Genomic DNA, 72,089 nt, shown 5'->3' on the forward strand with positions numbered 1-72,089 from the left:
CCTCAAATAAAGGAGAAGTTATGAACGCTTTCCCATCTCAGGACCATGCCATCAACTTAAAGGACCTGGACTTCACTTCAGATATCTTGCCCATGCAACGTAGTCTGGGACTTAACTGGGATCTAATGTCAGACACATTTACCTTTCAAGTAGCTGATGAGCAAAAGCCTTTCACCCGCAGAGGTGTCTTGTCAACTGTCAACAGCATCTATGATCCCCTAGGATTTCTTGCCCCTGTCACCATACAAGGCAAACTGATCCTGCGTGAGCTCATGGAGAACAACGGAGATTGGGATGCACCTCTTCCTCAAGAAATGGAAGAGACATGGTCAACGTGGCGATGCTCATTGAAAGATCTCAGCAATCTCCACATCCCAAGAGTTTACACACAGGCCTCTCCTACAGCGGTGTCAAAAAGAGAGATAGTCATCTTTTGTGACGCTTCCACAAAAGCAATTGCAGCAGTTGCATACTTAAAGATAACAGAGAAAAATGGAACCAACCACGTGGGCTTTCTCATGGGAAAAGCCAAGCTTACGCCCTTGTCAGAACAAACTGTCCCTAGACTTGAGCTTTGTTCTGCAGTATTAGCGGTGGAGCTTGCCGAGCTCATCACCTCAGAGATGGACATGGAGGTTGACATCACTTTCTACAGCGACAGCAAAATCGTTCTTGGTTACATCAGCAATGATACTAGACGTTTTTACGTGTATGTAAGCAACCGAGTTCAACGGATAAGAAGCTTTTCTCACCCTGAGCAATGGAAACATGTCTCCACTGAAGCAAACCCTGCAGACGTAGCCACAAGGTCTGTGTCAGCGAAACACCTGTCCAGTACCACCTGGCTTTGTGGACCAGCATTCCTGAAGAACGCTCAGAATGACCAGTTTCAAAAGGGCCCTTTTGAGTTGTCTGACCCCTCTTTGGATACAGAGGTCCGCCCGCATGTTTCAACATTGAACACCACTGCAGTAATCAAACACCTGGGTTCTCAACGCTTCTCCAAGTTCTCCAGTTGGAGATCATTGATCCATGCCATTGCTCGTCTCACTCACATTGCTCGCCTCTTTCAAAAGAATCCTGCAGTAAAAGCTAACGGCTGCAAAGGCTGGCATCATTGCCACTCAGCAAATGCTGTTGAGGAACTTGCACATGCTAAGAAAACCATCATTCGTGCAGTTCAAGAAGACATATATGCTCAAGAGTATGCTTCCATCCAAAATGGTAAAGGGCTTTCCAAAGACAATAATCTCAAAGCCTTAGACCCTCTCATTGATGCCGATGGTCTGCTAAGAATTGGGGGTCGCATAAAAGAAGCCAAACTCTCTTTGGAGGAGAAATCGCCTCTCATAATCCCTGGCAAGCACCATATTTCCACGCTTCTGGTCAGGCACTACCATCAGAAAATACAACACCAGGGCAGATTATTCACTGAAGGTGCTTTAAGAGCTGCTGGATTTTGGATTGTTGGTGGTAAAAGACCAGAGTCAGCAGTGTGATCTATGGATGTGTTAAATGCCGCAAACTTCGCGCTTTGCCTCAGACTCAAAAGATGGCTGATCTTCCAGCTGATCGCCTGTCCACTGAACCTCCATTTACCAACGTTGGGCTGGACGTTTTTGGACCTTGGACAGTGTCTGCACGTCGTACACGAGGTGGCCTTGCACAAGACAAAAGGTGGGCCGTACTATTCACCTGTATGAGTGTCAGAGCCGTGCACATAGAGGTCATTGAATCATTAGACACGTCATGTTTCATCAATGCCTTAAGGCGTTTCCTTGCTATCAGGGGCCCAGTGAAATTAATTCGGTCCGATAGAGGCACCAACTTCATAAGTGCATGCAAAGAGCTCAAGATTCCATCCAACATTGATAACACATCTGTAGAAAAGTTTTTGTCCGATCAAGATTGCAGATGGATGTTCAACGTGCCTCACGCATGGGTGGGCCATGGGAGAGGATGATTGGTGTGGCAAGAAGGATCCTTGACGCCATGTTCCTGCAGCTTGGGACCTCAAAGCTGACCCACGAGGGTCTCTCCACACTTATGGCAGAGGTGACTGCCATCATCAATGCCAGACCTCTTGTACCAGTGTCCACCGACCCAGATGACCCGCAAATACTCTCACCAGCAACACTCCTCACACAAAAGGTCAGTCCTTCAACTGCTCCCGTAGGCGACTGGGTAAAAGATCTCCACAAGCAACAGTGGCGTCAAATCCAGCATTTGGCTCAAACCTTTTGGAACAAATGGAAGAAGCAATACCTATCCACACTTCAGCCACGGAGGAAGTGGCATTCACCCCACCCTAACCTCCTGCCTGGAAGTGTAGTGCTCCTCAAAGATGACCAACTGAAGAGAAACCATTGGCCTTTAGGACTAATTACACAAGTCTTCCCAAGCAAAGATGGCAGAGTTCGCAAAGTGGAGATAAAAGTCTCCAGAAAGGATGGGACCAAAGTGTTCCTGCGGCCGGTCACAGAGACAATCCTGCTTATGGCACCAGAGAAGCCATAGTATCCTTTGGGACAGTTTGGTAGTGGCGGTTTAATCCGCCAGGCGGGGAGTGTTCTGTCTTGTCTGTTGAATTTATTAATAATATATGTAAAACCAGTGTTTAAGTTCACCTTGGAATTCAACAGTGAGGTGCACTTCCTCCTTTAGACAGCAGGAGGCAGCATTGCCTAGTTTACAGTAATGTCCATGATAGCAGGGCACAACAAGGAGTTCCTTTCAAGTAGACTTTAAGCTAGTTCAGTGACGATCGCAAACGTTTTCATCTGCTCGAATCTCATGCCAAACAAAGTATCATCGGTATGTATTGTTGAGTAGTATGCTAATATTTGATTGAGTTGTATTATTTGTTGGTTGTGATGTAATTTGGGACGTTTTATGGCCAAAAGTCAGTCCTGCTAATTTTCGGAATTCATACAGTGAAGTGAATGTTAGCATAGTAAGCTAGTTTGCTATAAAGCACTTATATTACCAATTTTGTGGCATTTATTTGTCCATTTAAGTTCAATACACAGCATAATGCACGTTTTATCGTAATGGGATTGTGTGTGTGTAATAAGGCTGTGTGTGCATGTCTGTAATGTAAGCATCCTTTCTGCTTGTATGCTTTCAGTTTACCCTTTTTAGGGTCAATAAACCTGTGGACAAGAAGACGTTTTTCAGAGTGTTTGATCAAGAAAAGGTGTTAGGGTAAAGCCAAGATATTTCTACATATCGAGGGCGGCACAAACACAAGCAGGAGGACTTTGAGGTGGATAGCAGACGTGCTATCCGACGCTAGCCGCCGACCGCATCTATGATCGGGTGAAGTCCTTCATCGCTCCGTCGATTGCTGGAACGCAGGTGAGCACGGGTGTTGATGAGCAGATGAGGGCTGGCTGGCGTAGGTGGATAGCTAATGTTTTTAGCATAGCTCTGTGAGGTCCTGTTGCTAAGTTAGCTTCAATGGCGTCGTTAGCAACAGCATTGTTAAGCTTCGCCAGGCTGGAAAGCATTAACCGTGTAGTTACAGGTCCATGGTTTAATAGTATTGTTGATCTTCTGTCTATCCTTCCAGTCAGGGGTTTATTTCTTTTGTTTCTATATGCAGTTAAGCCCGATGCTATCACGTTAGCTACGTAGCTAAAGTGCTTCACCGATGTATTGTCGTGGAGATAAAAGGCATTGTAATGTCCATTTCGCGTTCTCAACTCTCATTTTCAAGAGGATATAGTATCCGAGGTGGTTTAAAATACAAATCTGTGATCCACAATAGAAAAAGGAGAGAGTGTGGAATCCAATGAGCCAGCTTGTACCTAAGTTACGGTCAGAGCGAAAAAAGATACGTCCTGCACTGCCTCTCTAGTCCTTCACTCTCACGTTTTTCATCCACAAATCTTTCATCCTGGCTCAAATTAATGGGGTAATCGTCGCTTTCTCGGTCCGAATCGCTCTCGCTGCTGGTGTAAACAATGTGCAGATGTGAGGAGCCTTTCAACCTGTGACGTCACGCTACTTCCGGTACAGGCAAGGCTTTTTTAATCAGCGACCAAAAGTTGCGAACTTTATCGTCGATATTCTCTACTAAATCCTTTCAGCAAAAATATGGCAATATCGCGAAATTTTAAAGTATGACACATAGAATGGATCTGCTATCCCCGTTTAAATAAAAAAAAAAATCATTTCAGTAGGCCTTTAAGTTGACTTATGGTAGTAGTACAGGTTGAGTTATGGTAGTTGTACAGCCTTTACCTTTAAGCTGATACTGAGGGTGACTGTGTTGACTAGTTTGACGCGTGCAAATGATTGAATGTCCAGTACTGTGTAAATATGTTTGGATATGACAATCCCTTTATTTTAAGCTATGCAAATGAAATGAAATGTAGGCTATAGAACATAATGTATGCTGACCTTGAATGGAACATTGTCACGGCACACATGGCCGAAAACTGTTTGTGTCCTCCATGCAATCCCCCCCTGAGTGCTCCTGTAACAGATAGAGGAGTTATGTGGAAAGGAGATGACCATTGCACTCACATTGTGTTTCATGTCACCGTCATGCAGGAATAAAGTTGAATGTGAGAAGTTGAAGCAGCCCCGTGTCCCATGTCATTGAATGAACGCAGAGTACTACACACGAACAGCGTAGTCGGGACCCCGCAGACCCGTCCCGGCTACACTCCCACCTGAACCCAATTAAATGATGTTACCAAGGCAACCGCACCATAGCAATGGTCCCATCCCTGTCAACACTTCCTGGTTCTCAAGAGGAAGTGGGCGGAGCAATTTGCCGAAAAGGAATTTCAGCATGAACAGAGGCCAGCAATCAATTACAGAAAACAAAATAAAAACAATATAAACAAATAAGGACATTTGGCTCCTACAGTATGCAAAGTAAATGTCTGTGGGGTGATGTACAATATTGGCTTTTGCCTGACACTCCGAACTTTGATTGATATTGATGTTGTGTTGGGGATGTTTAAAAAGAAACCGTACATTAAAAATGTTTAAAACCCGATAATGGACATTTTTGTTTAATCCACAAATGTAAATTTGTAAAAAAATAAAATAAAACTTCCTTCCACAAACAATTCAGCCATTTTCTCTCACTTTTATATTGCTTAAAGGTCTGGGGACATACATATAAAACAATCACAACACAATCATCATATTACAAAAAAAGAGTAATAAAGATCATTACTAAAATGGATTATAGAGACCCAACGAATAATTCATAAAGTCACACATTTTAAAATTGTATAAAAGACAAGTGTTCAAATGATGTATAAAGTAAATAATAATATGATAATAATAAGATGTTTCAGATGTGAACCAGTAAATATGTATATTATAAATAGGGGCTAATCTATGGGATTATTAACAATTAGAAATACAAATATGTAAAACTTCCATATTTCAAACGATCTAATCTATAAATGTAAAAGCATTTTAAAGAGATAGTTACACAAACAACAATGATGTCACACATGTTATATGTGCTGATGTTGTTAGAAAGTCAACATTAAAGTCTTGACAGTTTATTTCAAACCCTGCATCTTCATTTGCTGCTGCTGTTCTCACCAGCACACTTGTGTTTCTTACACTGGTACTTATAAGAGAATCTTTCACCACACACACTGCAACTCAACACTTTCTCTCCGGTGTGTCTTCTCATGTGTGCTTTCATATGTTGACTTTGTGTAAAACCTTTACCACAGGTTGAACAGGAAAAAGGTTTTACACCAGTGTGTGTTCTCATGTGTACTTTCAAATGTTGACTTCGTGTAAAACCTTTACCACAGGTTGAACAGGAAAAAGGTTTTTCACCAGTGTGTGTTCTCATGTGTACTTTCAAATATTGACTATGTGTAAAACCTTTACCACAGGTTGTACAGGAAAAAGGGTTTTCACCAGTGTGTGTTCTTATGTGTACTTTCAAATCTTGACTTAGTTTAAAACCTTTAGCACAGGTTGAACAGGAAAATGGTTTTTCACCAGTGTGTGTTCTCATGTGTACTTTCAAATTTTTACTTTGTGTAAAACCTTTACCACAGGTTGAACAGGGAAAAGGTTTTTCACCAGTGTGTGCTCTCATGTGTGTTTTCAAAGATTGACTATGTGTAAAACTTTGACCACAGGTTGAACAGAAAAAAGGTTTTTCTCCAGTGTGTCTTCTCATGTGTACTTTCAAATGTTGACTTGTTGTAAAACCTTTACCACAGTTTGAACAGGAAAAGGGTTTTTCACCAGTGTGTGCTCTCATGTGTATTTTCAAAGATTGACTTGTTGTAAAACCTTTACCACAGATTGAACAAGAAAAAGGTTTTTCACCAGTGTGTGCTCTCAGGTGTATTTTCAAATTTTGACTTTGTGTAAAACCTTTACCACAGATTGAACAAGAAACAGGTGTTTCACCAGTGTGTAATCTCATGTGTATTTTCAAACATTGATTTTGTGTAAAACCTTTACCACAGATTGAACAAGGAAAAGGTTTTTCACCAGTGTGTGTTTTCATGTGTACTTTCAAATAGGAACTTTGTGTAAAACCTTTACCACATGTTGAACAGGAAAAAGGTTTTTCACCAGTGTGTGTTCTCATGTGTATTTTCAAATATGGACTTTGTGTAAAACCTTTACCACAGGTTGAACAGGAAAAAGGTTTTTCACCAGTGTGTGTTCTCATGTGTACTTTCACATCTTGACTTTGTGTAAAACCTTTACCACAGGTTGAACAGGAAAAGGGTTTTTCACCAGTGTGTGTTCTCATGTGTCTTTTCAATTTTTGACTTTGTGTAAAACCTTTACCACAGGTTGAACAGAAAAAAGGTTCTTCTCCAGTGTGTCTTCTCATGTGTACTTTCAAATATTGACTTTGTGTAAAACCTTTACCACAGTTTGAACAGGAAAAGGGTTTTTCACCAGTGTGTGCTCTCATGTGTATTTTCAAAGATTGACTTTGTGCAAAACCTTTACCACAGATTGAACAAGAAAAAGGTTTTTCACCAGTGTGTGTTCTCATGTGTATTTTCAAAGATTGACTTTGTGTAAAACCTTTACCACAGATTGAACAAGAAAAAGGTGTTTCACCAGTGTGTGTTCTCATGTGTTTTTTCAAAGATTGACTTTGTGTAAAACCTTTACCACAGATTGAACAAAAAAAAGGTTTTTCACCAGTGTGTGTTTTCATGTGTATTTTCAATTTGTGACTTTCTACAAAACCTTTACTACAGATTGAACAGATAAAAGTTTTTTCTCCAGTGTGTGTTCTCATGTGTACTTTTAGATTACCGCGGCGATTAAAAGTTGTGTGACAGTGAGAACATGTGAAGTGAGTGTTGTCAGTGTGACATGTCTTATCATCTTTAGAGTGTTCATCATCAGTGTCAGGAGAGTGTGACGTTGTGTCCTCACTATCTGATAGTGGAGCTAAGATCTTGTCTGCTTGTGATCCTCCACAGTGGTCTCCATCAGCTTCTGTTGTCATGTGTTGTGTTGAGCTGCTGCTTCTCTTCTCCTCACTCTCACCTTTGACCTCATCATCTTCACTCTTCACAGGGACACCAGTCACTGGGAACTCCACCAGTCCTTCAAGATGATCTCCCTCCTGACTGATGCTGTGTTCCTCCTCTTCCTCTTTAATGTGGGGGGTCAGTGAGTCTTCCTCTTTCTTTTTACAGCAAAGGGTCTGTGTCAAAGAGGAAAAGGAGAAGCCAGAGGGTCCGTGGTGTCTGGTTTTCCTCTTTGGTGGATCCTCCTTCAACATCCTGGAGCTACTCTCCTGTTTTTCAGGCAGAAGTTGTTCTTTACAGACGTCTGCAGGACACAAAATGACAAACATGCTTGAAAAATGTCCAGATTTGCTCAGTCACATGTGGCATTCAGTAAGTTTACATGTACTTAAAATAACAAGTTAATGTACGAATTGGCCTGAAAACAAACACACTGCTCTTTACAACATTATTCACAGGAAAAGAAGACCACTCTTTACGAGGGGTGGGCAATATGGCCTAAAATGTAATGCTTTTTAATACCATTTAAGGCCTTAATTTATGCAAAGTCCATTCAATGCCTTTAATGCTTTTTAATGACCCACAGAAACCCTCTTAAATTTAAAAAAATGTGGTCCGATCGATACAAAAAATGACAGTAACAATACTAAGTATAATATCAGTATAAGGTCGATACAGTGGTTTGATCAATTGTTTGTATTATATATATTATGATGATTTTGTGATTGTTTACAGGAAATTAGTCTTTGGACACAGGAAGACTTTAAGGGCATAAACCAAATTATTTTATCCAGAGCCATCCAGTTTTTTTTTCTTATTCAGGTTATTCAAGTCATGCAACCACATGCTACTTGGATATCTTGCACTTCCGCCCACTATAGTCTCTATAGGTTAGGCGCCGATCTACATTTCTGCCAGTGGGTGCTCGGACGGGCAGTAAATCTGAAGCTACTTTTCTGAGCATGCGCGGTTTTTGCTTGGTGGTGACTCACCACTGGTTTCAAATTTCAAATGCAGTATTAAAGGCACTACCTAATCCACTTTTTATTTTTGATATAATGAAAACTGTTCTTGTTTTATTTTTGATGCTAAGAATATAGTTTTATTTTAACTTTCTCATATTAATTTTGAAATAATTGTATATATATATATATATATATATATATATATGTGTGTTTTCATATCAAAAATGTTATGATGGCAAAATGAACATTGATTACTATTATGCAAGCAAAGAATGCAATGAACTGTATTGCATTCTTAAAATGTAAAACTGTTGTCGTCATTATTAAGTGGTTTGTCTTTTTTATATTGTTTATGTATTGTTGGTAGGTTGAAAACAGCTCAGCGGATTTGCGTGGAGAAACAACCATTTAAACAGCACCGTATAATAATAATCAAAAACGCATGAGAGACAATTACTTTTTTATGTGATCACACCACACAGCACATAGGGCTGTGAGCGCACCTGTTTTTATTAGCACACACAAATTGGCATGCATTTCAGCTGTGCATGTCAGCCTTCAATAATGAAAACAGGTGTTTAGGAAATAAAAGACAATTAGGACAAATGCAATAATAGAGGGCACATCTTAACATGTATAATTAAACCTTAATTAAGCAAAAATATTGCTCCGGCCAGGCTGCACCAAATGATAATATAAATCTATTTAATCAAGTCAAAATACAAATAAGGCAACAAGAGAAGTATCCCACACTTCTCTTTTGTAAAGTAAATTTGTACAGCCGATATCGGCATCTCCATCAACAATATGGTTTGCCTGAGAAACTGGACCGGACATAATATATATATATATATATATTTTTTAAGCAAAAATATCCATCCATCCGACGGAGGAAACTCATTTCGGCCGCTTGTACCCGTGATCTTGTCCTTTCGGTCATAAACCAAAGTTCATGACCATAGGTGAGGATGGGAACGTAGATCAACCGGTAAATTGAGAGCTTTGCCTTCCGGCTCAGCTTCTTCTTCACCACAACGGATCGATACAGTCTCCGCATTACTGAAGACGCCGCACCGATCCGTCTGTCGATCTCACGATCCACTCTTCCCCCACTCGTGAGCAAGACTCCTAGGTACTTGAACTCCTCCCCTTGGGGCAAGATCTCCTCCCAAACCTGGAGATGGAACTCCACCCTTTCCCGGGCGAGAACCATGGACTGCTGGAGGTGCTGATTCTCATCCCAGTCGCTTCACACTCGGCTGCGAACCGAGTGAGAGCTGAAGATCCTGGTCAGTTGAAGCCATCAGGACCACATCATCTGCAAAAAGCAGAGACCTAATCCTGCAGCCGCCAAACCGGATCCCCTCAACGCCCTGACTGCGCCTAGAAATTCTGCCCATAAAAGTTATGAACAGAATCGGTGACAAAGGGCAGCCTTGGCGGAGTCCAACCCTCACTGGAAATGTGTCCGACTTACTGCAGGCAATGCGGACCAAGCTCTGACACTGATCATACAGGGAGCGGACCGCCACAATCAGACAGTCCGATACCCCATACTCTCTGAGCACTCCCCACAGGACTTCCCGGGGGACACGGTCAAATGCCTTCCCCAAGTCCACAAAGCACATGTAGACTGGTTGGGCAAACTCCCATGCACCCTCAAGGACCCTGCCAAGAGTATAGAGCTGGTCTACCATTCCACGACCAGGACGAAAACCACACTGTTCCTTCGGAATTCGAGGTTCAACTATCCGGCATAGCCTCCTCTCCAGTACACCTGAATAGACCTTACCGGGAAGGCTGAGGAGTGTGATCCCACGATAGTTGGAACACACCCTCCGGTTCCCCTTCTTAAAGAGAGGAACCACCACCCCGGTCTGCCAATCCAGAGGTACCACCCCCGATGTCCATGCGATGTTGCAGAGTCTTGTCAACCAAGACAGCCCCACAGCATCCAGAGCCTTAAGGAACTCTGGGCGGATCTCATCCACCCCCGGGGCCTTGCCACCGAGGAGCTTTTTAACTACCTCAGCAACCTCAGCCCCAGAAATAGGAGAGCCCACCACAGATACCCCAGGCACTGCTTCCTCATAGGAAGATGTGTTGGTGGGATTGAGGAGGTCTTCGAAGTATTCCCTCCACCGATCCACAACAGCCGCAGTAGAGGTCAGCAGCACACCATCCTCACCATACACGGTGTTGACAATGCACTGCTTCACCCCCCCCCTGAACGGCGGATGGTGGACCAGAATCGCTTCGAAGCCGTCCGGAAGTCGTTTTCCATGGCTTCCCCAAACTCCTCCCATGTCCAAGTTTTTGCCTCCGCGACCGCTGAAGCCGCACTTCGCTCGGCCTGTCGGTACCTGTCCGCTGCCTCTAGAGTCCCATGAGCCAAAAGGACCCGATAGGACTCTTTCTTCAGCTTGACGGCATCCCTCACTGCTGGTGTCCACCAGTGGGTTCTAGCATTACCGCCACGACAGGCACCAACCACCTTGAGGCCACATCTCCAATCAGCCGCCTCGACAATAGAGGCACGGAACATGGTCCACTCGGACTCAATATCCAGTGCCTCCCTCGTGACATGTTCAAAGTTCTTCCGGAGGTGGTAATTGAAACTCTCTCTGACAGGAGACTCTGCTGGACGTTCCCAGCAGACCGTCACTATGCGTTTGGGCCTGCCAGGTCCGTCTGCATCCTCCCCCTCCATCGGAGGCAGCTCACCACCAGGTGGTGATCGGTAGAAAGCTCCGCCCCTCTCTTCACCCGAGTGTCCAAAACATGAGGCCGCAAATCCGATGACACAACTAAAAAGTCAATCATGGAACTGCGGCTGCACCAAATAATAAGATAAATCAATTTAATAAAGTCAAAATACAAATAAGGCAACAAGAGAAGTATCCCACACTTCTCTTTTGTAAAGTAAATTTGTACAGCCGATATGATCAACAATATGGTTTGCCTGAGAAGCTGACAAAACATGACAAAACATACATCTTTTTTTTAAGCAAAAATATGATTTAATCAATTACTCGATTAATCGATCGGGATTTTTTATAGAATACTCGATTACTAAAATATTCGATAGCTGCAGCTCTACAATGCAGACTTCATAAGAGCCAACAAACATAATAAAACATCACTTACTATACAAGGTGTGTTGTCACTATGACGCAGACTGATAGAATGTTGTTATATTCTCGTCTAGATAAAGAAAGATTCATAATCCTAGCACGGAAAAGGGGGGTGAAGCCAAGCGTCTTTTCGTGTTGTTTGCCATTGCCGGGTCTAAATTGGCTGTCAAATGGTACCAACTTGTGAGAGTACGTCCTCATCCTTCTACTATCCAGGCGAGAGGCACGATTCATGATCTGGAATAATCTTTCACCAGCACCAAGGCGAGGAAGGAGCTCACCAGCCGGTGATGTCAACATAGACACACAAGCTATAAATAGTTTGTCTGCGTTAGCACTTACAGTATAACAATATCACTAATACTTGCTTGCTATTCAAGCCACAAAATGTAAATGGAGTATTGTTGGCACTTTTTGGATGGGTATAGAGGACCTCCCATTGGCTCCATTGCAAGTGGACGTTTATTTACATTTATGAGTTAGAATTAGGTCTGGGCGCGATATCGAATATACTCGAAATATCGTGGGTTTGTCTCTGTGCGATATAGAAATGGACTATATCGTCATATTGGAGTATATGTTCTCACGCAGTTGCTTTTAGCTGCAGGCATTACACTACAGGCTCTTCTCACTCTTTCTTGTCTCTCCTTCTCACAGAGACATAAAACAAGCGCAACTTCTTACATACGTCACATACTGTCACGTGTGCAACGTCATACGCTCTCACGAAGGAGACAGGTAGCGGCATGGTAACGTTAGCTGTGGTGCTAGTGGTAATACGAGAGAAAGAAGGTGCCAATCTGGTAACAAATGAAGGAATAATTAATTCCCAAGACAAACAGCAGTGAGTCCATCATCTGGTGGTGGTTTGGCTTCAAGCGGGTAGATGGTGAACAAGTATGCGGCAAAAGCGTTGCTACAAAAAGTAGCAGCACTGCTAATGTAGCATTATTTGAAAAGTCACCCGCTAGAGAATGAGGAGTGCTTGAAACTCTACATGTCAACATCTCCATTCGGTGCCACACCCACAAAATGCCCAAGCAACCATTTCCACATCAACACCGTATGAAACAAATAGTCAACAACAGAAGGAGATAACGTCCGCAGGAACCTACCACATAGTGAAGGACATACACTATTTGATGTCCTATTATGCAGCTCATTTTTATTTGACACTTATTGAAATATCTTGTGTGACATCATGCACAAAAGTGCAATTTATTTGTTTTAAACTACTGTAGTGGCGTTCTGTAAGAAAAGTGCACTTTAATTGAGTGTTGTTTTGATATGTCATCTTAGTGACATCATGCACAAAAGTGCACTAATAGCTTGTTTTAAAATGTCTTTGACAATCTTGCACTTTCTGTTTTGAAATGACATGAATGTTTGTGCCACTGCTTAATAACTGTTTAATAAATACACTTTTGCTAAATTGACTTAGTTGTGATTTCCCTCTCTGCATGAAAGTTCAAAGGTAGCATATATTAATGCAGTATGAAGAAGAATGTTTTAATGTAGACTAGGGATGTCCCGATCCAGGTTTTTGCACTTCCGATCCGATACCGATGTTGTTTTTGCACTTCCGATCCGATACCGATACTGGCCGATACTGGCCTATCCGAGCATGTATTAAATTTTAAAGTTATTTAGCCTACTTAGTTGTGATTCATGTTGAAAAGGGTTTTAGTACTCTTGATAACAACTAGCCAGCTGAATTAGGTGAGTTTGAATAATACACAAAGGTTGGTAACAAGAAACTGACCTGTTTATTCAAGGATAAACACAAAATAGACACAATTATACATGACAAACAGAAATGGCATCATTGAACAGTATAAAGTGCAAATAATGCTGTAAACATTATTAAAAAAAGCAAAACACACAACCTGAGTGGGATAAAATGTCTATAACTCAGCATCAATACTTGCTCTTGAACAAGTGTAAACTTAAAAATAACAAAAAACTATCTACACACTCCATTCAATTGTTCGCCCCCCCCTGACTGCAGTCCGAGCATAATGGGGAGATTCTTTTTAACAAAGACGAGCACTTCAAGATGCTCAGGTGTCAGCCTGCTCCTGTGTTAATCAATGATGAGTGAGGCTGTGCTAAAAAGCCTCTCACTCTCAACAGTGGTGCAAGGAGCACTGAGGAACTTGGCTGCTGTTGCTGCCAGGGCGGGTAGTCGAGACTGATTGTCTCTCCAGTAGTGAAAAGGATTGCTCTTACGCCCAGCTGGAGGCTCACTGAGGTAGCTCTCCAACTGAAACAGTGCCCCTGGGGTGATCTGCTGCTCAGATGGACCTGCTGTGCAGCTCTCCTCCAGTATCTCGTCAAAGTAGCTGCCGAGGTTGCTGGTTGAGCTTCCAGCCTCCAGTCCTGGTGTTTGCCTTGCTGTCTCAGCCTCAGCCACACCTTCTCCAGAGGGCATGGTCTTCAGTTCTTGTTCCATTTTCATCACCTCTACCTTTAGTGCCTCCTTTGCCTGATCCAGGTTGGTAGCATTAGTGAAGAACCTTAAAGGCCTACTGAAAGCCACTACTACCGACCACACAGTCTGATAGTTTATATATCGATGAAATCTTAACATTGCAACACATGCCTATACGGCCGGGTTAACTTATAAAGTGCAATTTTAAATTTCCCGGGAAACTTCCGCTTGAAAACGTCTAGGTATGATGACGTATGCGGATGACGTCAATGGTTGAAACGGAAGTATTCGGACACCATCGTATCCAATACAAACAGCTCTGTTTTCATCGCAAAAAATACAGTATTCTCGACATCTGTGTTGGTGAACCTTTTGCAATTTGTTTAATGAACAATGAAGACTGCAAAGAAGAAAGCTGTAGGTGGGATCGGTGTATTGGCGGCTGGCTGCAGCAACACGACCAGGAGGACTTTGAGTTGGATAGCAGACGCACTATCCGACGCTAGCCGCCGACCGCATAGATGATCGGGTAAAGTCCTTCGTCGATCGCTGGAACGCAGGTGAGCATGGGTGTTGATGAGCAGATGAGGGCTGGCGTAGGTGGAGCGCTAATGTTTTTATCATAGCTCTGACGAGGTCCCGTAGCTAAGTTAGCTTCAATGGCGTTGTTAGCAACAGCATTGCTAGGCTTCGACAGGCGGCACAGCATTAACCGTGTGGTTACAGGTCCAGTGTTTGGTTCAGTGTCTCCTGATAGTAGTATTGTTGATCTTCTGTCTATCCTTCCAGTCAGGAACTTATTTCTTTTGTTTCTATCTGCATTTAAGCACAATGCTATCACGTTAGCTCCGTAACTAAAGTGCTTCACCGATGTATTGTCGTGGAGATAAAAGTCACTGTGAATGTCCATTTCGCGTTCTCGACTCTCATTTTCAAGAGGATATAGTATCCGAGGTGGTTTAAAATACAAATCTGTGATCCACAATAGAAAAAGGAGAAAGTGTGGAATCCAATGAGCCAGCTTGTACCTAAGTTACGGTCAGAGTGAAAAAAGATACATCCTGCACTGCACTCTAGTCCTTCACTCTCATGTTCCTCATCCACAAATCTTTCATCCTCGCTCAAATTAATGGGGTAATCGTCGCTTTCTCGGTCCAAATCGCTCTCGCTGCTGGTGTAAACAATGGGGACATGTGAGGAGCCCTTCAACCTGCAACGTCACGCTACTTCCGGTACAGGCAAGGCTTTTTTTATCAGCGACCAAAAGTTGCGAACTTTATCGTCGATGTTCTCTACTAAATCCTTTCAGCAAAAATATGGCAATATCGCGAAATGATCAAGTATGACACATAGAATGGATCTGCTATCCCCGTTTAAATTTTAAAAAATCATTTCAGTAGGCCTTTAACATTTGGATAAAATGTAATAAAGATACTGTATATCAATTATTTTATATTGTTTCAGCCAGTCTCCACATATTAATGTTCAATGACAACAAGTAACACACAAAATAGATCACAAATGATCAACAGTGACATTCATTTCCTCACCCATCATATAACTGAAGGAAAATAAGAATAATAACAATAATAATAAATAATAATATAATAATAATAATAACAATAATAATACATTCCCATCACCTTATATCTATGAAAACTTAGGCTACTGAAATACTGACAAAGAAATAAATGCCAGCTGTAGAGTAAACTATTTTCAATATAGTACTGAAGCTTATAACATGCTCAAAAAATTATAAAGCACTTACTTGTCTTTGTAGCGTGGATCTAGCATTGTGGCCACGGCATAGAGGGGTTCACTTTCCACATGGTCAAAACGTGTGTGCACCGCATCGAGTAAGGTGGCCTTCATGGTTTGAATCCCTCGGTGTTCTTCGCTCTCACTGTCTAGAAAGCGTCTCAGGACACGGACAGATGGGATAACATCGGCTGCTGTGGCGCAGGCGTCGAAAGCCCACTTTACTTACGAGAGATAACGGCTCATCATCCAGAATTATTTCTTCGGCAATGACTAGTTATCCCCTGGGCTTTAGCACTGTTCAGTGGGAGTATGTCACGCTTCGCCAACGTTTCTGTCAGAGTTAGTTGGGTAGGACCTTTCTTTTTCTTTTTGTCAGTTTTCTTTAGAAATTCTTCATATTCTTTACGGTGGTACTTCGCTAAATGCTTGATCAGATTTGTTGTATGAAAATGTCTTACAACTTTACCACCACGCTTGACTTTATTATGGCATGTTTTGCACTCCACCTCTTCATCTTTTTTGTTTTGTAGGGTAAAATAATCCCACAAAGCTGACATTTTTACCGGTAACTCCCGCTCGCCTTTCGGAACCATGAACCGGCCTCCGCTTCCGATTAGGACGGTTAGGACACAGACCTGTGGATGTGTTAAAGGTGTGCTGGCAAATGCGGGACGGAAATTAGGGAGCAGCAGAAAAGTGGAATGTATTATTTAAATCGGTGCGTTGGAAAACACGGACCGGACTTTTTTTTAAAACTGGATCTGGATCGGCATTTTCCCATGCCTTGCCGATACGCATTTTTTGGCAAATATCAGCGGCCGATCCCATCCAAATATCGGATCGGGACATCCCTAATGTAGACTAATAGAATCATCATACTGCTGTGATTATACGCATCAAGTGTTCATTCAAGGCTAAGGAAAAATATCCAGATATATATGGTGTATCGTGACATGGACTAAACATATCCACATATATATGATGTATCGTGACATGGCCTAAACATATCCACATATATATGGTGTATCGTGACATGGACTAAACATATCCACGTATATATGGTGTATCGTGACATGGCCTAGACATATCCACATATATATGGTGTATGGGGACATGACCTAAACGTATCCACATATATATGGTGTATCGTTACATGGCCTAAACATATCCACGTATATATGGTGTATCGTGACATGGCCTAAACATATCCACATATATATGGTGTATCGTGACATGGCCTAAACATATCCACATATATGGTGTATCGTGACATGGCCTAAACATATCCACATATATATGGTGTATGGGGACATGACCTAAACATATCCACGTATATATGGTGTATCGTGACATGGCCTAAACATATCCACGTATATATGGTGTATCGTGACATGGCCTAAACATATCCACATATATATGGTGTATCGTGACATGGCCTAAACATATCCACATATATGGTGTATCGTGACATGGCCTAAACATATCCACATATATATGGTGTATGGGGACATGACCTAAACATATCCACGTATATATGGTGTATCGTGACATGGCCTAAACATATCCACGTATATATGGTGTATCGTGACATGGCCTAAACATATCCACATATATATGGTGTATTGTGACATGGCCTAAACATATCCACATATATATGGTGTATCGTGACATGGCCTAAACATATCCACATATATATGGTGTATCGTGACATGGCCTAAACATATCCACATATATATGGTGTATGGTGACATGGCCTAAACATATCCACATATATATGGTGTATCGTGACATGGCCTAAACATATCCACATATATATGGTGTATCGTGACATGGCCTAAACATATGCACATATATATGGTGTATCGTGACATGGCCTAAACATATGCACATATATATGGTGTATCGTGACATGGCCTAAACATATCCACATATATATGGTGTATCGTGACATGGACTAAACATATCCACATATATATGGTGTATCGTGACATGGCCTAAACATATCCACATATATATGGTGTATCGTGACATGGCCTAAACATATCCACATATATTTGGTGTATGGTGACATGGCCTAAACAGATCCACATATATATGGTGTATCGTGACATGGCCTAAACATATCCAAATATATATGGTGTATCGCAATATGGCCTAAAAATATAGAGATATTAATAAAAGGCCATATCGCCCAGCCCTAGTTAGAATGTGATTTTTTTTATTTTTTTTTATATATCCACTGTTGTGTCTTTTATGATTGTGAACGATAGAACAATTCCCCCCAAAAAAGTGCAGTTCCCCTCTAAATTCCAATGATTAGATTTAAGACTTGAAGTGTATGAGCATGAAGTGATGAAGCCTACTTGGATGAGTCTTCTAAGACAAAGTGAACAGTCCAGTTGTGATGGATTGAATGCCCTGAGAATAAAATGATATGTGCTTACTTGGACTGTGATGAAGCTGTGAGGACTCAGGTGCTTTGTCTTCATGCTCTTCAGTCTTCACAGAGACAACAGTCAGTGGAAACTCGCTGACATCATCCTCCTCCTGCCCTACAACACACTCTCCCTCCTCTTCCTCTGTCATGTGTGGATCCTCCTCTTCCTCTTTCATGTGGGGGGGCTTTGGATCCTCCTCTTCCTCTTTAATGTGGGGGGGCTGCTGGACGTCTGTTGGGTAAATAAGTAAATAAGATAAATAAGAGATAAAGATAGAATATAAATAGTGTTGGACTGACACTTAACACAATGAGATTAGTTGTGTTCTTTTGTGTGTTGTGTTAAAAGTGTGTAGCAAAACAACCAATAAAAACACAGGAAATACCACCCTTTGTCCTAAAATTAATTAAAAAGTGGTACAGTGAGTACAAAAACAGACTTGGAAATTTGATGGGGGTCAATTTGAAAAGTTTTATAAGTACGAGGCAGCATTAATTGAGGCATTCTTAACTCCACTGATGTAAAGTCTGTAAATATTGAGATTGTCATTACCATAACTTAAATATCATGGAAATAAAAAAAATCTAATTCCAAAATCACTTAAAAAAACATTCATGGTATGTTTTTGTTATCATGCAGAATACTTTTGGGTGGTCATTTTGTTGGCTGGGCCAAAAGGAACTTTTTACCAAAAACCTGTTTTACTACCGTATTTCCTTGAATTGGCGCCGGGAATATAGTATTCGCCTGCCTAGAATTACAGCCGGGTCAAACTCGTTTCGCAAAATAATTAGCGCATGCTTGGCACTTCCGCCGGGTCAAATATGAGTCATTAAATGACTCCCGCCTCCAGGAGGTAGAGGGCGCTAGTGATCCTTCTTGCGACTACCAGTACTGCAGGAGACAGGTACTGCAGAAGAAGACAACAAGCAGCAGGCATGCAGCAATTGTTTGCTTGCACTTTTAACATGGAGGATTACATATCTAAAATAAAACCGTTTTCTAAACTGGACTTTCAATCGAAGCAGGAGGTAATAATTAAAGGAATATCTCCAGAGACTTTTAAAATTGAAGAAAGATGAGAAAGACTGCCTTTGATCAGAAGCAGCTGCACATGGACCCATCTACAAGTAAAGGTAAGATCATAATAACGTTTTTTTTATTAAATGTGTTTTTAATGATAAGGTATGCGCCGGAGTGAGAAGAGGTTTTAAAATAATTAGAGCATGCTTGCTCATTCCGCATGGTTTTGGTAACCGCAGGAGTGAGAAGAGGTTTTAAATTAATTAGCGCCCCTGCGGCTATTCAAGGAAATACGGTATGTGGTGTTCTATGGAGTATCTTCATCAACAATTCCTCTTTAGGAATTGGAGACCATCTACAACACGCTGACAGAAAGCCAGTTACCTTTATGTTCTTTTACTAATTCAAGTGTTGAATCACCAGAGTGCTCGTATTTTAATTCTCCGCGGTCGTCCGGCCGAAAAGGAAGAGGATTAGCAGTCGTTTTTAAAAATGACTTTAAATGCCGTCAGATCCGCCTGCAATCCTCCTTTTCAAGCTTCGAACTAAGCATGTTTGAACTGGGTCTTTCTGATGCTGTCCTGTGTGCCGTCGTCTATCGACCACCCATGAAACACAAAGACTTTATAAATGACTTTTCTGAATTTCTGGCGGAAAATCCTGCCCAAATATGATTGTGTCCTTATTGTTGGTGGTTTTAATATTCACACCGGCTGCCCAGACGAACCTCTATTCAGGAGCTTCCTGAATGTCATTGACTCATTTAACTTTGTACAGTCTGTGTCTGGTTCCACACATGAACATACACTAGACCTCGTACTGTCTTATGGTTTTAATGTTGACAATGTCGTTGTTGGTGATGCGGTGTTTTCTGATCACAGTCCTGTTATGTTTAATTTAAGTTTTGACCCTGATGTAAAACCACTTGCCGTGCGTCATGGGCATGTTATTATGTCTGACACTGCAGCCGCCTTCTCCCCTTTATTCACTGTCTCCATGCAGAGTAAACCACACTCTGCAGACACTGAACAATTGATGTGCTCTTTTCTTTCTACATGTTCTGAGATTCTGGATAGTATAGCACCCCTCAGAGCTATACGTCCAAAGCCAATACAGGAGCCTTGGCTCAATGAAACCACACGCACAGCTCGGCGTGAGTGGCGAAGGGCGGAGCGCAAGTGGAAAGGGGATCACTTGGAAGTTTCTTATCAAATTTTAAAAGAAAACCGTCGGAATTATCAAAGTGTGGTTAAAGCTGAGAAAACAAAATATCTGTCAGACCTAATTTTAAATAGTATCAGCAAGCCACGTGTTCTTTTTAAAACTATTAGTTATGTTCTTAATCCGAATCTAAACACTTTACTGGAGATGACAAGTGAAACTTGTGAAAAATGTCTCTCCTTTTTTAACGACAAGGTTGCTTCTATTCGGGCAAATCTTTCTCGTTCTCCATTGAGTTTTAATGTGGTCACTCAGTGCTCGGCTGTGTTTTGTCAGTTTGAGCCTGTCTCCATTCCTGAGCTTACAGGAATAGTCGACAAACTAAAACCCTCTTCCTGTCCCACAGACCCAGTCACCCCTCGCTTTTTTAAAGAAATCTGGGACCCTATTGACTTGTCTGTTAGGGACATCATCAACAGCAGCTTGATTTCTGCCTGTGTCCCCTCTTTTTGTAAAAGAGCTGTTGTTGAGCCTTTGATTAAAAAAACAGGTCTTGATCCTACAAGTTTGTAAAATTTTCGGCCCATTTCCAAATTACCTTTTGTGTCAAAAATTTTGGAGAAATGTGTTTTGGCGCAACTGCAGCCTTTTTTAGATGAAAATAGCACTTTAGATCCATTTTAGTCTGGATACAAAGCTTTGCACAGTACTGAATCTGCACTTTTAAAGGTTTTTAATGACTTGCTTTTAATGTCTCATTCTAGCAGCTCTGCCATTTTAGTGCTTTTAGACAGCCTTTGACACAGTCGACCACACAATTATTTTAAACCGCCTGAGAGACTGCATTAGAGTGGTTCAGATCCTACCTGTCAGAGAGGTCCTTCTCTGTCAGGCTGGGGGACGCCACCTCTTCTTCTGCTCCGCTTTACTGTGTGTCCCCCAGGGATCTATTTTAGGCCCCATCCTGTTTTCACTATACAGTCTCCCTTTTGGAGAGATTTTTAAGAGGCATGGAGTGTTCTATCACTTTTATGCAGATGACTGCCAAATTTATATGCCAATTTCAAAAGGCCACGGCCCCCTGACACCCCTTCTCAACTGTCTATGCGACGTCAAGGCTTGGTTAGCCCAGAATTTTTTAATAATGAATGAGGGAAAAACGGAAATTTCTGTTTTTGGTCCGGCCCTCACTGACTTGGGACCATTGCAAAATTATGTGCGTCCCAAAGTCACCAGCCTTGGCGTCACTATAGACAGCGATTTTAAACTTGACAAACAAGTCAATGGCGTTTTAAAATCGTGTTTTTATCATCTTTGTCTTTTAGTAAAGGTAAACCCGTTTTTATCTTTTAACCTTTTTGAACAAGACATGCTTTTATTTCAAGTCGCCTGGACTACTGCAATGCACTTCATGCTGGCATTAGCCAAAAAGCTCTCTCCCGGTTGCAGTTAGTCCAGAACGCGGCAGCACAACTTTTAACAGGGGCCAGGAAACGCGAGCATATAACCCCAATTCTTCAGAGTTTGCACTGGCTCCCTGTTCATTTTAGAATTGATTTTAAAACCTTGCTGTTTGTTTTTAAAGCTTTACATGGACTGGCACCTCAGTATATCTCTGACCTCATCCAAATTTACACTCCTACGCGCGCTCTGAGGTCCGAGAGCCAGCTCCAGCTCGTGGTGCCCAAGACCAGACTTAAATCCAGGAGAGACAGGGCCTTCTCTGTGGTCGGCCCTAAACTCTGGAACACTCTGCCCCTCCATGTTCAAACTGCTCCCACAGTGGAGTGTTTTAAGTCTCGTCTTAAGACCTACTTTTATTCTTTGGCTTTTAACACTACGTGAGTTGTGTGGTCCTCTGTCCTCTGTTGTCCTCTATAAATTTTGATTTACTGTTTTAATTGGTTTTTCCCTTTAAAATCGTTTTTAATCATATTTATTTTATATTGTTTTTATATTGGTTCTATATTTATTTATTTATTGTTTGTATCCAGTCATTGGGGGAGCTAAGCATAATATTTGATTATTGTTTTTAATATTGTTTTTAATATTGTTGTACAGCACTTTGGAAACATTTTTGTTGTTTAAATGAGCTATATAAATAAAGTGGATTGGATTTGATTGACTACTTTGTATATTGAAAATAAATGTTTACTTTCACTTATTGTTGCATGTAAGTCAGAATCAGGAAGTGAAATTATAACTTTAATTAGATTTGATTACAGTGTAAAATGTATTTGGTGAGTGTGTGAGTTTTGTGTAAACATGTTGATACAGGTTTACATCTTCTTGGGGACTGGAACACAGATATGTCCTGAAAGGATGCACCCATTTTTAAAACCTTCACTAAGCTGTGCCACCAACATTGTCTCACTTAGCTCATTAAGCAAACTACCAAGGTGAGTGAGTCCTTTTAAACCTTCATAGACCTCGTTGTTACTTCTGACAAGTCTAAGATCTCCACAACTGGAACTACTGTATGCGGCTTAAGTGATGATTCCATGATTTTCTGTACCCATAAAAAACATAGAACTGAGGCTGAGGAGTTTTGGTGACGTCATCAAGCTGAATGGCAGCTTAGAGTAACATCTCCCTCGTGAGAAAAGTTATTTCACCCCGTTAGACCGTAAAATGCCAAATTTTTAGATAATCTCTGAACAAACAAAAGGGGCAAGAATGGGGAAAACCAGAGGAAATCGAGGAAATATTGTTGCAGAGCCTGTAAATGAGGAAAGCTCGGTGTCCACGAACAGCTCACCTGTAAAGCTACAAGATGGCGGTGCTAACACTAACCCTCGTTCAAAGGAGGCGGACGCCGAAGGTTTAGTCCAAGTTCTGGAGTAGATTCGGGACTTCCGAAACGACATAAAAGAACAGCTGAACGATATTAAATCCGAGCTCACCAACATTAAACAACAAATAACAGACACAGAGGAGCGAATTGAGAATGTGGAGGACCGGATTCAAAACGTGGAGTATGTGTTGAACAACATGATAAAAGTCATTCATCAGCAAGAAAACAAACTACTCGACTATGAAGGGAGATCCCGACGCGAGAACTTGAGGATATACAATGTTCCCGAAGGAGCCGTGCGACCGTCCATGCCAGAGTTTGTGGAAAAACTACTGCAGGACATGTTGGAGATCCCTGCAACTACGCAACTCGACATCGAAAGGGCACACCGTGCACTGGCGCCAAGACCCGCCAGAGACAGAGAAGACAAGCCGCGGTCAATAATAGTCAAATTCCTCCACTACAGGATGAAAGAAGAGGTCATGCGCAAAGCCTGGGAAAAGAAGAAGATTTTTCTGAATGGGAGACTAATATACTTTGACCAGGATTACCCCCAGGCAGTCCTGCAAAAGAGGAAAGAATATGCTGAAGCGAAGCGAGTGTTAAAGCAAAGAAATATCTGCTTCCAGACTCCGTACCCGGCCAAACTACGAGTGTTCTATGAGGACGGCACGCAGCTGTACCGGACAGCAAAGGAGGCGACAAGAGACATGAAGGACAGAGGACTGCCAGTCAGCGTGATTACGCCGAGGGAGAGCCTGCTGGATCAGCTGTCCCGCTCCGCCTGGGAGATCATGGGAGGAAGGAGCCGGGAGAGGACAGGTGAGGAGCCAGAGAAAAGCATCAAGGAGAGACTTCAAGTCTTCAGAAGATAATCATCGCCTTCTCCGGAGGACCTGTTGATTCTGACTGACTTCTTAAAGGCCTACTGAAACCCACTACTACCGACCACGCAGTCTGATAGTTTATGCCAATACGGCCGGGTTAACTTATAAAGTGCAATTTTAAATTTCCCGGGAAACTTCCGGCTGAAAACGTCTCGTTATGATGACGTTTGCGCGTGACGTCAAGGGTTGAAGCAGACATTTTGGAATAGCACGGTCGCCAGCTTAAGTCGTCTGTTTTCACCACATAATTCCACAGTATTCTGGACATCTGTGTTGGTGAATCTTTTGCAATTTGTTCAATTAACAAAGGAGACTGCAAAGAAGAAAGCTGTAGATGGGATCGGTGTATTAGCGGCTGGCTACAGCAACACAACCAGGAGGATTTTGAGTTGGATAGCAGACGCGCTACCGTGAGAACAGCTTTGGCTTCCAACCATTTGATCGCTTGCCCGTACGTGCGTGGCGCTATGTGCATGTCACGTACGTAACTTTGGGGAAATACAAACCCAGTTTCCACGAGTTGGGAAATTGTGTTTCTTGCCGACTCTGATGACGGCCGGGGTGTCGTCGAAAGCTACAACGCCGTCCGCCGCCCCGCCGCTGTCCTCACCTGTCTGGGTTGACTTCCTCCGTCTCTGGGCCGCCGACCGCACCGATCATCGTGGTGAAGTCCTTCGTCGCGCCGTCGATCGCTGGAACGCAGGTGAACACGGGTGTTGATGAGCAGATGAGGGCTGGCGTAGGTGGAGAGCTAATGTTTTAGCATAGCTCTGTCGAGGTCCCGTAGCTAAGTTAGCTTCAATGGTGTCGTTAGCAATAGCATTGCTAGGCTTCGCCAGGCTGGTCAGCATTAACCGTGTATTTACAGGTCCAGGGTTTAATAGTAATAATAGTATTGTTGATCTTCTGTCTATCCTTCCAGTCAGGGGCTTATTTCTTCTGTTTCTATCTGCAGTTAAGCACGATGCTATCACGTTTAGGGATGATGCTCGAAACCGGTTTTCCCGGTTGTTCGATAAGAAAATAACCGAGTCCTCGGACTCAAATCCCTTTTTGAGAACCGGTACCCGTTATCGAGACCACTATAGTAAAGAAAAAGAGTTGGTTCTTTATTCGAATCACTTGGAACGAATCCCGTCCTGACAAGGAATGCCCCGTGAGACATCACAAGAAATGACGTCACGTAGCTCAGTCATTTGTCACGGTGGGGTGCAGCGTGCTGCGGTTCGTTCCCGGGACGCAAAACTGACGGCTCCGGACGAAAGCGTGCAGGTAGGAGATGATTTATTTCTCATACATCATACACATTACAACAGACAGGAACGAAACAAAAGGAAAGCGTGCCGTTCGCACGAGAAGTTAAAGCAAAAACTTACTTAGCACAGGAACACTAGAGGCTAAGGTAACTTTAGCACAGGAATTATGAGCTCGAAAACCAGAATGCCAACGTAACTGTTGCAAATGCAAACAATGAAGCCACGACGAGTGACCGGAAAAGGCAGGATTAAATAGAGTCTCTGATGAGCAACAGGTGCGCGTACAAGGCAGGTGAAAATCATAAGTAACCATGGTGACTAAAACAAACCCCCGAAGTGCACAAAACAACTAAGGAAGTCCAAAATTAACAGAACATAACTAAACAAAACATGATCCGACCACATCATAATACATCACAGTTTCATATCATTTCACTTTACAGGTGTAGGAAGAAGTAAAGCTTATTTAATCCTACCCCTTTCCCACTTCGTACAAATATATACATCATTTACTGACCTTTTTATAATAAAATATCTGTGAATTAGTATATACAACAGTTTTGTAATATGTAATTAATTAATTCAGTCATTATTAATATACTGAAATGAAGAATATCTTATTTTCAATAAGGTTGAAAGTATTTCTCATAATTCTTCTTCTTTGTACTTTGTAAGCACTATTCATTTGAACAACCTCTTAAACTGGATCATATTAGTACAATGTTTAACTTCTTTACTTCATCCATTCCATCATTTAATTCAACATCATTTTAGCTGTTTGCAATTTTACTAAATCATCGAACTTTAATATTTTTGACTCAATAAATAAAGTGTTTGTATGTTCTCTATATCCAACACCATGTATCAGTCTAATTGATCTTTTTTGTAACACGGTTAACGAATGTAGCGCATATTTGTGGTTATTTCCCCACATTTCTGCACAATAACTCAGATATGGTAATACTATAGTAGCGAGCAGTAGAGAATGGGAAGTGATTTGTTAAACCAAATATTGTGTGTTTTTTTCCATATACAACAACCTATCTGGACTCGATAAGAGAATCGATAAGGAATCGGTTCGATAAGAGGATTCGATAATAGGCTCGAACTCGATAATTTCTTATCAAACATCATCCCTAATCACGTTAGCTCCGTAGCTAAAGTGCTTCGCCGATGTATTGTCGTGGAGATAAAAGTCACTGTGAATGTCCATTTCGCGTTCTCGACTCTCATTTTCAAGAGGATATAGCATCCGAGGTGGTTTAAAATACAAATCCGTGATCCACAATAGAAAAAGGAGAGAGTGTGGAATCCAATGAGCCCTTGTACCTAAGTTACGGTCAGAGCGAAAAAAGATACGTCCTGCACTGCACTCTAATCCTTCACTCTCACTTTCCTCATCCACAAATCTTTCATCCTGGCTCAAATTAATGGGGTAATCGTCGCTTTCTCGGTCCGAATCGCTCTCGCTGCTGGTGTAAACAATGTGCAGATGTGAGGAGCCTTTCAACCTGTGACGTCACGCTACTTCCAGTACAGGCAAGGCTTTTTTATCAGCGACCAAAAGTTGCGAACTTTATCGTCGATGTTCTCTACTAAATCCTTTCAGCAAAAATATGGCAATATCGCGAAATGATCAAGTATGACACATAGAATGGATCTGCTATCCCCGTTTAAATAAGACAATTTCATTTTAGTAGGCCTTTAAAGTTTTGGTAAGATGAACAGAACCAAAACAGATGACTTTAAATTCACTCCAAGACATTTGCGTTTATATAGTAACCCCAGCTAGATGAGAATATATACAAATGAGGGATGTATCTATGTAATGAACAGAGATTTTTTTTCTCTTTCTACCAAGTGCCATGATGGGGGCCCTCAGCCCATAATTGGGAGAGGATTTCCCCCACAGCTAGACATTTTATCTAGCCCAACTCAGGGTCATCTATTAGAGACCCCTGCCTTGGAACTACACTTTTCTTTTTGAAATTTCTTTAGTTATTTTGCTTTGTTTTATTTATGTTATTTCAGTTGTTTTCGTTATGGGAGTAGACTTGCTAGGTTTTATTTTGAATATTTTATTGGTACACTTACAAGTAAATACATATGGTTAGTGACAAAGTAAAATGTGTATCGTTGAATGTTAATGGGCTATTGAACCCAATTAAACACAATAAAATATTATCGAAGGTGAGGACAGAACAAGCCCACATAGTATGTTTACAGGAGACCCATTTGACTGACAAGGAGCATGTCAAACTAAAGAGAATGGGCTTCACTCATTTGTTTTTTCGTCATATAAATTAGGACATAGGAGAGGAGTTACAATCCTCATCTCAAAAAAGCGAAAAAAGTACTGGAATTTGGTGATAAGGAGGGTAGATTTATTTTAGTAAAGGGAAAGATAGATAGGAACCCAATCACCTTATTGAATGTCTATGCACCCCCTGGGAGTGATATTCATTTCTTCGAAAAAATCACCAATATTATGGTAACGGAAACCGAAGGTCTTTTGATTTGTGGTGGGGATTTAAATACATATTTACAGCCAAAATTGGACTCATCTAGTATAAAAATACATAACGTTAAACCCCTTTATAAGAAAATAGGAAGTAGGCTTAATTGACATATGGCGAGACTTTTTCCCAGACAGAAGGGATTATACTTATTTCTCTGCGCCACACTGTCTTTATACAAGAATAGATTATTTCTAACATTTGGAAAGGATAAAGATAAAATATGTACCTGTGAAATTGGGACGATAGATCTAAGTGACCATGCACCTATATACCTATCTATTGACTTTAATCTGAGGGCAAAAAATAATACATGGAAACTAAACTGAAGTCTGCTGAATGACTTATCCTTTAAGACACAAATTAAATCTGAAATTAGTCTCTTCTTGGAGTTCAATGACACAGGAGAGGTTTCGCCTCCCATATTATGGGACACCCTGAAGGCTGTTTTAAGAGGGAAAATTATAGCAATATCTTCATTTAAGAAAAAAAATGAGAATACAAAATCAAATTATTAAAAAAAAAAACTAAAATAATTAGAAAGAAAACACAAACTAGATTTGGCACAGGATACATTAAGGGAAATAAGAAATACTAGGAATTAAATTAACAGTTCGGCCACACAAGAAATTTAAAAAAATCTAATGTTTTTGAAACAGAGACACTATGAAAGTGGCTCTAAATCTATGAAAATTTTGGCCTGGAAACTAAAAAAAAAGATAGCAAAAAACACAATTCATAAAATCGGGGATCCAAGAACAAAAGAGATAAAAACTAAACCAAACGAAATTCAGGAAGCCTTCGAACATTTTTATAAAACATTATACTCTGAGGTCTCTAGTAGGAGGATAACCCAAATTGACAGCTTCTTGAACTCCCTGGATTTACCTATTTTCAGTGTTGGGTTAGTTACTGAAAACCAGTAACTAGTTACAGTTTCAGTACTGTTATTGCACTGGAGAATAATACAATGTGTTGATGAACTTGACATGCATTTGTATCTTCCTTTTTACATAATTAATGAAAAACAGTGCAACATAAAAAGGCATTTCTCCTTTCTTTAAACTTGGACCAATGACCATTAATAAAAAAACAAGTTAAAGTGCAACATAAGAAGGCACATCTGGAGTGATGCTGCTGTCTTCCACACTTGGAGTCATGGATTGTAGAATCCTTGTTTTCAGTGGCAGGATCATTGACACAGATGATGAAGTTTCAGATGTAACACTTTTGAGGGGTTTAAGCACCTGGAGGACCTCCTCTGCCACTCTCACATCATCATCAGACAGGGTGATGATGTCTTTGACATTTTTCTTCAGGGTCTCGCGGGTCAATGCAGAGAGTATGTAGCTGCCTGCTGCTCCAACATATCATAAGTGGAGTTCCACCTCGTTGGGACATCATGTATGAGCTTATGAGTAGGCAGCTTTAGCATTTCTTGCTTTGTCTTAAAGGCCTACTGAAATGAAATGTTTTTATTTAAACGGGAATAGCAGATCCATTCTATGTGTCATACTTGATCATTTTGCGATATTGCCATATTTTTGCTGAAAGGATTAGTATAGAACAACGTCGATAAAGTTCGCAACTTTTGGTCTCTGATAAAAAAAAACCTTGCCCATAGCCGGAAGTAGCGTGACGTTGTCAGTTGTTCACTCCCTCATATTTTCCTATTGTTTTCAACGCAGCTAGAGCTATTCGGACCATTACCCCATTAATTTGAGCGAGGATGAAAGATTTGTGGACGAGGAACGTTAGAGTGACGGACTAGAATGCAGTGAAATACATATTTTTTTTCGCTCTGACCGTAACTTAGGTACAAGCTGGCTCATTGGATTCCACACTCTCTCCTTTTTCTATTGTGGATCACGGATTTGTATTTTAAACCACCTCGGATACTATATCCTCTTGAAAATGAGAGTCGAGAACGCGAAATGGACATTCAGTGCCTTTATCTCCACGACAATACATCGGCGAAACGCTTTAGCTACGAGCTAACGTGATAGCATCGTGATATTTTAAATGTCACTTTATAAGTTAACCCGGCCGTATTGGCATGTGTTGCAATGTTAAGATTTCATCATTGATACATAAACTATCAGACTGCGTGGTCGGTAGTAGTGGCTTTCAGTAGGCCTTTAAGCACAAGAGCAGCTGTTGTGCTTGGGTGGAAGTAGGAAACCTCCTTCCTGATCCTCCCAAGGAGGCGCTCCATCCTATTGACTGAGATGTGATGCCAAATTCACTACATGCACTATCTGTGGTCCTAGTCCTGCCTCGTGCACTGCATTTATTTGATTTTTGGCATTATCACGTGTGACTGGGATATCTTTATCTTCCATTCCTCCACTGCTTGTGTCAGTACCTGCGCAAGGGGGCGTGTCTTCTACATACATCATTCATCACAGACTTCTGCTGTGATGAAGTGAGCGCTTATAGTTCCCCTGGACATCCACCCTTCTGTCATGAGCGCAACAGATGATAGTTCATCCACAACTTTTTTTTTCTCCTGCTCATAAAAATCTGGCACAATGTTATCGCTGAAGTGGGTGCGCGACGGGATGTCGTAACGTGGCTCAAGCACGTTCAGCATGTGTTTAAAACCCTCGTTTTGCACAACGGAGTCTGCACCTATGAACACACCGATTAAATGGCGCGGGGCGTTGAAGCTCCTCCGTTACTCCGCTCGCCATGACCACGCTGTGTGTGGACTGAACGTGCAAACACATTTTTTTTTGTTTCATATATCAAACCGCGGCTCACGTGTGTGCCGAACCGAAGACACACACCCCTCCTCCCCACACCCAGACACACACACACACACACACAAAACGCGCCTGTGACAGAGGAAGATTCAGAAGAATGACACCGCAGCGCTTCTGTTTCTAACTGATACTACATAAAAAATAACAAAGTAACGCAGTAACACATCATGTAGTAACGGTAACTGAGTTACTGAATATAAAAAATAACGCGTTAGATTACTAGTTACCGCCGAAACTAACGGCGTTACAGTAACGTGTTACAAAGTAACGCGTTAGTCCCAACACTGCCTATTTTAGATGAAAAACAAAACCAAAAAATATCTGCAGATATAACTGAAAATGAATTAAAAGTTGTAATTAGTAGGCTTAAATTAAACAAATCGCCAGGATCAGACAATTACACGGCTGAGTGGTATAAGGAATTTAAAAAAGAATGAATACCTGTTTTACTCCCCACACTGAATTGGGTCTTAAAAAAGGCACAAACGCCACTTAGTTGGAGGGAGGCAATTATCTCAGCTATACCAAAAGAAGGCAAGGATAGAATTGAATGTGGATCTTACAGGCCAATATCGGTTCTCAATGTAGATTATAAACTATTTACTTCCATTATGGCCAAACCATTAGAAGATTTCTTACCTATATTGATACATAATGATCAAACGGGTTTTATACATCAACGACAAACACAAGACAATATAAGAAAGACACTACATATTATGGATCATATACAAAGAAAAAACATCGAAGCAATTGTTATAAAGTGTGGATGCTGAAAAGGCCTTTGATTCGGTCAATTGGAATTTTATTTACAGAGTTTTATATAAATTTGGCTTTCAGGATACAATCATTAAAACTATACAGGCACTATATAACAATCCTACTGCTAGGATTAAAGTCAATGGATATTTATCAAACAGTTTTACCCTAGAAAAGGGCTCTAGACAGGGATGTGCATGGTCACCATTACTCTTTGCATTATATCTGGAGCCATTAGCTCAGTCTATTAGACACAATGAAGATATTAAGGGAATCATGATTAAAGGAAGAGAGTATAAATTGGCCTGCTATGCGGATGACATTTTGGTTTACCTCGGACACCCAACATACTCGCTCCCTAAATTAATGCAATCATTTGAACTGTATGGTCAACTATCAGGATATAAAATCAATATAGGTAAAACCCATCTACTCTCATATAATTATAACCCACCAGGGGAAATCAAAAGTAGTTACCCTCTGATATGGCAAACAGAGTCTTTTAAATACCTGGGCATTAATTTGCCAAAAGATCTAACAAAATTATCAGAATACAATTATCTACCCATATATAAAAAAATAAAAGATGAAATAGCAAGATGGAACTTAATTCCTTTTTTTAGCCTTAGTTCTAGAATTGATTCCATTAAAATGAATGTACTGGCAAGACTGCTGTATCTATTTCAAACCCTGCCAATAGAGATGAACCAAAACCAATTCAATGAATGGGACAAAATGATATCAAGGTATATATGGCAAAGTAAAAGTCCAAGAGTTTGTCTCAAAACTTTACAATTGGTCAAACAAAACGGAGGATGGGGTTTACCTTGCCTCCGATATTACTATTTTGCAGCGCAGATGAGAACAGTGATATGCTGGTGCAACCCGTCATACATTGCTCAATGGAAAATTATTGAAGAAGAAATGCCCTCCATCCCCATACAGGCAATCCTGGCGGATAGCAATTTACAAACCCACATATATAACGTTGATAACCCATGGGTGAAATGGACCCTTAAAGTGTGGAAAATTATTATAAAGGAATACAAACTCGAGAGTGATATTGCAGTTCTTAAATGGTGTGCCTATGACACACAGTTTACACCTAATAAATTAGACTCAAGATTTAAGGACTGGATATCTAAGGGTATAAAAGCGTTATGTAGTGTAATGAAAGATTAAAAAAATGCTTAGTTTTGAAACTATTAAAAGGACATATATTAGAAAACCAAGACTTCTATCGATATTTGCAGTTGCGGCATTTTGTTAATATGAAAGTGAAAAGTGTCACAAAGACGAGTATATGTTTGATTGAAGTGTTTACAAAAGCCTACAATTCACAAATTATTGATATAAGTGTTTCATGCTTGTATAAGGGTCTGTTGAATATGAAATCATATTCAACTTCATATATTAAAACAAAATGGGAGAAGGAAGGAGGGATAACTATATCTGAGGAAGAATGGACAATAATATGGAAATATCAATGGACTTGTACCAGCTCACCAAGTGGAGGGAGTTTGGCTGGAAAAGTTTGATCAGATTTTTTATTCCACCTTCTCAGAAGTGTCACTATGATAACAACTCCCCTGCTTGCTGGAGAAATTGTGGGAATTCAAATGCAAATCACTAGCATGTTTTGTGGGACTGCTCCACCATAAAGGACTATTGGAAAGAGATACACCAAGCTCTACAGGATATTTTCAACATGAAATACCCCTCGAAAGTAAAACTTTGTTTTTTGGACATGTACCTCAGGACTGGCTGAAGAAAGATAAACACTTCATGAATATCCTACTGGTGGCTTGTAAAAAGAGCATTACTAGGAAATGGATATCCCAGGAGAGTCCAACTTGGAAGCAATGGATGGAAACAACAATGGACATTTATAAAATGGAGAAGATAACTGCCTTTATTAATTATAAATTGGAGAAATTTACTTCATACTGGGAAAATTGGGTCAACTATGTCACGCCCCATAAACCTGACTTTAATTTTTCGAATTAGTGATTGTACGGCAAAAAAAAAAAAGGATTACTCCCTATATGTGTATATGTATGTACAGTATATATGTAAATATATATTTATATATATGTATGTGTGTGTGTATACAGTATATATATATATATATATATATATATATATATATATATATATATATATATATATATATATATACTGTATGTATCTGTTTATATTGTATTTTATTTCTGATTATTATTATTATTAATGTATTATTATAATTTTTTTTTTCTTCTTTGTTTATTTAATCGATGTATTTGTAGATATTACTTTGTTTTTTTCGTTGTTTCTTTCTTTTTTTTGGGGGGGGGGTGGTATGGGTGGGATATAAACAAAAATATTTTGACATTTAGGGCAGACAATAGATATATGATTTATGTGAATATGATGTAATGGATAGGAATGTCTGATGCTGGATGTCAATAAAAATAAAATGAAAAAATGAAAAAACTGTGGTACGTGTACCACTAGTGGTACGCAGGCATCACCTAGTGGTACGCCACTTATTATTTCATTATTTAAGTACAGTGTTTTATTTTCCTACATTCAAACAAAGTGTTACTGTTCAAACTGTGTGTAATGTTAGAGTAACTAAAAATATTAAATATAATTGTTAAATAACGTGTCTTCCTTGTTTTTAATGAATAATTAAGGCTATGCTACTGTATCTTAATACTGTTCATGATGGTGGTACTTGGAGATCCAAGTATTTTCTGAGGTGGTACTTGGTGAAAAAAGTTTGACAACTACTGACGTAGTGACATTGTAAACTACATTGGCAGACACCATTTTGTTATACCCAATACATTGCGCTTCCAACGAGATCCCGTTTTTTCCCCTGAGTTAGAAAGTTCCAGAAGTGTTCATCTCATTGTGGATCATGTGAATGTTTGAAGTGGAACTAAATGTGATCTCTGAAAGGGGTACACATTATTTACAAAGCAGGGCCCCCATCCACATATACAATACTAGTACATATCTGATGAAAAACAACATTATTTTGTTATTTTAATTATAAGTGTGCCAAATCACCTATATTTGAACATGATCTAATGGAAATGACTGCTGTCTGATAATCACATTAATAACACAATAACAATCATGTGTCTGACTACACCTATTAATCACAATTAATCTAACACGTCATGTTGATGTTCATGATGATATATAAAGTTAGTAAACATGTGAGAGTAAGAAGTAAACAAACAAACCATAAGGCTGAAACGACGCGTCGACGTAGTCGACGTCATCGGTTACGTAAATACGTCAACGCCGTTTTTGTGCGTCGACGCGTCGCATATTTACGTCACACTACCGTCATGGCGAAGCGCAAAGCAGACGATCAAAGAAGACGATGCGAGCGGTGCGAGCGAGGGGGGAAAAGCATGCCAAAAGTGGTCAAAAGTGTGGGAGTATTTCAATAAACGGCATAATAATGTTGTTGTATGCACACTGTGTCGAGCGGAAATGGCCTATCATAGCAGCACAACGGCTATGAACGAACATTTGAAAAGAAAACCATCAACTAGTCAATCGTCCGCGCGAGCATACGTTGTCATCATTACACAAAAACATGAATGTGTCATTTGTATCTGCTAGGGGTGTAACGGTACGTGTTTTGTATTGAACCGTTTCGGTACGGGGCTTTCGGTTCAGTACGGGGGTGTACCGAACGAGTTTCTAAGCTAAAGCTAAAGTCTTAACAAGCTGCTTTGCTCCGTCTGCCTCTGTCTCAGCACGCAGCATTGTCCCACCCACACAACCATCTGATTGGTACACACAAAGCATTGTCAGCCAATCAGCAGTGCGTATTCAGAGCGCATGTAGTCAGCGCTTCAGCGTGGAGCAGATAGGTGTTTAGCAGGTGAGCATCAGGCAGCGGACTCTCCCCAAATGATAATAAACACCTCCCAGTCAACTACTAGTAACATCACTATGAGCCCGTTGACCTTCTAGAAACTTAAACTGCAGCTCAGCTCACTTACAATCCTGGCTTGAGGTGAAGGCTAATTAGCTCTCAGTTCCAGCCACATAGACCCCTTTTGAGCGTCTATTTTCAGCTGCTGGGAATATTGTAAACATGAAAAGAACCAGAGCATGTACACATGCTAACCTTTTTTCATTACAACTGTTAGACACTCACTGGAATGAGTAGAATTGGTTATTGTGTACTGTGTTGGACTGGATGTTTATTTTGCACATTTTAAAAGCAATACTTAATGTTTACAGTGCTCCAGAATATTTAGATTGGCACTTTTTTGTATTGGATGTTTATATTTATTTTTGCAGATTTTAGCAAATAAGCAATACTTTCACTTTTGTTGAAATGTTTACACTGTTGTTACAGAATATTTCGTTTTGCACTTTTTTGTATTGGATGTTTATCTTTATTTTTGCACATTTTAAAGCAAAATAAGCAATACTTTTACTTTTGAAATGCTTATACTATTGCAGAATATTAAGATTTGCACTGGATGTTGACTTTTATATTTGCACATTAAAAAGCAAATGAGCTACTTTTAATTTTGTTAAATGTTAAAAGTTTTAAATGTTTACATTGTTACAGAATATTTAGTCATGTTGTTGTCAATGTTGACTGAGTGGCCATACTTCTTTTTTTTTGTAAATAAAAGCCATGCCTTTTGAAAAAACGGGCCTACATTTATTTTTTCATCTTCATTTTGAATAAAAAAATAATCGGTAAAAGGAAAAATAATCTATAGATTAATCGAAAAAATAATCTATAGATTAACAGATTAATCGAAAAAATAATCTATGGATTAATCGATAGAAAAATAATCGTTAGCTGCAGCCTTAGTGTAACACAACTTGAGGTTTCTTGAAAACAGCGTCCAGTAGTTGACGTAGTCTCTTGTTGTCTTCTTTTGTCCGAGAAAGTTCCTCTTTGTACTCTGCTATCGTTCTTTCACACATTTTCACACAATCACAACACTTTACACTCACACTTGATCTTAACTAAGCGATGTGTTGATCAAATCCGCGTCTCTTTGTTAGCAGCTAACAAGCTAAGCTAACGAGTGCGCTAAGCTAACTAGCACGCTAAACTAACTAGCACGCTAAACTAACTAGCGCGCTAAAACAAGTAGCAAGCTAAGCGGGCCTAATAATGTCCAAAGTTGAGTGAGACGAGTGGAGTTTATCCTGACACGGAGGATGAATAAAGTGTAGTTAGTAGCGAGGCTTAGAAGCGTGTGTGGAGTAAAGGAGGACTTTGCTGCAAAGCGCATATCCTCCACGCATGCGTCACTTAGGGGCGGGGCCAAAGAGTCATAGTGATGGGCAAGTCATTCTTCTTCCTCTTCTTTTGATTTTTTATGGACGTTGGCAAGCAACCTTGTGGTGTGCATTACCGCCACCTACTGTAATGGAGTGTGGACCGAGTTGGATCCCTACTCTATATTCTTTTATTTAACCCAGTGTTTTAAAAAAATGTGTGTATTGCTTTATAACCTGTGTGTTCTGAGTGCAATCCTAATATATCTTCTACTGCTAACCTAATATTCTCTTTCGCTGACTTATTACCCAGTATTTCCCTTTCTCCATTATATTTCCTACAATGTATTAAAACATGTTCTACATTTTCTATCTGTTGGCAAGAATCACACAGTCCTGTAGCATGTTTCCTATCAATTTCAATGAACTATTTAGATATGTATGTCCTAATCTCATTCTAGTAATAATGTCTTCTTCCTTCCTATTTCTATTGCCTCCTCTCATTACACCTACTCTCCTCTTGACTTTGTAATACTCTCTACCTTTTGTTCCTTTATTCCAATTATCCTGCCACTTTTTATTGTGTTCTATCTTAATTATGTTCTTCACTTCTTTTTTACTGTGCTTAATCTCCATGTTTACTTCTGTTTTAGTGGTTGCTTGTTTTGCGTACTTATCAGCTAATTCGTTCCCCTCAACTCCTACATGAGCAGGAACCCAAAGAAATGTTACCACACCTCCCGCTTCATTTATTCTATAGACTGCCTACATGGGCAAGTCATGAACGATACATTCTAAATGTATGTTTTCATGGTGTCTACACAAAAAAGCACGGCAACAAATGATCCAGCCATCCATTTATCTACTGCGTGTCCCTTTCGAGGTCGCGGGGGGTGCTGGAGCCTATCTCAGCTGCATTCGGGCGGAAGGCAGGGTACACCCTGGACAAGTCGCCGCCTCATCGCAGGGCCAACACAGATAGACAGACAAGTATATAAACTGTATTTGACTTTAAATCAGATAAATATCATTCAACAACAACACAATTTGCAGACTATAATTACTGCTTTGCTGGTTTGCTGCTTTTACTGGTGTAAAATTCTGCACCCGAGAGATCACAACCATTGCAGCCATGCGTCCAAAACGTAACATCATCTTGCAGGGACATAAGGACAAGCAAAAGTAAAGTGTCTGTTGTTTTACAATGTAATAATCTATTTAATAAGAAATGCTCAGAGAATACCTTTTTTTGAGTATTTATTGGAGGCCTCAAAAGACAAAGGCCGTCTGTTTACAGGAGAGTGTCACCTTTTATCTTAGCTCAGGAATGCATGGGGGAAGGAAGGCTTGGAGACAAGCGGGAAACTCTTAGTTAGGAAAAGTGTAGCTGCTGACAGAAGCACATTGTATATATGTTATATCATTTCATAGTCGGTTAGAGTAAATAAATACAATGTATAAATATAAGGTCATATTTACATATAGTGTGATTAAAAATGTGTTTCCTTTGGTTAATTCATGCAAGTATATGTTAACTTTATTTCTGTTACAAAACCCATGTCAATTGGAGGGGAACATATTTTTTGTTCCGGTTTGGTCACATTGTTGGGGGGACTATTAATATGTGACGGAATAAGGGAAGCAGCATGAGACAGCAAGCATTCGATGGAAGAGGTTAAAGGAGTCTCGGCTTGAAAATAAACTTTATTTCCTCAGAGTTTGCGAGGCCAATGAGGTATGATTATTTCTGATAATGTATGTGAAATCAATGTGTTTTATGTTATGTGATGTCAGACTAATTGTAAGTTCTGTTTTTCTTATTTATTAGTTCTGACGGCATTATTTTGGCACTATTTTGGCGTCGTTGTTAACGAGAAGAAGCTGAAATAAATGTGTGAGAAAAACGAACAACTTGAGCCTTGATTAAGACCTCGGAGGGAGTAACAAAAAGTAAACACACTCTAAGTGTCATGACGAGGATTATTACGACGCAGTTTACGGCATGGATTATTTTCCCGGCATGCAAACGAACTTGACTGGACATGGTGTGCAGGTAAAAACATGATTTAATCTTAACTACTTAAACTACTTAAAAAGCTACAAAAGGGTACAATCAAAAGGCGCTCACAGCGGAGGCACAACTTAACGCAGGGAACAAAACTAACACTAAGGCAGAACTATGGACATGAAACAAAAAAACACTTACTGTAACAAGAAACGAGCATGAAAAGAGCAGCATGAACTATGGCATGGACAGAGTAATCAGAGTAGCACATAGCAAGAACAGAGTATCATACAGAGTAATGTTGCCAGGCCGACTACCTGGCAACTACAGTCTTAAATAGTCTCTTCCTGATTAGTGACAGGTGTGTGAGTCCAAATGAGTCGTCATGGTGACAAAACAAACCAGGAAGCGCAAACAGGAACTAAAAGAGTCCAAAAACAACAGAACATAACCAAACAAAACATGACCACAGAACATGATGACAAGATGGCGGCGCCCTGATGGCAGCGGCTTGCAGACGCTCTTGGAAGTGTAGAGCAATTTGGCAAAAATACCCGTCAATTCTGTCAATTTCATGGCTGGCTCACAGCATGGACACTCCGTGGTCACATACGACCGACAGACAATTCTGGATGTGGATAGATCGGGCCCTTATAGACTGAAAGATGCATGTACGGTGGACCTCCTCGCTAGCATGGGAATACTTTGCGGGCTACATCGAGTGGCCTTTAAAGCAGCGGAGTGAAGTACCAGCGGGGACCGTCAATGGAGGAGACGTAAGCGGTGTGAGCGGAAGCAGAAGCGGGGATGCCGAGCGGGGCTAACAACAAAGCGAAAGGCTAATCCTCAAAGAAGCGCGAGTCCGGGTAAGGAGTCAGTTAAGCTAGAACTAGCCAGCGCCAGGCTGGATAATCCCTGCACACATAACAATTATCTTAGAATAATATACAACTCACATAATGTTTTTTCTGTTGTGACTGTGTCAGACGTAGACATGCATTCTACTGAGGTGGCAAACTATGATGCATTCAATTTATCGCAGCACCAAGCAAATAATCTGAAAATTCCCGTCATATGGTCGAAACTATTTAAAGAGCACAATGCATAATAAACGCAACATTATTAATATTGCTACTACGGAGAATTTCAACAAAAACTCGTCAAAACAGCCCACTACCTATAATACGGGCTTTTTAAACATAAGATCATTATCTTCCAAAACGTTATTAGTTAATGAGGTCATTAGAAACAACAATTTTGACGTTGTTGGTCTCGCCGAGACCTGGCTCAAACCAGACGATTTTTTTGCGCTAAATGAGGCATCCCCTCCTAACGATACGAATGCACATGTTGCCCGTCCTCTTAAAAGGGGAGGGGGTGTCGCACTAATATACAACAAAAACTTTAGCCTTACACCTAACCTAAATAATAAATATAACTCGTTTGAGGTGCTTACTATGAGGTTTGTCACACCGCTGCCTCTCCACCTGGCTGTTATCTACCACCCCCCAGCGCCCTATTCGGACTTTATCAGTGAATTCTCAGAGTTTGTTGCTGATCTAGTGACGCACGCCAACAATATAATCATAATGGGGGACTTTAATATCCATTTGAATACCGCATCGGATCCTCCGTGCGTGTTGCTCCAGACTATAATTGATAGCTGTGGTCTTACACAAATAATAAATGAACCCACGCATCGCAACGGTAATACGATAGATCTAGTGCTTGTCAGGGGTGTCACCACCTCTAAAGTTACGATACTCCCGTACACTAAAGTAATGTCCGATCATTACCTTATAAAATTTGAAGTTCTGACTCATTGTCAACAAACTAATAATGATAATAATAACTACTATAGCAGCCGCAACATTAATGCTGCCACAACAATGACTCTTGCTGACCTACTACCTTCGGTAATGGCACCATTCCCAAATTATGTGGGCTCTATTGATAACCTCACTAACAACTTTAACGACGCCCTGCGCGACACCATTGATAGTGTAGCACCGCTAAAGCTAAAAAGGGCCCCTAAAAGGCGTACCCCATGGTTTACAGAAAAAACTAAAGCCCATAAATTATCATGTAGAAAGCTGGAACGCAAATGGGGTGCGACTAAACTTGAGGTTTTCCATCAAGCATGGAGTGATAGTTTAAATACTTATAAACGCATGCTTACCTCAGCTAAAGCTAAATATTACTCAAATCTCATCCACCTCAACAAAAATGATCCTACATTTTTGTTTAGTACAGTAGCAGCGCTAACCCAACAAGGTACTCCTCCCAGTAGCTCCACCCACTCAGCAGATGACTTTATGAATTTCTTTAATAAGAAAATTGAAGTCATTAGAAAGGAGATTAAAGACAACGCATCCCAGCTACAACTGGGTTCTATTAACACAGATACGACTGTATATACGACGGATACCGCCCTCCAAAATAGTTTCTCTCTCTTTGATGAAATAACATTGGAGGAATTGTTAAAATGTGTAAATGGGACAAAACAAACAACATGTTTACTTGACCCAATTCCTGGGAAACTTATCAAGGAGCTTTTGGTATTATTAGGTCCATCAGTGTTAAATATTATAAACTTATCACTTTCCTCTGGCACTGTTCCCCTAGCATTCAAAAAAGCGGTTATTCATCCTCTACTCAAAAGACCTAACCTTGATCCTGATCTCTTGGTAAACTACCGGCCGGTGTCCCACCTTCCGTTTATCTCGAAAATCCTCGAAAAAATTGTTGAACAGCAGCTAAATGAACACTTAGCGTCTAACAATCTCTGTGAACCTTTTCAATCCGGTTTCAGGGCAAATCACTCTACGGAGACATCCATCCATCCATTTTCTACCGCTTATCCCTTATGGGGTTGCGGGGGGTGCTGGAGCCTATCTCAGCTACAATCGGGCGGAAGGCGGTGTACACCCTGGACAAGTCGCCACCTCGCAAAAATGACTAATGATCTATTGCTAACGATGGATTCTGATGCTTCATCTATGTTGCTGCTTCTTGATCTTAGCGCTGCTTTCGATACCGTCGATCATAATATTTTATTAGAGCGTATCAAAACGCGTATTGGGATGTCAGACTTAGCCTTGTCTTGGTTTAACTCTTATCTTACTGAAAGGATGCAGTGTGTCTCCCATAACAATGTGACCTCGGACTATGTCAAGGTAACGTGCAGAGTTCCCCAGGTTCTTGGCCCTGCACTCTGTAGTATTTACATGCTGCCGCTAGGTGACATCATACGCAAATACGGTGTTAGCTTTCACTGTTATGCTGATGACACCCAACTCTACATGCCCCTAAAGCTGACCAACACGCCGGATTGTAGTCAGCTGGAGGCGTGTCTTAATGAAATTAAACAATGGATAATAATAAAATAATAATGGATTAGATTTATATCGCGCTTTTCTATTGTTAGATACTCAAAGCGCTCACAGAGAAGTGGGAACCCATCATTCATTCACACCTAGTGGTGGTAAGCTACATTTGTAGCCACAGCTGCCCTGGGGTAGACTGACGGAAGCGAGGCTGCCAGTTTGCGCCTACGGCCCCTCCGACCACCACCTATCATTCATGTCCGCTAACTTTTTGCAACTCAACGCTAAGAAAACGGAAATGCTGATTATCGGTCCTGCTCAACACCGACATCTATTTAATAATTCCACCTTAACATTTGACAACCAAACAATTACACAAGGCGACTCGGTAAAGAATCTGGGTATTATTTTCGACCCAACTCTCTCGTTTGAGTCACACATTAAGAGTGTTACTAAAACAACTCTCTCGTTTGAGTCACACATTAAGAGTGTTACTAAAACAGCCTTCTTTCATCTCCGTAATATCGCTAAAATTCGTTCCATTTTGTCCACAAGCGACGCTGAGATCATTATTCATGCGTTCGTTACGTCTCGTCTCGATTACTGTAACGTATTATTTTGGGGCCTACCTATGTCTAGCATTAAAAGATTACAGTTGGTACAAAATGCGGCTGCTAGACTTTTGACAAAAACAAGAAAGTTTGATCATATTACGCCTATACTGGCTCACCTGCACTGGCTTCCTGTGCACCTAAGATGCGACTTTAAGGTTTTACTACTTACGTATAAAATACTACACGGTCTAGCTCCAGCCTATCTTGCTGATTGTATTGTACCATATGTCCCGACAAGAAATCTGCGTTCAAAGAACTCCGGATTATTAGTGATTCCCAGAGCCCAAAAAAAGTCTGCGGGCTATAGAGCGTTTTCTATTCGGGCTCCAATACTATGGAATGCCCTCCCGGTAAAAGTTAGAGATGCTACCTCAGTAGAAGCATTTAAGTCCCATCTTAAAACTCATTTGTATACTCTAGCCTTTAAATAGACCCCCTTTTTAGACCAGTTGATCTGCCGTTTCTTTTCTTTTCTTTTCTCCTCTGCTCCCCTCTCCCTTATGGAGGGGGAGTTGCACAGGTCCGGTGGCCACGGATGAAGTGCTGGTTGTCCAGAGTCGGGACCCGGGGTGGACCGCTAGCCTGTGCATCGGTTGGGGACATCTCTACGCTGTTGACCCGTCTCCGCTCGGGATAGTTTCCTGCTAGCCCCACTATGGACTGGACTTTCGCTGATGTGTTGGATCCGCTGTGGACTGGACTTTCACAATATTATGTCAGACCCACTCGACATCCATTGCTTTCGGTCTCCCCTAAGGGGGGGGGGGTTACCCACATATGCGGTCCTCTCCAAGGTTTCTCATAGTCATTCACATTGACGTCCCACTGGGGTGAGTTTTCCTTGCCCGTATGTGGGCTCTGTACCGAGGATGTCGTTGTGGCTTGTACAGCCCTTTGAGACACTTGTGATTTAGGGCTATATAAATAAACATTGATTGATTGATTGATTGATTGTGTGTTATACTCAGTGGTTAACTTACTCACCATTGTGTGTTACACTCAATGGTTAACTTACTCACCATTGTGTTATACTCGATGGTTAACTTACTCACCATTGTGTTATACTCAATGGTTAACTTATTCACCATTGTGTTATACTCAATGGTTAACTTACTCACCATTGGGTTATACTCAATGGTTATGTTGTGGAATTTTTGACCTTTTGAACTATATATCTTGTCTATTAAGAATGTCTGCTCATTTTCATTTCTCTTCTATTTTGTGCCATTGAATGGACAAAAATATGCGATGAGGTGGCGACTTGTCCAAGGTTTACCCCGCCTTCCGCCCGATTGTAGCTGAGATAGGCTCCAGCGCCCCCCGCGACCCCGAAGGGAATAAGCGGTAGAAAATGGATGGATGGATGGATGGATGAATGGACCAGTTGTGAGACAAAAGTGAATATGGAGTTATGCCAACCTGTCTACAGAATGTTTAGATTGTCCAAATATGACTAAGAGATACGAGGTTGTTTTGGAACAGACAAGCCAAGTGTTATATTCAATGGTTAACTTACTCACCATTGTGTGTTATACTCAATGGTTAACTTACTCACCATTGTGTGTCATACTCAATGGTTAACTGGACATCTTTATGTGCTTGACGCCTCAATCATTGGTATGTGTTCATCTACAAAACCTTTCTGGGCATCACCCCATTTTATCTGTATTGTATTTTTTACAAAGAAACAAGAAAGTCACAATCTTCGTTCAATGAATGTTCTGCAATTTGTCGTCCCCAAAGTAAGAACTGAACTGGGCAAGAAAGCATTTAGGTTTTCAGCAGCGAAGGCTTGGAATAACCTACAATCCAATATTCAACTTCAAACCCTTGTTACATTGAATGAGTTTAAAGCTTCTGTGAAAGGATTGCAGTCTACCTTGTCTGTATGCACATGTGTTATGTCAGCAAGTTTTAATGTAGTAAATGTCATGTTTTATGTGTTGTTTACTGTTTTTAATGTAACCTTGCTGCTGCCCTCTTGGCCAGGTCTCCCTTGGAAAAGAGATCTTTGATCTCAATGGGATTTTTACCTTGTTAAATAAAGAAAAAAGAAAACTGTAACATCTCAGAGCAGGGAAGTCTTTATCAACAGCTGTTTATTTGAAGTCTTAAAGAAGTCAACTATGTGTGCAGTGCAAGGTGAAATGCAGTTATGTCATCTTCTTGTCAATAACACACACATCACACTTTTGCGTGTGGTTGCTTCCTTATTTGTCATTATTCAAAGCTGATGTTATTGTGTAGCAGCGGCAGCTGAACTCAATGTGACAACGTGTCATAGTTACGTCAGTCAGCTGGAATTAAAAATACAAATAGTTGTGTCGTTAGTCCAGAATCTTCACGGTCCTCATGGACGACATAATTAGGAACCAGTACTAAAAAAAATGGTACTTGGTATGCATCCCTAATCTTCACCACTAAACCTTTGAAATATGCTGACATATGTGCTGCCAAAGATAAATAAACAGTAGCCATATTGAATGTTTGCCTTCATTTGACCACGTGAGGTAAGGAGGACGGCCTCTAGGTCACATGGTTACACCCCAGCAATTACATTGTTGATGATTGATGAGCATTCATTTTTAAATGGACGTGTTAAAAAGCAAGTATATCTCCATCTTTAGTCATAAATGTGGCCCCCGGATGAACATGTGTCACAAACATTGTATTAGATCAGGGGTCACCAACCTTTTTGAAACCAAGAGCTACTTCTTGGGTACTGATTAATGCGAAGGGCTACCAGTTTGATACACACTTAAATAAATTGCCAGAAATAGCCAATTTGCTCAATTTACCTTTAACGTTATTATTAATAATTAATGATATTTGTACTTAATTGAACGGTTTAAAAGAGGAGAAAACACGAAAAAAATTCAATTTCGACTCTTTAAAATTTAAAATTCAACTGAAAAAAAGAAGAGAAAAACTTAAAAAAAGAATTTATGGAACATCATTAGTAATTTTTCCTGATTAAGATTAATTTTAGAATTTTGATGACTTGTTTTAAATAGGTTAAAATCCAATCTACACTTTGTTAGAATATATAACAAATTGGACCAAGCTATATTTCTAACAAAGACAAATCATTATTTCTTCTAGAATTTCCAGAACAAAAATTTGAAAAGAAATTCAAAAGACTTTGAAATAAGATTTAAATTTGATTCTACAGATTTTCTAGATTTGACAGAATAATTTTTTTGAATTTTAATCATAATAAGTTTGAAGAAATATTTTACAAATATTCTTCGTTGAAAAAACAGAAGCTAAAATGAAGAATTAAATTAAAATGTATTTATTATTCTTTACAATAAAAAAAAAAAATTCTTTAACATTGTTTTAAATTGTCAGGAAAGAAGAGGAAGGAATGTAAAAGGTAAAAAGGTATATGTGTTTAAAAATCCTAAAATCATTTTTAAGGTTGTATTTTTTCTCTAAAATTGTCTTTCTGAAAGTTATAAGAAGCAAAGTAAAAAAAATAATGAATTTATTTAAACAAGTGAAGACCAAGTCTTTAAAATATTTTCTTGGATTTTCAAATTCTATTTGATTTTTGTCTCTCTTAGAATTAAAAATGTCGGGCAAAGCGAGACCAGCTTGCTAGTAAATAAATACAATTTAAAAAATAGAGGCAGCTCACTGGTAAGTGCTGCTATTTGAGCTGTTTTTAGGACAGGCCGGCGGGCTACTCATCTGGCCCTTACGGGCTACCTGGTGCCCGCGGGCACCACGTTGGTGACCCCTGTATTAGATGATATGTGGATGTTGTGCTTACTTGGACTGTGATGAAGCTGTGAGGACTCACATGCTTTGTCTTCATGCTCTTCAGTCTTCACAGAGACAACAGTCATGACATCATCCTCCTCCTGCCCTACAGGACACTCTCCCTCATCTTCCTCTTTAAAATAAGGGGGCTGTGGATCCTCCTCGTCCCCTTTAAAATGTGAGAGCTGTGGATCCTCTAAAGTGAAACTGTCCCCCTGCAGATGAGGGAGACATTCTTCTATGTGTCCAATCAGCTGATGGATGTCTACAGGACACAAACAAAACACATTTTAACTCCTACATGCTAAATATTAAATCGTACATGAAATATAGGGCTGTGGCTATTGAACATTTTATTAATCAAGTGTTCTACTGGAAATGTTTTCGATTAATCGAGTAACTGGATAAAACATAGTGTTGCTTGGTTAAAGACGAATTTAAGCGACTTTAAGACATTTCACTTAATAATGAACGGCCAATTGGTTTGAGATGGTATGAGATCAAGATGTCATCTTTAGATCAGGCTTTGTTTTTTCCACAATCACTGCCACATTAAAAAGTTAAAGTACCAATGATTGTCACACACACACTAGGTGTGGCCAGATTGTTCTCTGCATTTGACCCATCACCCTTGATCACCCCCTGCGAGGTGAGGGGAGCAGTGAGCAGCAGCGGTGGCTGCGCCCGGGAATCATTTTTACGGTGATTTAACCCCCAATTCCAACCCTTGATGCTGAGTGCCAAGCAGGGAGGTAATGGGTCCCATTTTTATAGTCTTTGGTACAACAATTACAAATTACAATATTGTTTTTAATATTGTTTTTAACATGGCTGTGCAGCACTTTGGAAACATTCTTGTTGTGTAAATGTGCTATATAAATAAAGTGGATTGAATTGGTATGACTCAGTCGGGGTTTAAACTCTCAACCTACCCATTTCAGGGCGGACACTCTAACCACTAGGCCACTGAGTAGGTGGATGTAGTAGGTGTTGTAGTAGGTTAATGGCTGCACCAATATGAAGGAAATAACAGGTCAGTATAGCTTCTACACACATAAATAACTTGTCAAACCTGCCAGCTAGCAGGCTAGGTTTACAGCGTCAGTTACCATGGTAACTGACTCTCACTTTGTCTTACCTCTCTTATTTACATACTCAGGAGTTTGCACTTAACCTGCTCTCTGGAATATTCCCCCGGTGACTGTGTGAGTTTTGTGTAAACATGTTGATACACATTGTTACAAACTGAGAGGAACATCAACCTCTCATAAATATTGTCTGGTTTTTATGAACAACATAGAACAATCAACAATTAATCTTCCTATAGACAATCTATTGAAGAATAGTGTTAATAATAAATATAAAGTTAGTAAAGATGTGAGAGGAAGAAGTAAACAAACCTGTTGTGTGTAACACAACTTGATGTTGTCGCTCCTTCTCCTCTTTTGTTGGACAAAGTTCCTCCTCGTACTCTGCTATGGTTCTTTCGCACATTTTCACACAATCACAACACTTTACACTCACACTTGATCTCTGCTTAGCGATGTGTTTTCATCACTTCTTTGTTAGCAGCTAACAAGCTAAGATAGCATCAAAGTGCACTCAGACTAATATACAAACAGTTATTAATTAATAGAGTGTAATAAAGGACATATATGTGTACATGGACGCACAGATTAAGAACACTGCACTAACGTCTTCACCGTCAGACGCCATCTTGCTTTATCCTCGCCGTGTTTGCTTCGCACGCAGTCTTGTCAGATCTCGCGAGAGAAACAAGTAACCAGCTCTTTTCCAGATCTCGCGAGAGAAATAAGTACAACCAGCTCCCACCCCCGGTAAAACTATCTAATTATATACTATTTACTTATTCTGAAAATAAAAGTCAACTTGTCCATTTCAAATTTTCAAAACAAAGACATACAATTTATTTTCGTAAACATATTCAAATATTTAACAACGTATTGAAACAACAGTGGCATAAGGAAAGAAAAAAAAGAAACAAAATAAATATTACACTCATGATATTATGTTTGTCTTTGATGCTAATCGTTTTTATAATGTGTTTTAGATAGTGGGAGGTTTTCATGTTCTTTTTAAATTTCCTTTGGCATTATATTTATATATATTACACTTTTATGCAGATGACTGCCAAATTTATATGCCAATTTCAAAAGGCCACGGCCCCCTGACACCCCTTCTCAACTGTAAAGGCTTGGTCAGCCCAGAATGTTTTAATATTGAATGAGGGAAAAACGGAAATGTCAGTCACGTGAGCTCTGGAAAAACCAGCTTCCCGGTTGCAGCCAAAAACTTAAAACCAGACTCACCAACATCATCATCAAGGAGGGTGACTCCCTCATTACAGACAAAATGGAGGTAGCAAGCAGACTTAACGCCTTTTTCACCAGCATAGCCGCAACTCTTGTCAACAAGCTGTCCCACCACTCTGGTCGCTTTGGTGTAGAACACATTACAGCCTTCTACAGAAAGCTAGGAGTATCAAACAATGATTTCAAATTAGAAATGGTCACAGCTGATGAGATGCTCAAAAAATTGAGCGCGCTCCACCCAAACAAGGCCACCGGCCTTGATAATATTCCCTCCAGATTCCTAGGGACTCTGCCTCCATCATTGACCCGATCATCACGCACATAATAAACCTATCAATTACACAAGGCCAAGTACCAAAAGATTTTAAGATAGCAAGAGTAACTCCCCTCTTTAAAAAAGGAAGCAAATTGGAACCTGGCAACTACCGACCTGTTTCTATTCTCAGTTCCATTTCGAAAGTAATGGAGAAAATAGTTTATGAACAAATCGATAGTTACCTTGCCACTAATAAACTCATGTACAAATTCCAATCCGGCTTCAGAACTAACCACTCCACTGACACATGCCTTCTCTATCTGAGCGACCACATCAAACATGAGGTGGACGCGGGCAAATACTGCGGCATGGTCATGCTGGACCTTCAGAAGGCCTTTGACACCGTTAACCACGCTATACTGTTGGATAAGCTCAGAGCAATCGGATTTAACAAAACCTCATGGAGCTGGATGCAATCTTACTTGGAGGGGAGGGAGCAGGTGGTAGAGGTGAACGGCACCGTGTGTCCCCCCCCCCCCCTCTCGGTGAGCTGTGGAGTCCCCCAAGGCAGTATATTAGGGCCTTTACTGTTCCTAATATACATCAACGACATGTCATCAGCATGCGACTGTTAATTGTTTTTGTTTGCGGATGACTCTGCCTTGCTGGTATCAGACAAGGACAAGTCACAGGTGGAGAAAATCATACATTTAAGACTCACATTGAAAACATAAATTAAAAGTCATCTGCGGTAAAAAGGTGAGTTTTAAGCCGTGCTCTAAAAGAGTCCAGAGTGGTGGCGGACTTAATACTCAGGGGGAGCTTATTCCACAACCTAGGTGCCATCACTGAGAAAGCACGGTCTCCCCTTGTCACTAGGTTTGACCGTGGGACCTTCAGGGTCATCTGGTTGTCTGATCTAAGGCAACGACCCAGCCTGGAGCTGGTGGGTTGGTCCAGGAGATCTTTAAAGGCCTACTGAAATGAATTTTTTTTATTTAAACGGGGATAGCAGATCTATTCTATGTGTCATACTTGATCATTTCGCGATATTGCCATATTTTTGCTGAAAGGATTTAGTATAGAACAACGACGATAAAGATTGCAACTTTTGGTATCTGATAAAAAAAAGGCTTGCCCCTACCGGAAGTAGCGTGACGTAGTCAGTTGAACATATACGCAAAGTTCCCTATTGTTTACAATGATGGCCGCATGAAGTGAGAGAGATTCGGACCGAGAAAGCGACAATTTCCCCATTAATTTGAGCGAGGATGAAAGATTTGTGGATGAGTAAAGTGCAAGTGAAGGACTAGTGGGGAGTTGAAGCTACTCAGATAGGGAAGATGCTGTGAGAGCCGGGGGTGACCTGATATTCAGCTGGGAATGACTACAACAGTAAATAAACACAAGACATATATATACTCTATTAGCCACAACACAACCAGGCTTATATTTAATATGCCACAAATTAATCCTGCATAAAAACACCTGCGTGTTTGTTACGCTAGCTCCTAGCTCCTCTGCTAGCTCCTAGCTCCATAGAACACGCCAATACAATTCAAACACCTGATCAACACACACAATCACTCAGCCCAAAAGACCGTTTACCTAACCCAAGGTTCATAAAGCTTATATATTTTTAAAAAGTTACGTACGTGACGCGCACATACGGTCAAGTTATCGAATGTTTAGCAGCCAAGGCTGCATACTCACGGTACCTGATATTCAGCTGGGAATGACTACAACAGTAAATAAACACAAGACATATATATACTCTATTAGCCACAACACAACCAGGCTTATATTTAATATGCCACAAATTAATCCTGCATAATAACACCTGCGTGTTTGTTATGCTAGCTCCTAGCTCCTCTGCTAGCTCCTAGCTCCATAGAACACGCCAATACAATTCAAACACCTGATCAACACACACTATCACTCAGCCCAAAAGACCGTTCACCTAACCCAAGGTTCATAAAGCTTATATATTTTTAAAAAGTTACGTACGTGACGCGCACGTACGGTACGGTACGTGTTATGCTAGCTCCTAGCTCCTCTGCTAGCTCCTAGCTCCATAGAACACGCCAATACAATTCAAACACATGATGAACACACACAATCACTCAGCCCAAAAGACCGTTCACCTAACCCAAGGTTCATAAAGCTTATATATTTTAAAAAAGTTACGTACATACGCAAAAAAAAGCCAAAGCTGCATACTCACAGTAGCACGTCTGCGTCTTTGTCATCCAAATCAAAGTAATCCTGGTAAGAGTCGGTGTTGTCCCAGTTCTCTACAGGCGTCTGTGTATCCAAATCAAAAGTCCTCCTGGTTAGAGTCTCTGTTATCCGAGTTCTTCCATCTTGACTGCATCTTTCGGGAATGTAAACAAAGAAGCGCCGGCTGTGTACTGTTGTGGCTGACTACGTTCGAAAAATACGTCCATTTCGCACCGACAACTTTCTTCTTTGCTTGCTCGGCTTCCTTCTCCATAATGCAATGAACATGATTGAAACAGATTCACGAACACAGATGTCCAGAATACTGTGGAATTATGAAATGAAAACAGAGCTTTTTCGTATCGGCTTCAATGTGGAAGGCATACCCGTGTTCGCCGGGCTACGTCACACGCATACGTCATCCTCAGAGGCGTTTCGAACCGGAAGTTTAGCGGCAAATTTAAAATGTCACTTTATAAGTTAACCCGGCCGTATTGGCATGTGTTATAATGTTAAGATTTCATCATTGATATATAAACTATCAGACTGCGTGGTCGGTAGTAGTGGGTTTCAGTAGGCCTTTAATATAAGCTGGGGCGAGACCATTGAGCGCTTTGAAGACGAACATGACGATCTTAAATTTCACTCTACGCTTCACTGGGAGCCAGTGAAGGGAGGAGAGGATGGGAGAAATATGTTCCCTCATTTTTGCGCCTGTCACCAGCCTGGCAGCCGCATTTTGTACTAGCTGCATGCTATGGATGGTCTTGTTGGTGACCCCAGCATAAAGGGCATTGCAATAGTCCAGTCTAGAAAAAATAAGCATTAACACGACCCTCCGTAGGTCACTGGGGGAGAGGAAAGACTTGATCTTGGCTATGGTGCGTAGTTGGAAAAAACAGGATTTCACCACAGATTTCACTTGTTTGTCAAACTTGAGGTCTGGGTCGAATATGACCCCAAGGTTTTTGACATGGGGTTTTTGAAGAGTGGCCAAACTTCCCAAATTCTTTCTGATCTGACTGACCGAGGTGGAGTTGCCAAACAGAAGAATTTCACTCTTGGTGTCATTGAGCTGCAGGAAGCTTTGTAACATCCACTCTTTTATGTCCCGCAAGCAGTCTTTCAAAAGGTCCAGCCCAGAGGGATCGTCTGTCTTGAGTGGAAGATAGATTTGAGTATCGTCAGCGTAGCAGTGAAAGGAAATTTTATGGCAATGAATGACTTGGCTGAGGGGGAGCATGTAGATGGAGAACAGGATGGGACCCAGTATTGAGCCCTGGGGGACCGCACAGGTGAGGTTGACACAGCGGGAGGAATGGTTTGCTATGTTCACAGAGAAGGTTCTGTTGTTGAGGTATGACGTAAACCAGGACAGGGCTGTGTTGGTGATGCCGACCCCATGTTGGAGGCGGTCCAGGAGATCAGTATGGTCTATAGTATCGAACGCTGCACTGAGGTCCAGGAGAACCAGTGCAGCACATTTCCCAGAGTCAGTGATGAGGAGAAGGTCGTTTAATACCTTCAAGAGGGCGGACTCAGTGCTGTGGCCGGCCCTAAATCCGGACTGAAATTTTTCCAGTATGTTGTTGTGGTGGAGATATGGCTGCAGCTGACTGAGGATGGCCTTTTCTAACAGTTTAGACAGAAATGGTAATTTTGAGATGGGTCTGTAGTTGCTGGGGTGAGTGGGATCTAGGTTGGCTTTCTTAAGAAGGGGTTGGACTACTGCTTCTTTTAGGCATGATGGGACTATACCTGTGGCCAGGGAACAGTTGATGATGGACAGGATGTGGGGACCTACTGCATCAAAAACCTCCTTAAGGAGGAGGGCAGGGACGGGGTCCTGAGGGGATGTGGCTGGTCTCAAGGCGGCGGCCATCTTAGAGAGGGATGAAAGGGAGATGGGGCTGAACATGGAGAAAGTGGATGAGCAACTCAGAGTAAGAGCTAAGTCCCGGGTGGGAGGTGGGATGTTACTTCTGATGGTGTTTACTTTATCTGAGAAAAACAACAGAAACTCTTCACACTTTGTAGGGGATGCATCCTGGATAACAGTGGTGGGGGGGGGGGACCACAGAATTGATGGTTCTGAATAGAATTCTGGAGTTTGGAGCATTTGCAATGAGACTGGCAAAGAACTTGTCTCTCTCAGCTTTAACCACCCGGTGGTAGCTCTTCATGTTGACGTTACCAGTTCACCTCCAAGGACTCGATGTATCATCACAAGTCCTTCAGCAATGATGAATGTAGGTATTATCAATCACAGGGAAGGTATTTATTATTATTTTTAAGTACTAGGCGCCTTCGTTTTAGCTGGAAAAGGGCGAGAATAGCCTACATCTTCCTCCAGAAGAGAACATGTCTGTGACCTCAGATGATCCAGAAACTGGAACCTCCCACTAGGGGTGTTGCTAAGCATAAAGCTCGACTAGGACACAGCCCCCACTATAATTACTTTGGACCCCTCCAAAACACACACTTACACACACACACACACACACACACACACACACACACACACACACACACACACACACACACACACACACACACACACACACACACACACACATTTGTCTCTGCTTCAAGGGAAATAATTATGACATGTAGTCTCTTCTCAAGGATAGGGCTTCAAGGATAGTGCTATCACTTCTGCATTCCGAAGTCCAAATTAGGGCCTCTTCCCTATGAGGAGTGATCCAGCCCACCTGCGAATGTCAAACTAAGGGGTCTTATCTTATTATGTGCTCAAACTGAAATACTACTATTTACTTAAACTTGGTCGTTGGCTTTCTCCAAGGTGAATATAAACCTTCACCATAAGCAAAACATAATATGAGTTAATTAATTCACTTCAGTATCTAATGGTGCATCACAATTGGTGTTTTGTAGAAAGAATGTTGTTCCTGTTTTGCGTGGGCCTTGTGTGTCCTCACCCAGCCAGTCTCTGGTAAACAATGTCCCATCATGCTGACATCCACAGAATGTGAGGGCTCATAAAACACCACATAAACATACATACGCCAGCCCCTGGGGTCCACTTCCCAAGTGTCTCCTATCTTGGGGAGTTGTGAAGAAGTTGTAACGGACGGGACACTGACGGCCAAGTGGGGGGGGGGGGGGGTCAGTATTTTGGTCAGCACTAGGGCTCCAAAATTGTAAAGTGACTGACACCGTGTAAGAGAGATATAGCACCATCTGTGTCCTATTTGATACGATGACATTCAGCAAATTTTCAAGGTCCAACTTTCAGACAAGGGTCGATGACATCAAATGGAAGTATACATGTGACCTGGCTCCTCACAGGAACTGCAGTCTTGTTCTAGTACTTTGAATAAAGTTCTTCTAGGACTGTGGATTAGTCCGCCCCTGATACTGGGGCACATCCAGTGATGCTGGTAGCGTGTTACTTAGTAACGCAATGCTCTGATATGACCACCTTTTTCAGTAACAAGTAAAGCGTTACTATTTTCAAACCACTAATCCAAGTTAAAATCTTTGTGTTTGTCCTAAATGAAAACATGCAATATTTACTTTATTCCTGCCTCTCCGGGAGTGATGTCAAGCATCCTGTTTGGGTCCCACATCAACCTTAAGAAAGTCAATGACTTCACCATAAAAGTGGGTGACATTGTTATCACCAGGAAAGATGAGGTCACCTACCTAGGTTCCATTCTAGAGGCTAACCTTTCCTGTGATAAAATGGCAACCAAGGTAATCAAAAAGGTTAACCAACGAACGAGATTTCTCTACAGAATCTCCTCTCTGGTCAACAAAAGCACCTTGAGGATTCTGGCGGGAACTCTCGTTCAACCCTTTTTCGATTACGCATGCACTTCCTGGTACCCTAGCACCTCCAAAACCCTCAAATCTAAACTCCAAACATCTCAGAACAAGCTAGTCAGGTTACTTCTAGACCTCCACCCCAGATCCCACCTCACTCCTACCCACTTCTCTAAAGTGGGCTGGCTCAAGGTGGAGGACAGAGTTAAAGAACTTGCACTGAGCCTAGTCTATAAAATCCGCTACACCTCCCTGATACCAAAGTATATGTCAAACTACTTCCTTAACGTAAATGACCGCCATAACCACAACACCAGGGGGAGCTCCACTAACCACGTTAAACCCAGATTCCGAACTAACAAAGGTCTTAACTCATTCTCTTTCTATGCCACATCAATGTGGAATGCACTCCCAACAGGTGTAAAAGAAAGGGCATCTCTATCCTCCTTCAAAACCGCAATAAAAGTTCACCTCCAGGCAGCTACAACCCTAAACTAACACCCTCCCCGGATTGTTAATAATCAAATGTAAACAATCAAATGCAGATACTTTTTCTCATGACTTCTGATCTCTCTCTCTCTCTCTCTCTCTCTCTCTCTCTCTCTCTCTCTCTCTCTCTCTCTCTCTCTCTCTCTCTCTCTATCTATATATATATATATATATATATATATATATATATATATATATATATATATATATATATATATGTCCACTACTTGATGTCCATATCCAACCCCCCCCCCCTCCTCCACACCCCTGATTGTAAATAATGTCAATAATTCAATGTGATTATCTTTTGTGATGACTGTATTATGATGATAGTATATCTGATAGTATATTTCTGTATCATGAATCAATTTAAGTGGACCCCGACTTAAACAAGTTTAAAAACTTATTTGGGTGTTACCATTTAGTGGTCAATTGTACGGAATATGTACTTCACTGTGCATCCTACTAATAAAAGGCTCAATCAATCAATCAATCAATCAATCAATGTCACGTTGCAGCAGGAGGATGTGTCACGTGTAATACATACTAAGCATGTGTGCAGCAATCATGAACATTACAACACAAACCACAACAAGGTCTGATCTACTATGACAGGTCATGACACTTATTTTGTTCTAGCTTTGATTTATGGTACTATGTGTTATTGTGCCACGTGTAAGTGTGTGTGTGTGTGTGTGTGTGTGTGTGTGTGTGTGTGTGTGTGTGTGTGTGTGTGTGTGTGTGTGTGTGTGTGTGTGTGTTTTGGTGCAAACATGGTGCTTGTATTGTGAATCAATATCCTGTGATTCCTGGGCAAAAGGTTGGCTTACTGATGATGTAATAGCAAAAAACAACATTTTCGTGGTTCTTGTTTTGGTTAAAGATTCATCTTTAAGTATTTTTCTGACGTGTTTCTGCTGTATTGCTTTGTTTCTTCTGCCTGTCTCACTTTGCTAGATGCATCATATTCAGACTAATGTCTGGCCTTACTTAGAGTGTGTTTACTTTTCCTAACTAAGAGTTTCCCGCTTATCTCCAACCCTTCCTTCCCCCGTGCATTCCTGAGCTAAGATAAAAGTTGGAAGCGCAAATACTTGGATCTTCAAGTACCACCATCATGAACAGCATTAAAATACAGTAGCATAGTAGACCTTAATTATTGATTAAAAACAAGGAAGACACATTATGTAACAAGTATATTTAATATTTTTAGTTACTCTAACATTACACACAGTTTGAACAGTAACACTGTGTTTGCATGTAGGAAAATAAAACACTGTACTTAAATAATGAAATAATATTTGGCATACCACTAGGTGATGCCCGCGTACCACTAGTGGTACACGTACCACAGTTTTAGAATCCCTGCACGATCGGTTCAGGAAGACATGATCAATGCATGCGTGTGCAAAGACAACGTCACTTCCTTTTTACTTGTTTTACGTCAGTTATGTTCCTGCATGTTGTCACTACCATAGTTTTCTTTTTAGTCATCTTTATTTGAATAATAATGTCACATAAAAGATGACATGCTGATCATTTAAAAATAAGTAAGTGGCTTGTTTAAAAAAAACAAATCAACATTTAAAAAATAAATGACATGATAGGAGTCAGTGGCGCCCCCTTACGTCATTCATTGCAATGACAGAAGAGTGAAAGTGATTGAAATTGTGGCCATTATACTCCCTGATTTTTTACATCCACCCCTTGTTCATGTTTATATTCTTGTTCCCTTTTACTCCTATGTAAGATAGTTTTTATACAAAACATGAATACAATATTCAAATATCACAAAATGTGAGGTTTCAGAAGCAGCTTTGTAAAAACAATTGTAAGTCCAGGAAGTGACGTAGTCTTCCTGTACTTATGGAGTAGTGACATTGGAATATGTTTGATTGATTTCATGGCAGCACGTCCCCTAAACGTTAAAACATCATCGACACCATTGAACCAGCAGTGGAAACGTGGCTTTATTTACTATCAAGTTCCTATTTTTAATTGTTGAAATGTTAAATTAGCATGTGGCGATATTTGTACATGGGATCACGTCTGCGCCGAGTGGATGCGCAGAGGGTTGAAACAGCGCTTGTGTCTTTACTTGAACATCATTATCCAGCACCATCTGCTGGTCACATTGTGTACCACAGTCACTTCAACTGCATGTCATGACACCTACTAACTCCTATGTCACTCAAAAGTGCACATTTGAACCATTTCTATATCCAGCATTTAAATGTTAATGATGTTGTATTATCCCCAGCTAGCAAAGTTAACTGCCTTTTTTCTGCTGTTTTGCAAGACCCGTGTCACGTGACTTCAAACTTGACACCTCATTGGCTGCTTCTGAGACAGGCTCCATGCTTTTAGTCTTTTAACGGAAGTGAGTCTTGCTTTTTCAAGCAGCACATTTTTCAGCACTGCATTTTTTAACTGAGTTTTTATGCACTGAATTTTCAACTAACTGTATCGTTTCGGTTCGAAAAGCATTCTAAAAAAGATCATTTCTGAATCCAAATACACAAAAACAGGTACCAACAAGAAAGAAAAGTAGGTTTTGTATTATAGGATCCCAACCTAAGAGGAGTTTTGAGACAAGAAAACAAATAAAAGCCTTGAAATTAATATAAGAAAAGTCCAATTAAATCTCATTGAAATAAAGTGTCCTGGTTTAAGAGGACACGTTTAAATGTCAGCAGCAACATGAAAATAACTGACCTTCAACTATGGTGTTTTTATAGATGAACATGACTATAGGACATACACACAATAAACATGATTATAGGACATACACACAATAAACATGATTATAGGACATACACACAATAAACATGATTATAGGACATACACACAATAAACATGATTATAGCACATACACACAATAAACATGATTATAGGACATACACACAATAAACATGATTATAGGACATACACACAATGAACATGATTATAGGACATACACACAATAAACATGATTATAGGACATACACACAATAAACATGATTATAGCACATACACACAATAAACATGATTATAGGACATACACACAATAAACATGATTATAGCACATACACACAATTAACGTGATTATAGGACATACACACAATAAACATGATTATAGGACATACACACAATAAACATGATTATAGGACATACACACAATAAACATGATTATAGCACATACACACAATAAACATGATTATAGGACATACACACAATAAACATGATTATAGGACATACACACAATGAACATGATTATAGGACATACACACAATAAACATGATTATAGGACATACACACAATAAACATGATTATAGGACATACACACAATAAACATGATTATAGGATATGCACACAAACATTATTATAAGGACATAAACAAAATAAACATTATTATAGGACATACACAAAATAAACATGACTATAGGATATACACACAAACATGATTATAGGACATACACACAATAAACATGATTATAGGACATACACACAATAAACATGATTATAGGACATACACACAATAAACATGATTAGATTTAGATTTTTATTAAGGATCCCCATTAGCTGGTTGCCACAACAACCCACTAGTCTTCCTGGGGTCCACAATTCAATACAATTACAAGTAAAAGCATATAATTATAACTACACAATACAGAAAAAAATAAAAGCATCAAAAAGAAAACAAGCAAACAATTTACAGTCACAGAATAATAATTACCATATAAATATAACTACACAATATAAAACCAAACAAATCATCAACGAGCAAACTAATTTAAAGACTCAGATCAAATATGACTTTCTTTTTAAAAACCTGTTTACTTTCAATGCTGGTGAGAATTTGAGGCAGGTTATTCCAGAGCGATAAAGATCTATAAATAAAAGATTTCCGCAAAGCATTCTTCCTGGGATGAGGGAGTACAAAATGCTCCTCACTGGATGCCCTGGTATTGTGATTATGTATAGTGCTACTGTGAACTATTTGGACCATGAGAAAAGCAGGAGTTTTACTACCGGTTAGTGATTTGAGCAATATAAGAGTATTAGCTGACAACCTGTTCTGCACTGTTAGCCAGGAAAGAGAAGCATGCATTTGGTTCACATTGGTTCTTAGTGAACAACCAAGAACCAGCCTTGCTGCCCTATTCTGGACAATCTGGAGCTTACTGATCTCACCACTTGCAGCAGACGCCCAGACTGTAGAACAATAGTCAAGATGACACAAGACTAAACTCTTAACAATCTGACAAAGAAGAGGTGGATCAACAAAAGCAGCACATTTCCTGGAAATACCAACAGCCCTTCCCATCTCTGTAACTATATCCATCTATCCATTTTCTACCGCTTGTCCCTTTTGTGGTCACGGGGGTCGCTGGAGCCTATCTCAGCTACAATCGGGCGGAAATATGACAAACAGGCACTGATATGATACCAGCAGTCATTTTCAGTAACTTACTATCCAGGTTGTCTACACCAGCTACTTTGTTGTCCGGAAGAGAGTGTAGTAACCTCTCAAACTCACTGACTTCAACCTGATGAAAATTGAATTCACAGCCCTTATTATCCATTATAATATTCCTAATGAGGTCAGCTGATTTGTTGTTATTGGATATATGCATACCATGCCTTAATTGAGATACCTTGTCAACACAATAGTTAATAAAATGATTGGCAATGTCACATGGCTTAGTGAGTACCAACCCATTTGATTCCACAAAAGGTGTACAGACATTGTTCTTTCTACCCATGATTTCATTCAAAACATTCCATAAGTTTTTGTTATCATATCTCACATCATATAACCTCTGTTTGTAATATTCCCTTTTTTCAGTTTGTTTAACTTTGTGACCTGGTTTCTTAAGGAACAGTACTTATGCCTGTCATCAATTAAACCTGAGTTGACGGAGGCTTTTTTAGCCATGTCTCTTTCTGTCATTAAACTCCTAAGTCCATTATCAATCCATGGGGCAGACTTAGTTTTGACTGAAAACTTTTTCAAAGGGGCATGCTTGTCCACAACACTCATGTACATTAACATAAATAAGTCCAGTGCAGCCTCAGGGTCTTCCTCACTGCACACCTCATTCCAATTTAAACAGGATATTTCATCAATAAAACATTCTTCATCAAATCTCTTATAAGACCTTGTAAAAATAATTTTCGCTTTAGGTTTAGGAACCCTTGTCCTTCTAGTGACTGCTATTATATTGTGGTCAGTAAAACCTACAGGAACCGAGACTGTTTTGGAGCATTGGTCAGGAACATTTGTATAAATATGATCAATGCATGTAGCTAAAATAATACCATCACTATTACTACCTATTCTCGTGGGAGGGGCAACAATTTGGGACAGATTGCAATCATTTTAAATGGATAGTAACTTATTTTTGTTTGTACACCCCTGTCCCAGCCAGTCAACATTCATATCACCCAGTAAATAGATGTCTCTATTCTCATCTGATATCCTGTCAAACATCTCACATAACTCCTTCAGATACAGAGCATCAGCACTAAGAGGCCTATAGAAACAGCATACTATAATTGGTTTCAAATACCTGCACACAAATAGCTTCAATGCTCTCCCTCATCAAATCATTACGCACTTTGATAGATAAATGATTCTGAACATAAATAGCCACCCCACCCCCAAACCTGTTCCTATCGTTCCTAAAAATTGAGAACCCCTCAATGGCTACAACTGAATCAGAAAAGGAATCATCAAGGTGGGTCTCAGAAATGGCAAAGATAATAATGAAATGATCTCTGATAATACACTCTACTTCCTGATACTTATTACGCAGGCTGCATACATTCATGTGAGCTAACACCAGGCCCCTATGAAGGCCCAGCTTAGTGCAGGACATAACAGTACTGGAAGTAGTCATGACACAGGCCAAACCAAGATGCTAAACACCCACGAATGCCCATTCTAAAAAAGCTAGGGGGTAACCTTTGGGTCCCGATACAGCTGTCCATTTATAAAGTTAAAGTAGCAATGATTGTCACACACACACTAGGTGTGGCAAAATTATTCTCTACATTTGACACATCACCGTTGATCACCCCCTGGGAGGTGAGGGGAGCAGTGGGCAGCAGAGGTGGCCGCGCCCGGGAATCATTTTTGGTGATAAAACCCCCAATCTCAACCCTTGATGCTGAGTGCCAAGCAGGGAGGTAATGGCTCCCATTTTTATAGTCTTTTTATGTACAGCTTATTCACTGTTAGTGCCACTCTCTTGTTCTGGGCTCGGTTCTCTCTCATGATCGGTGACAGTTTCTTTCTCCTATCGTTGATCTCTGCCGGAAAGTGGTCATTTAACCAGAGAGAGGTCCCTTTCAGCTCCTTTCCTCTGCTTTTCACCAACTCTTTTTGCTTAAAATGCTCAAAACGAGCTATTATGGGACGGACTTTATTGTCCACAGGTCTGCCCATTCTGTGCACTCTGGACAAAGTTATGTCTCTTACCACCTCCGGGGAGAGTTTGAGCTTACCCGACATGAACTCTCTTACAGTTTTTTCTGGATCGGCGTTGCCCTCTCGGATCCCCGAGAATATTAGATTGTCTCTCATGTGCCAGCACTGTATATCCAACAGCGAGTCTTTAATGCGCCTATTGTCCGCGGTGAGAAAGTCGGTAGATCTCTGCATGTCAGTCATCACGCCTCTCAGAAAGACATTATCCTTTCTTAGATCCTCGATCTCCTTCTGACTGAATTCAAGGCTACTTCTCAAGTCACGGATGTCCTGCTGTAGTGCATCCAGAATATCCAGCTTGCTCAGTCTCGCGTTGATCCATTCCAAAAACCGATGCGTCCACCTCCATGCTACCGCCCGGCTCGCCTCCGCTATCGGTCGAGCCTCGCTGGGATTGTTGTCTCCTGGCTGGTTGTTTGACTTTACATGCAGCCCCACCGGACACCTCCTTCTTGTCACTCTTTTTGTTGGTCATCGCAACTGTGACTGTCCAAAAACTCGGTATTCAAACGTGCGATCGTTAAAATACCAAGCTCAAGGTGCGCTGGAAGTTAGCTGAGGGCCGCTCTATCCATACAACCTATCATATACCTATCTCATACAACCTGAGGGTTGCAGGTTCGCTCCCTGCCTCTTGACATCCAAATCGCTGCCGTTGTGTCCTTGGGCAGGACACTCCACCCTTGCCCCCGGTGCCGCTCACACTGGTGAATGATGAATGATGAATGATAGGTGGTGGTCGGAGGGGCCGTAGGCACAAACTGGCAGCCTCGCTTCCGTCAGTCTTCCCCAGGGCAGCTGTGGCTACAAATGTAGCTTACCACCACCACCAGGTGTGAATGAATGATGAAAGTAGCTTACCACCACCACCAGGTGTGAATGAATGATGAAAGTAGCTTACCACCACCACCAGGTGTAAATGAATGATGAAAGTAGCTTACCACCAACACCAGGTGTGAATGAATGATGAAAGTAGCTTACCACCACCAGCAGGTGTGAATGAATGATGAAAGTAGCTTACCACCACCAGCAGGTGTGAATGAATGATGAAAGTAGCTTACCACCACCACCAGGTGTGAATGAATGATGGCTTCTCACTTCTCTGTGAGCGCTTTGAGTATCTAATAATAGAAAAGTGCTACATAAAATCTAATCCATTATTATTATTATTATTAGAAAAAAATATGTCCGTATTTCCCAGATTGGCTTTCTTTGTACACGTGACATTTTGCTAGGTTTCTGCTGTGAAAGAGTTGTGTGTGTGTATTCAGATGTGTGCATGTGTAACACAATCTATGTGTAAGAGTTGTGTGCGCGTATTCAGATGTGTGTATGTGTAACGCAATCAGTGTGTAAGAGTTGTGTGTGCGTATTCAGATGTGTGCATGTGTAACGCAATCAGTGTGTAAGAGTTGTGTGAGCGTATTCAAATGTGTGCATGTGTAACACAATCTGTGTGTAAGAGTTGTGTGCGCGTATTCAGATGTGTGTATGTGTAACGCAATCAGTGTGTAAGAGTTGTGTGTGCGTATTCAGATGTGTGCACGTGTAACGCAATCAGTGTGTAAGAGTTGTGTGTGCGTATTCAAATGTGTGCATGTGTAACACAATCTGTGTGTGAGAGTTGTGTGCGCGTATTCAGATGTGTGCATGTGTAACGCAAACTGTGTGTAAGAGGTGTGTGCGTATTCAGATGTGTGCATGTGTAACGCAATCAGTGTGTAAGAGTTGTGTGTGCGTATTCAGATGTGTGCACGTGTAACACAATCTGTGTGTAAGAGTTGTGTGTGCGTATTCAGATGTGTGCATGTGTAACGCAATCTGTGTGTAAGAGTTGTGTGTGCGTATTCAGATGTGTGCATGTGTAACGCAATCTGTGTGTAAGAGTTGTGTGTGCGTATTCAGATGTGTGCATGTGTAACGCAATCTGTGTGTAAGAGTTGTGTGTGCGTATTCAGATGTGTGCATGTGTAACACAATCTGTGTGTAAGAGTTGTGTGTGCGTATTCAGATGTGTGCATGTGTAACACACTTTGTGTGTAAGAGTTGTGTACGTGTATTCAGATGTGTGCATGTGTAACACAATCTGTGTGTAAGAGTTGTGTGAGCGTATTCAGATGTGTGCATGTGTAACACAATCTGTGTGTAAGAGTTGTGTGCGCGTTTTCAGATGTGTGCATGTGTAACACAATCTGTGTGTAAGAGTTGTGTGCGCGTATTCAGATGTGTGCATGTGTAACACAATCTGTGTGTAAGAGTTGTGTGCGTGTATTCAAATGTGTGCATGTGTAACACAATCTGTGTGTAAGAGTTGTGTGCGCGTATTCAAATGTGTGCATGTGTAACACAATCTGTGTGTAAGAGTTGTGTGCCCGTATTCAGATGTGTGCATGTGTAACACAATCTGTGTGTAAGAGTTGTGTGCGAGTATTCAGATGTGTGCATGTGTAACACAATTTGTGTGTAAGAGTTGTGTGTGCGTATTCAGATGTGTGCAATGTAACACAATCTGTGTGTAAGAGTTGTGTGTGCGTATTCAGATGTGTGCATGTGTAACACAATCTGTGTGTAAGAGGTGTGTGCGTATTCAGTTGTGTGTATGTGTAACACAATCTGTTTGTAAGAGTTGTTTGTGTGTATTCAGATGTATGCATGTGTAACACAATCTGTGTGTAAGAGTTGTGTGCGCGTATTGAGATGTGTGCATGTGTAACACAATCTGTGTGTAAGAGTTGTGTGCTCGTATTCAGATGTGTGCATGTGTAACACAATCTGTGTGTAAGAGTTGTGTGCGCGTATTCATATGTGTGCATGTGTAACACAATCTGTGTGTAAGAGTTGTGTGCGCGTATTCAGATGTGTGCATGTGTAACACAATCTGTGTGTAAGAGTTGTGTGCGCGTATTTAGATGTGTGCATGTGTAACACAATCTGTGTGTAAGAGTTGTGTGCGAGTATTCAGATGTGTGCATGTGTCACGCAATCTGTGTGTAAGAGTTGTGTGTGCGTATTCAGATGTGTGCATGTGTAACACAATCTGTGTGTAAGAGTTGTATGCGCGTATTCAGATGTGTGCATGTGGAACGCAATCTGTGTGTAAGAGGTGTGTGCGTATTCAGATGTGTGCATGTGTAACACAATCTGTTTGTAAGAGTTGTGTGCGTGTATTCAGATGTGTGCATCTGTAACATAATCTGTGCGTGAGAGTTGTGTGTGCGTATTCAGATGCGTGCAGGTGTAACACAATCTGTGTGTGAGAGTTGTGTGTGCATATTCAGATGTGTGCATGTGTAACACAATCTGTGTGTGAGAGTTGTGTGCACGTATTCCGATGTGTGCATGTGTAACACAATCTGTGTGTAAGAGTTGTGTGCGCGTATTCAGATGTGTGCATGTGTAACACAATCTGTGTGTAAGAGTTGTGTGCACGAATTCAGATATGTGCACGTGTAACACAATCTGTGTAAGAGTTGTGTGCGCATATTCAGATGTGTGCACGTGTAACGCAATCTGTGTGTAAGAGTTGTGTGCGTGTATTCAGATATGTGCATGTGTAACGCAATCTGTGTGTAAGAGTTGTGTGCGCGTATTCAGATGTGTGCATGTGTAACGCAATCTGTGTGTAAGAGTTGTGTGCGCGTATGTGCATGTTTAACAAACTGTTTGTAAGAGTTGTGTGTGTGTATTCAGATGTGTGCATGTGTAACACAATCTGTGTGTGAGAGTTGTGTGTGTGTATTCAGATTTGTGCACATGTAACACAATCTGTGTGTAAGAGTTGTGTGCAGGAATTCAGATATGTGCACGTGTAACACAATCTGTGTGTAAGAGTTGTGTGCGCGTATTCAGATGTGTGCACGTGTAACGCAATCTGTGTGTAAGAGTTGTGTGCGTGTATGTGCATGTGTAACACAATCTGTTTGTAAGAGTTGTGTGAGTGTATTCAGATGTGTGCATGTGTAACGCAATCTGTGTGTAAGAGTTGTGTGCGTGTATTCTGATATGTGCATGTGTAAGGCAATCTGTGTGTAAGAGTTGTGTGCGCGTATTCAGATGTGTGCATGTGTAACGCAATCTGTGTGTAAGAGTTGTGTGCGCGTATGTGCATGTGTAACACAATCTGTTTGTAAGAGTTGTGTGTGTGTATTCAGATGTGTGCATGTGTAACACAATCTGTGTGTGAAAGTTGTGTGAGTGTATTCAGATGTGTGCATGTGTAACACAATCTGTGTGTGAGAGATGTGTGTGCGTATTCAGATGTGTTCATGTGTAACACAATCTGTGTGTGAGAGTTGTGTGCGCGTATTCAGATGTGTGCATATGTAACACAATCTGTGTGTAAGAGTTGTGTGCACGTATTCCGATGTGTGCATGTGTAACAAAATCTGTGTGTAAGAGTTGTGTGCGCGTATTCAGATGTGTGCATGTGTAACACAATCTGTGTGTAAGAGTTGTGTGCACGAATTCAGATATGTGCACGTGTAACACAATCTGTGTGTAAGAGTTGTGTGCGCGTATTCAGATGTGTGCATGTGTAACGCAATCTGTGTGTAAGAGTTGTGTGCGTGTATTCAGATATGTGCATGTGTAACGCAATCTGTGTGTAAGAGTTGTGTGCGCGTATTCAGATGTGTCCATGTGTAACGCAATCTGTGTGTAAGAGTTGTGTGTGCGTATGTGCATGTGTAACACAAAGTGTTTGTAAGAGTTGTGTGTGTGTATTCAGATGTGTGCACGTGTAACACAATCTGTGTGTGAGAGTTGTGTGTGTGTATTCAGATGTGTGCATGTGTAACACAATCTGTGTGTAAGAGTTGTGTGCGCGTATTCAGATGTGTGCATGTGTAACACAATCTGTGTGTAAGAGTTGTGTGCACGAATTCAGATATGTGCACGTGTAACACAATCTGTGTGTAAGAGTTGTGTGCGCGTATTCAGATGTGTGCACGTGTAACGCAATCTGTGTGTAAGAGTTGTGTGCGCGTATGTGCATGTGTAACACAATCTGTTTGTAAGAGTTGTGTGCGTGTATTCAGATGTGTGCAAGTGTAACGCAATCTGTGTGTAAGAGTTGTGTGCGTGTATTCTGATATGTGCATGTGTAACGCAATCTGTGTGTAAGAGTTGTGTGCGTGTATTCAGATATGTGCATGTGTAACGCAATCTGTGTGTAAGAGTTGTGTGCGCGTATTCAGATGTGTCCATGTGTAACGCAATCTGTGTGTAAGAGTTGTGTGTGCGTATGTGCATGTGTAACACAAAGTGTTTGTAAGAGTTGTGTGAGTGTATTCAGATGTGTGCACGTGTAACACAATCTGTGTGTGAGAGTTGTGTGTGTGTATTCAGATGTGTGCATGTGTAACACAATCTCTGTGTAAGAGTTGTGTGCGTGTATTCAGATGTGTGCATGTGTAACACAATCTGTGTGTAAGAGTTGTGTGCACGAATGCAGATATGTGCACGTGTAACACAATCTGTGTGTAAGAGTTGTGTGCGCGTATTCAGATATGTGCATGTGTAACGCAATCTGTGTGTAAGAGTTGTGTGCGCGTATTCAGATGTGTGCACGTGTAACGCAATCTGTGTGTAAGAGTTGTGTGCGTGTATGTGCATGTGTAACACAATCTGTTTGTAAGAGTTGTGTGTGTGTATTCAGATGTGTGCATGTGTAACGCAATCTGTGTGTAAGAGTTGTGTGCGTGTATTCTGATATGTGCATGTGTAACGCAATCTGTGTGTAAGAGTTGTGTGCGCGTATTCAGATGTGTGCATGTGTAACGCAATCTGTGTGTAAGAGTTGTGTGCGCGTATGTGCATGTGTAACACAATCTGTTTGTAAGAGTTGTGTGTGTGTATTCAGATGTGTGCATGCGTAACACAATCTGTGTGTGAGAGTTGTGTGTGTGTATTCAGATGTGTGCATGTGTAACACAATCTGTGTGTGAGAGATGTGTGTGTGTATTCAGATGTGTTCATGTGTAACACAATCTGTGTGTGAGAGTTGTGTGCGCGTATTCAGATGTGTGCATATGTAACACAATCTGTGTGTAAGAGTTGTGTGCACGTATTCCGATGTGTGCATGTGTAACACAATCTGTGTGTAAGAGTTGTGTGCGCGTATTCAGATGTGTGCATGTGTAACACAATCTGTGTGTAAGAGTTGTGTGCACGAATTCAGATATGTGCACGTGTAACACAATCTGTGTGTAAGAGTTGTGTGCGCGTATTCAGATGTGTGCATGTGTAACGCAATCTGTGTGTAAGAGTTGTGTGCGTGTATTCAGATATGTGCATGTGTAACGCAATCTGTGTGTAAGAGTTGTGTGCGCGTATTCAGATGTGTGCATGTGTAACGCAATCTGTGTGTAAGAGTTGTGTGTGCGTATGTGCATGTGTAACACAAAGTGTTTGTAAGAGTTGTGTGTGTGTATTCAGATGTGTGCACGTGTAACACAATCTGTGTGTGAGAGTTGTGTGTGTGTATTCAGATGTGTGCATGTGTAACACAATCTGTGTGTAAGAGTTGTGTGCGCGTATTCAGATGTGTGCATGTGTAACACAATCTGTGTGTACGAGTTTTGTGCACGAATTCAGATATGTGCACGTGTAACACAATCTGTGTGTAAGAGTTGTGTGCGCGTATTCAGATGTGTGCACGTGTAACGCAATCTGTGTGTAAGAGTTGTGTGCGCGTATGTGCATGTGTAACACAATCTGTTTGTAAGAGTTGTGTGCGTGTATTCAGATGTGTGCATGTGTAACGCAATCTGTGTGTAAGAGTTGTGTGCGTGTATTCTGATATGTGCATGTGTAATGCAATCTGTGTGTAAGAGTTGTGTGCGTGTATGTGCATGTGTAACACAATCTGTTTGTAAGAGTTGTGTGTGTATTCAGATGTGTGCATGTGTAACACAATCTGTGTGTGAGAGTTGTGTGTGTGTATTCAGATGTGTGCATGTGTAACACAATCTGTGTGTAAGAGTTGTGTGCGCGTATTCAGATGTGTGCATGTGTAACACAATCTGTGTGTAAGAGTTGTGTGCACGAATTCAGATATGTGCACGTGTAACACAATCTGTGTGTAAGAGTTGTGTGCGCGTATTCAGATGTGTGCACGTGTAATGCAATCTGTGTGTAAGAGTTGTGTGCGCGTATGTGCATGTGTAACACAATCTGTTTGTAAGAGTTGTGTGCGTGTATTCAGATGTGTGCATGTGTAACGCAATCTGTGTGTAAGAGTTGTGTGCGTGTATTCTGATATGTGCATGTGTAACGCAATCTGTGTGTAAGAGTTGTGTGCGCGTATGTGCATGTGTAACACAATCTGTTTGTAAGAGTTGTGTGTGTATTCAGATGTGTGCATGTGTAACACAATCTGTGTGTGAGAGTTGTGTGTGTGTATTCAGATGTGTGCATGTGTAACACAATCTGTGTGTGAGAGTTGTGTGCGCATATTTAGATGTGTGCATATGTAACACAATCGGTGTGTAAGAGTTGTGTGCACGTATTCCGATGTGTGCATGTGTAACACAATCTGTGTGTAAGAGTTGTGTGCGCGTATTCAGATGTGTGCATGTGTAACACAATCTGTGTGTAAGAGTTGTGTGCACGAATGCAGATATGGGCACGTGTAACACAATCTGTGTGTAAGAGTTGTGTGCGCGTATTCAGATATGTGCATCTGTAACGCAATCTGTGTGTAAGAGTTGTGTGCGCGTATTCAGATGTGTGCATGTGTAACGCAATCTGTGTGTAAGAGTTGTGTGTGCGTATTCAGATGTGTGCATGTGAAACGCAATCTGTGTGTAAGATTGTGTGTGCGTATTCAGATGTGTGCATGTGTCACGCAATCTGTGTGTAAGAGTTGTGTGTGCGTATTCAGATGTGTGCATGTATAACACAATCTATGTGTAAGAGTTGTGTGTGTGTATTCAGATGTGTGCATGTGTAACGCAATCTGTGTGTAAGAGTTGTGTGTGCGTATTCTGATGCGTGCATGTGTAACGCAATCTGTGTGTAAGAGTTGTGTGCGCGTATTCAGATGTGTGCAGGTGTAACGCATTCTGTGTGTAAGAGTTGTGTGTGCGTATTCAGATGTGTGCATGTGTCACGCAATCTGTGTGTAAGTGTTGCATGTGCGTATTCAGATGTGTGCATGTGTAACACAATCTCTGTGTAAGAGTTGTGTGTGTGTATTCAGATGTGTGCATGTGTAACGCAATCTGTGTGTAAGAGTTGTGTGTGCGTATTCAGATGTGTGCACGTGTAACACAATCTGTGTGTAAGAGTTGTGTGTGCATATTCAGATTTGTGCACGTGTAACGCAATCTGTGTGTAGGAGTTGTGTGCGCGTATTCAGATGTGTGCATGTGTCACGCAATCTGTGTGTAAGTGTTGCATGTGCGTATTCAGATGTGTGCATGTGTAACACAATCTCTGTGTAAGAGTTGTGTGTGTGTATTCAGATGTGTGCATGTGTAACGCAATCTGTGTGTAAGAGTTGTGTGTGCGTATTCAGATGTGTGCACGTGTAACACAATCTGTGTGTAAGAGTTGTGTGTGCATATTCAGATTTGTGCACGTGTAACGCAATCTGTGTGTAAGAGTTGTGTGCGCGTATTCAGATGTGTGCAGGTGTAACGCAATCTGTGTGTAAGAGTTGTGTGTGCGTATTCAGATGTGTGCATGTGTCACGCAATCTGTGTGTAAGTGTTGCATGTGCGTATTCAGATGTGTGCATGTGTAACACAATCTCTATGTAAGAGTTGTGTGTGTGTATTCAGATGTGTGCATGTGTAACGCAATCTGTGTGTAAGAGTTGTGTGTGCGTATTCAGATGTGTGCACGTGTAACACAATCTGTGTGTAAGAGTTGTGTGTGCATATTCAGATTTGTGCACGTGTAACACAATCTGTGTGTAAGAGTTGTGTGTGCGTATTCAGATGTGTGCATGTGTAATGCAATCTGTGTGTAAGAGTTGTGTGTGCGTATTCAGATGTGTGCTTGTGTAACACAATCTGTGTGTAAGAGTTGTGTTTGCGTATTGAGATGTGTGCATTTGTAACATAATCTGTGTGTAAGAGTTGTGTGTGCGTATTCAGATTGTGCATGTGTAACGCACTTTGTGTGTAAGAGTTGTGTGTGCGTATTCAGATGTGTAAATGTGTCACGCAATCTGTGTGTAAGAGTTGTGTGTGCGTATTCAGATGTGTGCATGTGTAACACAATCTGTGTGTAAGAGTTGTGTGTGTGTATTCAGACGTGTGCATGTGTAACGCAATCTGTGTGTAAGAGTTGTGTGTGCGTATTCAGATGAGTGCACGTGTAACACAATCTGTGTGTAAGAGTTGTGTGTGCATATTCAGATTTGTGCACGTGTAACACAATCTGTGTGTAAGAGTTATGTGTGCGTATTCAGATGTGTGCATGTGTAACGCAATCTGTGTGTAAGAGTTGTGTGTGCGTATTCAGATTTGTGCATGTGTACACAATCTGTGTGTAAGAGTTGTGTGTGCGTATTCAGATTGTGCATGTGTAACGCAATCTGTGTGTAAGAGTTGTGTGTGCGTATTCAGATGTGTAAATTTGTCACGCAATCTGTGTGTAAGAGTTGTGTGTGCGTATTCAGATGTGTGCATGTGTAACACAATCTGTGTGTAAGAGTTGTGTGTGTGTATTCAGACGTGTGCATGTGTAACGCAATCTGTGTGTAAGAGTTTTGTGTGTGTATTCAGATGTGTGCATGTGTAACGCAATCTGTGTGTAAGAGTTGTGTGTGTGTATTCAGATGTGTGCATGTGTAACGCAATCTGTGTGTAAGAGTGTTGTGTGCGTATTCAGATGTGTGCATGTGTAACACAATCTGTGTGTAAGAGTTGTGTGTGTGTATTCAGATATGTGCATGTGTAATGCAATCTGTGTGTAAGAGTTGTGTGTGTGTATTCAGATGTGTGCATGTGTAACACAATCTGTGTGTAAGAGTTGTGTGTGCGTATTCAGATGTGTGCATGTGTAATGCAATCTGTGTGTAAGAGTTGTGTGTGTGTGTAAAAAAATGGTGTCTGTAATCAATTGTGTGTGAAGCAGAAACTCTGATTGGCTGTCTCTTTAAGTTAAAGTAGCAATGATTGTCACACACACACACACGCACGCACGCACGCACGCACGCACGCACA

The 72,089-nt window shown here is 40.8% G+C and overlaps 1 protein-coding gene across 3 annotated transcripts; it reads right to left on the reverse strand.

Annotated features, from left to right (window-relative positions):
• Positions 1–4,347: 4,347 nt before the first annotated feature.
• LOC133658692 (zinc finger protein 271-like) lies at positions 4,348–48,096 on the reverse strand. Of its 3 annotated transcripts, XM_062061008.1 has the most exons (5): positions 47,759–48,096; positions 46,369–46,623; positions 18,238–18,462; positions 7,519–7,806; positions 4,348–4,480 (listed from the first exon to the last, which is right to left on the reverse strand). In XM_062061008.1, exons 1-5 carry the CDS (start codon positions 47,850–47,852, stop codon positions 4,356–4,358), a joined length of 987 nt encoding a protein of 328 aa, XP_061916992.1. In that variant the 5' UTR covers positions 47,853–48,096; the 3' UTR covers positions 4,348–4,355. The 3 variants fall into 3 exon arrangements, with proteins under 3 accessions (XP_061916992.1, XP_061916991.1, XP_061916990.1); XM_062061007.1 differs by lacking the exon at positions 4,348–4,480 and having other exon boundaries at positions 4,911–7,806; positions 46,399–46,623; XM_062061006.1 differs by lacking the exon at positions 4,348–4,480 and having other exon boundaries at positions 4,911–7,806.
• Positions 48,097–72,089: the final 23,993 nt, after the last annotated feature.

Source organism: Entelurus aequoreus, linkage group LG10, assembly GCF_033978785.1.
Source record: "Entelurus aequoreus isolate RoL-2023_Sb linkage group LG10, RoL_Eaeq_v1.1, whole genome shotgun sequence".
NCBI classification, from domain to species: Eukaryota; Metazoa; Chordata; class Actinopteri; order Syngnathiformes; family Syngnathidae; genus Entelurus; species Entelurus aequoreus.

Bases quoted from the DNA above. Each gene is read 5' to 3' on its own strand.
- LOC133658692 (XM_062061006.1), bottom strand. From the start codon at position 47,852: ATGTGCGAAAGAACCATAGCAGAGTACGAGGAGGAACTTTGTCCAACA. The intron at 46,624-47,758 runs GTTTGTTTACTT...TGTGTCCTGTAG, and splicing joins AGTTGTGTTACACACAACAG to ACATCCATCAGCTGATTGGA. The intron at 7,807-18,237 runs GTAAGCACATAT...TGTGTCCTGCAG, and splicing joins ACAGCTTCATCACAGTCCAA to ACGTCTGTAAAGAACAACTT.